Source organism: Oncorhynchus clarkii, unplaced genomic scaffold (genome assembly GCF_045791955.1).
Source record: "Oncorhynchus clarkii lewisi isolate Uvic-CL-2024 unplaced genomic scaffold, UVic_Ocla_1.0 unplaced_contig_5436_pilon_pilon, whole genome shotgun sequence".
Lineage (NCBI taxonomy): Eukaryota > Metazoa > Chordata > Actinopteri > Salmoniformes > Salmonidae > Oncorhynchus > Oncorhynchus clarkii.
The window spans coordinates 248989-319728 of NW_027260957.1; the positions used below are offsets into that span (position 1 = coordinate 248989).

Sequence of the window (70740 nt, forward strand, 5' to 3'; positions counted from 1 at the left end):
AGCGAGACCAGAGAGATAGGAAGAAAGAGAGAGAGACCAGAGAGAGCGAGACCAGAGAGATAGGAAGAAAGAGAGAGAGACCAGAGAGATAGGAAGAAAGAGAGAGAGACAGACCAGAGAGATAGGAAGAAAGAGAGTGAGAGAGAGAGACAGACCAGAGAGATAGGAAGAAAGAGAGAGAGACAGACCAGAGAGATAGGAAGAAAGAGAGAGAGACAGACCAGAGAGATAGGAAGAAAGAGAGAGAGACAGACCAGAGAGATAGGAAGAAAGAGAGAGAGACCAGAGAGAGCGAGACCAGAGAGATAGGAAGAAAGAGAGAGAGACAGACCAGAGAGATAAGAAGAAAGAGAGAGAGACAGACCAGAGAGATAGGAAGAAAGAGAGAGAGACAGACCAGAGAGATAGGAAGAAAGAGAGAGAGACAGACCAGAGAGATAGGAAGAAAGAGAGAGAGAGAGAGACAGACCAGAGAGATAGGAAGAAAGAGAGAGAGACAGACCAGAGAGATAAGAAGGAAGAGAGTGAGAGAGAGAGACAGACCAGAGAGATAGGAAGAAAGAGAGAGACTTGTGGTGTCTGACCCAGCCCAAAGGAAGTCCATCATTAGGGATTGTTATTGTGAGTAACATAATGATAGTGAGAGAGTTTACAGGATGGTTGAACAGGACATTATGGAGTAATGATGTTTACAGGATGGTTGAACTGGACATTATGGAGTAATGATGTTTACAGGATGGTTGAACAGGACATTATGGAGTAATGATGTTTACAGGATGGTTGAACTGGACATTACGGAGTAATGATGTTTACAGGATGGTTGAACGGGACATTACAGAGTAATGATGTTTACAGGATGGTTGAACGGGACATTATGGGAGTCAGAGAGAAGGGAGTTGATATTGTCTTCTGTCACATTCCCCAAATTCAGATGTTTCCTCATCTTGGAGGTTGTTGACAGATTTGGGTGCGATGGAAATGGCTTATTCAGTGATGACTCATTGACTCTCATTTCAAATGTTGATGTTGCATTAGTACGTGTTCTTAACAGCAGCTCCCACATCGTACTGTAGTGTTTGTGTTTAGCAGCTCCCACATTGTACTGTAGTGTTTGTGTTTAGCAGCTCCCACATCGTACTGTAGTGTTTGTGTTTAGCAGCTCCCACATCGTACTGTAGTGTTTGTGTTTAGCAGCTCCCACATCGTACTGTAATGTTTGTGTTTAGCAGCTCCCACATCGTACTGTAGTGTTTGTGTTTAGCAGCTCCCACATCGTACTGTAGTGTTTGTGTTTGTGTTTAGCAGCTCCCACATCGTACTGTAGTGTTTGTGTTTAGCAGCTCCCACATCGTACTGTAGTGTTTGTGTTTAGCAGCTCCCACATCATACTGTAGTGTTTGTGTTTAGCAGCTCCCACATCATACTGTAGTGTTTGTGTTTAGCAGCTCCCACATCGTACTGTAGTGTTTGTGTTTAGCAGCTCCCACATCGTACTGTAGTGTTTGTGTTTAGCAGCTCCCACATCGTACTGTAGTGTTTGTGTTTAGCAGCTCCCACATCGTACTGTAGTGTTTGTGTTTGTGTTTAGCAGCTCCCACATCGTACTGTAATGTTTGTGTTTAGCAGCTCCCACATCGTACTGTAGTGTTTGTGTTTAGCAGCTCCCACATCGTACTGTAGTGTTTGTGTTTAGCAGCTCACACATCGTACTGTAGTGTTTGTGTTTAGCAGCTCCCACATCGTACTGTAGTGTTTGTGTTTAGCAGCTCCCACATCGTACTGTAGTGTTTGTTTGGCAGCTCCCACATCATACTGTAATGTTTGTGTTTGTGTTTAGCAGCTCCCACATCGTACTGTAGTGTTTGTGTTTAGCAGCTCCCACATCGTACTGTAATGTTTGTGTTTAGCAGCTCCCACATCGTACTGTAATGTTTGTGTTTAGCAGCTCCCACATCATACTGTAGTGTTTGTGTTTAGCAGCTCCCACATCATACTGTAGTGTTTGTGTTTAGCAGCTCCCACATCGTACTGTAGTGTTTGTGTTTAGCAGCTCCCACATCGTACTGTAGTGTTTGTGTTTAGCAGCTCCCACATCGTACTGTAGTGTTTGTGTTTGTGTTTAGCAGCTCCCACATCGTACTGTAATGTTTGTGTTTAGCAGCTCCCACATCGTACTGTAGTGTTTTTGTTTGTGTTTAGCAGCTCCCACATCGTACTGTAATGTTTGTGTTTAGCAGCTCCCACATCGTACTGTAATGTTTGTGTTTAGCAGCTCCCACATCATACTGTAGTGTTTGTGTTTAGCAGCTCCCACATCATACTGTAGTGTTTGTGTTTAGCAGCTCCCACATTGTACTGTAGTGTTTGTGTTTAGCAGCTCCCACATCGTACTGTAGTGTTTGTGTTTAGCAGCTCCCACATTGTACTGTAGTGTTTGTGTTTAGCAGCTCCCACATCGTACTGTAGTGTTTGTGTTTAGCAGCTCCCACATCGTACTGTAGTGTTTGTGTTTGTGTTTAGCAGCTCCCACATCGTACTGTAATGTTTGTGTTTAGCAGCTCCCACATCGTACTGTAGTGTTTGTGTTAGTGTTTAGCAGCTCCCACATCGTACTGTAGTGTTTGTGTTTGTGTTTAGCAGCTCCCACATCGTACTGTAGTGTTTGTGTTTAGCAGCTCCCACATCGTACTGTAGTGTTTGTGTTTAGCAGCTCCCACATCGTACTGTAGTGTTTGTGTTTAGCAGCTCCCACATCGTACTGTAATGTTTGTGTTTAGCAGATCCCACATCGTACTGTAATGTTTGTGTTTGTGTTTAGTAGCTCCCACATCGTACTGTAGTGTTTGTGTTTAGCAGCTCCCACATCGTACTGTAGTGTTTGTGTTTAGCAGCTCCTACATCGTACTGTAATGTTTGTGTTTGTGTTTAGCAGCTCCCACATCGTACTGTAGTGTTTGTGTTTAGCAGCTCCCACATCGTACTGTAGTGTTTGTGTTTAGCAGCTCCCACATCGTACTGTAGTGTTTGTGTTTAGCAGCTCCCACATCGTACTGTAGTGTTTGTGTTTAGCAGCTCCCACATCGTACTGTAGTGTTTGTGTTTAGCAGCTCCCACATCGTACTGTAATGTTTGTGTTTAGCAGCTCCCACATCGTACTGTAATGTTTGTGTTTAGCAGCTCCCACATCGTACTGTAGTGTTTGTGTTTAGCAGCTCCCACATCGTACTGTAATGTTTGTGTTTAGCAGCTCCCACATCGTACTGTAATGTTTGTGTTTAGCAGCTCCCACATCGTACTGTAGTGTTTGTGTTTAGCAGCTCCCACATCGTACTGTAATGTTTGTGTTTAGCAGCTCCCACATCGTACTGTAGTGTTTGTGTTTAGCAGCTCCCACATCGTACTGTAGTGTTTGTGTTTAGCAGCTCCCACATCGTACTGTAGTGTTTGTGTTTAGCAGCTCACACATCGTACTGTAGTGTTTGTGTTTAGCAGCTCACACATCGTACTGTAGTGTTTGTGGTAGGTAAAATATTATTATACAGGAGGTTTGGAAAGTATTCAGAACCCTCAGAACAAGTGGGACACAATCATGAAGTGGAACGACATTTATTGGATATTTCAAACTTTTTTAACAAATCAAAAACTGAAAAATTGGGCTTGCAAAATTATTCAGCCCCCTTAAGTTAATACTTTGTAGCGCCACCTTTTGCTGCGATTACAGCTGTAAGTCGCTTGGGGTATGTCTCTATCAGTTTTGCACATCGTGAGACTGACATTTTTTCCCATTCCTCCTTGCAAAACAGCTCGAGCTCAGTGAGGTTGGATGGAGAGCATTTGTGAACAGCAGTTTTCAGTTCTTTCCACAGATTCTCGATTGGATTCAGGTCTGGACTTTGACTTGGCCATTCTAACACCTGGATATGTTTATTTTTGAACCATTCCATTGTAGATTTTGCTTTATGTTTTGGATCATTGTCTTGTTGGAAGACAAATCTCCGTCCCAGTCTCAGGTCTTTTGCAGACTCCATCAGGTTTTCTTCCAGAATGGTCCTGTATTTGGCTCCATCCATCTTCCCATCAATTTTAACCATCTTCCCCGTCCCTGCTGAAGAAAAGCAGGCCCAAACCATGATGCTGCCACCACCATGTTTGACAGTGGGTATGGTGTGTTCAGGGTGATGAGCTGTGTTGCTTTTACGCCAAACATAACGTTTTGCATTGTTGCCAAAAAGTTCAATTTTGGTTTCATCTGACCAGAGCACCTTCTTCCACATGTTTGGTGTGTCTCCCAGGTGGCTTGTGGTAAACTTTAAACAACACTTTTTATGGATATCTTTAAGAAATGGCTTTCTTCTTGCCACTCTTCCATAAAGGCCAGTTTTGTGCAATATACGACTGATTGTTGTCCTATGGACAGAGTCTCCCACCTCAGCTGTAGATCTCTGCAGTTCATCCAGAGTGATCATGGGCCTCTTGGCTGCATCTCTGATCAGTCTTCTCCTTGTATGAGCTGAAAGTTTAGAGGGACGGCCAGGTCTTGGTAGATTTGCAGTGGTCTGATACTCCTTCCATTTCAATATTATCGCTTGCACAGTGCTCCTTGGGATGTTTAAAGCTTGGGAAATCTCGGACCTGCCTGGTGTGTTCCTTGTTCTTCATGATGCTCTCTGCGCTTTTAACGGACCTCTGAGACTATCACAGTGCAGGTGCATTTATACGGAGACTTGATTACACACAGGTGGATTGTATTTATCATCATTAGTCATTTAGGTCAACATTGGATCATTCAGAGATCCTCACTGAACTTCTGGAGAGAGTTTGCTGCACTGAAAGTAAAGGGGCTGAATAATTTTGCACGCCCAATGTTTCAGTTTTTGATTTGTTGAAAAAGTTTGAAATATCCAATAAATGTCGTTCCACTTCATGATTGTGTCCCACTTGTTGTTGATTCTTCACAAAAAAATACAGTTTTATATCTTTATGTTTGAAGCCTGAAATATGGCAAAAGGTCGCAAAGTTCAAGGGGGCCGAATACATTCGCAAGGCACTGTAGAATATAAATATGTGTCTCTGTGTGTAGTCATCATTCTGTCATAATGATGGTAGTCGATTAGATCAGTATCAGCAATGTACTCTCTGCATGACATACTGTAACAGGAAACACTCTTTCCCTTTCCTGCCTGTAGCCTAGTCCCCTGACCAGACTTCCTGAAAAGTTGAGAGGATGTGTGGAGAGTGCGAGGGAATACTCTTCCAAGCAAAAACAAATACCACTTCCTACTCTAGAATGTTTTTACATAGAAATGTAACTTTCATCTCTCTCTCTCTTCCAGAATGGGCCTTTGTGGGCTCGGTAGCCCTGGGTATTATCCTGTTCATCTTGCTGTTTGGTGTGTGTTGGTGCCAGTGCTGTCCTCACTCCTGCTGCTGTTATGTGTCCTGTTGGTGCTGCCCTGAGACCTGCTGCTGCCCACGACACTGTAAGTCCTGCTGCTTCCACTGGAGATCATACCACATTAGATCAACTGTTGTAGTAAACTAATATTGTAGCATACTACAGTTATTGTAGCATATCATACTGTATGTCACTCATTCTACCAATCCACTACCACCTTTTTAGTGGATATAATGTCTACTACTGTAGAATTCCCAGAGCACCTGTGGAGTGTGGAATACCTGAAGTGATGAATGTTCCACCTCCAGTATTACCTGTGGAGTCTGGAATACCTGAAGTATTACCTGTGGAGTCTGGAATACCTGAAGTGATGAATGTTCCACCTCCAGTATTACCTATGTAGTGTGGAATAACTGAAGTATTACCTGTGGAGTCTGGAATACCTGAAGTATTACCTGTGGAGTCTGGAATACCTGAAGTATTACCTGTGGAGTCTGGAATACCTGAAGTATTACCTGTGGAGTCTGGAATACCTGAAGTGATGAATGTTCCTCCTTCAGTCCTTTCTGTGTCTTCTATCTCTCTGTCCTCTCTCCATGTAGTGTACGAGGCAGGAAAGGGGTTGAGGAGCAGGGCTTCGTCCCCCCAGATCGCTGTCTATCCACCCTACTACGTACCTGGGGTCCCGGCCATGGTCCCCATCGCTCCCCCCTCCCTGGTGGACACCACGATGATGTCCGCTCCCCCCTCTGTGTCAGAGAGCAGTGCAGCTGGAGGTGGGTACTGGGTCTGGTGTTGTCTATTGATGTTCTGATGTTTTAAACGTTATCTAACAAACTGCCTTTTCATTTTGAACTTAATTTAAAGCAGCAATATAAGAAACATACTGATATAGTTGAACAGCCATTTCTTCACCTTGTTGAACGTGTGGAAAGCTCATACAGAGTCCCAAAAGTTTGTCGTAGTGAGGCCTGTCTCTCCTCTCCTGCCTGACAAGTGTTTGTTGTCTCATATACGTCTCAGTGCGGCCTGTGTACCGGCTGCAGTCTACTCTGGATCAGTCCTCTCTGGATCAGGACTCTCTGAAGGTGTTGCAGCACGTAGAGAAACAGCTGGCTCTTTTCCACCCGGCCAAGGCCCAGAGCCACGACTGTAAGCCCGACAGACAGACAGACAGACAGACAGACAGACAGACAGACAGACAGACAGTAGACTCTATACACCCTATACTCTACTCTGTCTGAAATCCACTTCTGCATGTGTCATGACTGTAAGCCCTACAGACAGACAGATAGTTACCCTACCCTGTGTAGACTCAGCAGGACTTATAATGTACTACACTCTGACATCCTCTGTGAAATCAAATCCACTCTGAAATCAACCTGACTCATGGTTGTAAGCCCTACAGACAGACAACCCCTGTGTAGGACAGAGTCAACATGCTTTTTATACTCTAGCTATAATCTGCATGAAATCCATTCTGAAATAACCTCTGCCTACACACTACTCTCTGAAATCCTAGCTTTAACAGTGCTCCTCTTCTCCCTTCTCCTGCAACTGCACAAGCATTTCGCTACACCCGCAATAACATCTGCTAAATATGTGTCCAATAAAAATGTGTTTGATTTGAAATCATAAAGACAACACACCTGATTCCTTCTACTTCATAAAGACAACACACCTGATTCCTCCTACTTCATAAAGACAACACACCTGATTCCTCCTACTTCATAAAGACAACACACCTGATTCCTCCTACTTCATAAAGACAACACACCTGATTCCTCCTACTTCATAAAGACAACACACCTGATTCATCCTACTTCATAAAAACAACACACCTGATTCATCCTACTTCATAAAGACAACACACCTGATTCCTCCTACTTCATAAAGACAACACACCTGATTCCTCCTACTTCATAAAGACAACACACCTGATTCCTCCTACTTCATAAAGACAACACACCTGATTCATCCTACTTCATAAAGACAACACCTCCTACTTCATAAAGACAACACACCTGATTCTTCCTACTTCATAAAGACAACACACCTGATTCATGCTACTTCATAAAGACAACACACCTGATTCCTCCTACTTCATAAAGACAACACACCTGATTCATCCTACTTCATAAAGACAACACACCTGATTCCTTCTACTTCATAAAGACAACACACCTGATTCTTCCTACTTCATAAAGACAACACACCTGATTCCTCCAACTTCATAAAGACAACACACCTGATTCATCCTACTTCATAAAGACAACACACCTGATTCTTCCTACTTCATAAAGACAACACACCTGATTATTCCTACTTCATAAAGACAACACACCTGTTCTTCCTCGTTTTCTGAGCCAGTCTCACACTATCCGTACATCACCACCTTGTTGATCCTCATCTAATGATTCATTCCTCGAATTCCTCCAATCCTCATCAACTGCTGGTAGATTGTTTTCCTTCTCCGATTGGATGTGTTGGCCTTGTGTGTCAAAGACAGTCTGTAAAAGAAGACCTATTGTAATGTGTCTGTTTGTTTCAGAGGTTTTTCATCTAGGACTTCCTCTCTCTCTATGTTCTGTGCATGTCCACTGGATTCTTCATTCACCTGGCATCTTATCTTAGGCCAGGTCACTGTGATACTAACACTGTGATTCATAGTATCATAAATACAGAAACGTACTCATGTCTCCACCCCTCCTCTCTCCTCCTCCTCCTCCTCCCCCTTCCCTCTCCTCTTCCTCAGCCTGCAGTATCTCAGAGCTCAGTTCTCTCCATGAGGTGGATACAGGGGGTTTCCGTCAGTCTTACCGCCAGATACAGAAGAAGGCCCTGCCAGCCATCCCTGACCACGACCGTGACCTGGAAGACATCCCTGACCTCCATCATCCCTCGTCCTCCTCTCAGACCCGTCGCCCCACACGCTACCAGCACCGCCGCAACCGCAGCATTGAGGAGGACCATCATCATGATAATAACAGCAGGTCGCCAGAAACACCTTTAGACTGACTGTGTGTGGAGGGGAGTGGGGGTTGTGTGTGTGTGTGTCTTCATAGGGGTTGTGTCTGTGGAGGGGAGTGGGGGTTGTGTGTGTGTGTGTCTTCATAGGGGTTGTGTGTGTGTATGTGTGTGTGTGTGTGTGTGTGTGTGTGTGTGTGTGTGTGTGTGTGTGTGTGTGTGTGTGTGTGTGTGTGTTCTGCATGTTCTAAGTTCCTAATGAGATGTTATGTCCAGGTGGAACCCTCGTTCGGAGCACCTGCAGCGTAAGGCCTTCCTCCTGGGTGGGAAGTCAGGCTCTCTGGATGAGCTGGAGGAGTTTTCCCAGTGCTACAGACAGAGAGGCCCCAGGGAGGAGCTCACCGTCAGGGACATCAGAGACACCGACCAGGAGTACGAGAGACTGGAGCTGCGGGAACGAGAAGGTGACCGGGATAGGGATCGAGATCGGGAATACTGTCCGCCGTCTTACCGGGACAAGACGACGAAACGTGGTTACCGTGACAACAGAGATCGCGATGACCGCGCAGAGACTTGGCGAGAACGAGATCGCCAAGAGGATTGCCATGGAGATCGTCAGGGAAACCGACAACGCAGTCCGCCACCCTCGCCCAAGAAGAGACGGGGCACGTGGGACAACGAGCTGGAGCAGCGCCCCCCTAAACCCCCCGCCCCTCCTCCCCCTCCTCGCCAGAGCCCCCGGGGGCGGGACTACGATGACGAACTCCTGAGCACTCTTTTGGAGCGCAAGACCAGACGGGGTGGGGCCAGTGACAGTGGAGGTGATAGGGGCAGGGGAGGGGGGCGCAGCGAAGAGGACACGCCCTCAGACACACCCTCTAAGGGTTCTAAAGGCTCTAAGAAGAGCAGCGGCAGTGGCGGCGAGCGTCACCATGGCCGTTGTCCTAGCAACAGGGAGGTGGAGTTGGTATTAGACTCACGGGGAGAAGACTCTCTACCCCCGTACTGCCAGACTGCGTTAGAGCGGTTCAGAGCCGCTGAGCGCCCCTCCCCCTCCCCTCGCCCCTCCACCCATTCTTCCCGCCCCTCCAACGGAGGCTCCACCCATAGCCACGCCCATACCCTACAGCAGGAGAGCGGAGAGGAGCGGGATAAGCCCCGGAAAGTGGTGAGCTACATTTAGGGTACACCCAGTATGGGTTCACTTCATCCACAGTAGAAATACACTGAAGAGATACTGTACTATAGTTGAGACTACTGATTTAGGGCAAAGATATCCTCATGCTCATACAGTACTGTAGCTAAGACTGCTTAAAGGAATACTTCAGGATTTTGTCAATTAATCCCTTTATCTACTTCCCCAGAGTAAGATTAACCTGTGGATACTGTTTTTATGTCTCTGCGTACAGTTTGAAGGAAGATGCTAACTAACGTTAGCACAATGACTGGACGTCTATGGTAACTGCTAGCAACGCTAGTTAGCATTGGTTTGCAAAATTACTGAATGCAGAGACATAAAATTGGTATCCATGAGTTAATCTGACTGGGGAAGTAGATAAAGGGCTTCGTTGCCAAAATCCCCAAGTATCCCTTTAAGGTAAGACAAGAGATAAGCTTATGCCCATTTTTCTCAGGTTTGGAGGCTCACCTTAACAGATATACTGTGACTCAGGTGAGAAAGGAATCTGTTTTAGAAGTCATTACACCTGTGCCTCTTTAGCCAGAGAGATAAGCAGAATCAGACCATAATAAGAAAAGCTGGAAAACTATCGTCAAGATCTGAACCTGAACCACTGCTTACCTTTTATAGCGTTCCATTCTGGGGGTTTTCTTATTCCCTGGGTATGTTTTTCTAATCTAATGGTTTACAACTGTGTTCATATGGACTTTTATGGATCTAACTGGATGGATGGATCTAATTTGTCTGTAATCAGTTACAATTAAAAGGCACAGGTGATTAGATATCACATTTGTTCAACTTAACATATTGACTAGCACTACTACTACTACAACTACTACTACTACCACCACTACTACTACTACTACTACTACTACTACCACTACTACTACTTGGCTAATGCCAGCGTTGTGTTCAGCCTTCTAACAGTTTTTTTGTTTTACCTCAGTTGAAATGGCAGAGCCAGGTCAAATCTCTTTGTAACCTTTGTGCCCCCAATGTGACCCCAGAACCTGACGTCACTTATCCTTCTTATTCTGCCTGCTTGCTGCTCCTCTCCCAACTAACTGACAGAGCTGGGCTTGCTGCTCCTCTCCCAACTAACTGACAGAGCTTGGCTTGCTGCTACTCTCCCAACTAACTGACAGAGCTGGGCTTGCTGCTCCTCTCCCAACTAACTGACAGAGCTTGGCTTGCTGCTCCTCTCCCAACTAACTGACAGAGCTGGGCTTGCTGCTACTCTCCCAACTAACTGACAGAGCTGGGCTTGCTGCTCCTCTCCCAACTAACTGACAGAGCTTGGCTTGCTGCTCCTCTCCCAACTAACTGACAGAGCTTGGCTTGCTACTCCTCTCCCAACTAACTGACAGAGCTTGGCTGAGACGAGCGGGGTATTTTCACCATTACACTGAGCCAAATGAGCACAAAGCACAGCTTCCATCACTCTGCACACACGTGACTAACGTGAAGCTCTCTTGCTGTTTTCTTTTAACAGAGCACTCTTCTTAGCAGAGACTCTCTCATAGTTTGATGCCTGGGGAGGACACATACAGACTCTGGGAAAGACACTGGGGATCATCCTCTACCCCCTCCATCACCCCACACAGGGGATCATCCTCTACCCCCCCATCACCCCACACTGGGGAGGAGAGAGGTTCTCAGAGCACACTAGGCAAGCAGAGAACCCCATGGAGAGGTCAGTGACCAGCAGAGGGAATGGCTACCTCTGAGTGACAGGCAGTACAACCACTGGCCATGGCACAGGACGTGGGACGGTCTGATCAGACTTTAGATACACATCAATCACCATGACCTAAGAAGAAGCGTAATGTTCAGAGCTGTGACAAAGACCTCTAGATGCACAGGACAAATAGCACTGTGTGTGTGTGTGTGTGTGTGTGTGTGTGTTGGTGGATGTGTGTATTGGTGTGTGTGTGTGAGACGAAGTATGGTGCTTATTCCTGTCTGCTCTTTTGTGTGTGAGAGTGAATAGTTTCTCCATCTCCCTCTCCATTCTATTCTCCTCTCTCACTAACAACACACACTGAATGACGATGTCATTCCGGAGTTTCTGTCACTGCCACCTCTACACAGTGCAACGCTCTCTCTGTGAAGTCGCTGAATGATGATGTCACTCTGGAGTTTCTGCCACAGCCTGCACCACCACTGCCCAGTCACGGTCGAAGGCCGCCGTTGAGACAACGTTTGGATTCTGTTGTGTGAATGGTGTGGATCCCTCATACCATTGTGTTTGTCAGTGCCATTGTAAAGCACCTGTTGGCCTTGCTTGGCCTTGACTCTGTGGATAGAGGACACAGTGTTTCTGAATCATTGTGTTTAATGCAATGATACAATGTGGGTTATACCCAGTAAGTTTGGACTAGAGGGTACTACTAACAGAGCCGGGGAGAGAAACTGTAACTTTAGGGACGGCAGGTAGCCTAGCGGTTAAGAGCGAAAGGTCGGTGGTTCAAATCCTCGAGCCGCCTAGGGTGAAAATAAATGTGTTGATGTGCCCTTGAGCAAGGCACTTAACCCTAATCGCTCCTGTAAGTCGCTCTGGATAAGAGCGTCTGCTAGATGACGTAAATGTACTGTGTTGTGATTATGTGCCATCTATCCTTCGAAGACTGTATTTGGTTTATAATAGTTTTATACATAGTTTATCAACTCTGCCTGTCTCTGTGTTAAATCATGTTGTGATTACAATGCAGTAAATGATTGTGCAAGTGTAACTGAAAGCACTTGTGGGTATGTCTGTGTGTGTTTAAGATAAGATAACCAAGGTGTGTTTAGTTTTCTTATCATTGTTGTGTAAACCGCTAAACACACAACTTTATCTCCACTCATTAGCACTTAGACACACACACACACACACACACACACACACATTTACTGACCTTCATGCAAACATACTGGCTGTCAACTTACCACAGCTCTTTCTCGCGCCTGCAAAACTTGTAGAAGGATTCATTACAATTGTTCATGTTTAGTGTTGTTTTTTTCCACTTCTTTCAGTGTAGTTATTGTTCATAGCTTTTGTGCTTTTCTATGTTATTTTCTTTCTATGCTTGTTCTATGTCATTGTGTTCCTGTGTTCCATTTATCTGTCTGTCAATGAGACGGTTGTTTCACAGCCCAGCTCCCTGTCTGTCAATGAGACGGTTGTTTCACTGAGTTGAAGTCATAGGCGACAGTCAACAATTGCTTTGTCTATTTATGATCATCACCAACTGACTGTTACTCTAAGAGATCTGGTAATCACACACACACACACACACACACACACACACACACACACACACACACAGTATCTTGGAAAGTGCATGTTGGTGAACACTAAACGGCGGCAGGGTAGCCTAGCGGTTAGAGTGTTGGACTAGTAACCGAAAGGTTGCAAGTTCAAATCCCCGAGCTGACAAGATACAAATCTGTCGTTCTGCCCCCGAACAGGCAGTTAACCCACTGTTCCTAGGCCGTCATTGAAAATAAGAATGTGTTCTTAACTGACTTGCCTAGTTAAATAAAGGTAAAATAAATAAACACTGAAGTTGTATTTCTCCTTTTTCTCCTATTTCTCCTTGTTATAATAACTTGTACCATAACTGGGGCTTTTTGCAATAACACTTACCGTCCGTTACAAACTAATGCCTAATTAACTATTATTTATTATTTACCTCCAGAGACGCAGTTTAACCACAGCCTTTACCTCAAATACTGTTGACCAGGCAGCTTCAATCTCATTCAATAAAGTCTACTTAATCTACACATCTTCTCCACTGTCCTTCATTCAGTTTATAAGGACCTTTTGTCATTCTTCAGGTGTTATGTCTTTATGGTAGTAAAGTATGTCTTATAAATCATTGTAGACTTGTAAACTGTGGTATGTTTTATAAACTATTTGTGAATCAACAATTTAGTTCTTATGAAGACTATATGAATGCTCTAGAAAGTCTTGATATAAGTGGGTCAGTTAATTGTTCTGTTTTCTGATACACATGTCCTCTGTTGTGTCTGAGGCGCTGGCTGTTTTCCGCCCGGCGACTCATGATGTGGCTTGGGAGGTTGGGGAGGGGCTGACCACTCAGCTCAGGGTTGTATGTGAGGAATGTGGTTGAGCAAGTCCTTCCTAGGCCTGAGAGTCTCAGAGCTTACACACACGCTAGCCTGAGGGGAGTGATGACATCACTTCTATGAGAGGATAACAACAAATATGTCAGCTAGATAACAACTATGTCAGCTAGATAACAACTATGTCAGCTAGATAACAACAACTATGTCAGCTAGATAACAACAACTATGTCAGCTAGATAACAACTATGTCAGCTAGATAACAACAACTCTGTCAGATAACAACAACTCTTTCAGCTAGATAACAACTATGTCAGCTAGATAACAACAACTATGTCAGATAACAACAACTATGTCAGCTAGATAACAACAACTATGTCAGCTAGATAACAACTATGTCAGCTAGATAACAACAACTCTGTCAGCTAGATAACAACAACTCTGTCAGCTAGATAACAACAACTCTGTCAGATAACAACAACTCTGTCAGATAGAAAACAACAACTCTGTCAGATAGAAAACAACAACTCTGTCAGCTAGATAACAACAACTCTGTCAGTTAGATAACAACAACTATGTCAGATAACAACAACTATGTCAGATAACAACAACTCTGTCAGCTAGATAACAACAACTCTGTCAGATAGATAACAACAACTCTGTCAGATAGAAAACAACAACTCTGTCAGATAACAACAACTGTCAGATAACAACAACTCTGTCAGATAGATAACAACAACTCTGTCAGATAGATAACAACAACTCTGTCAGATAACAACAACTCTGTCAGATAACAACAACTCTGTCAGATAGAAAACAACTGTCAGATAGAAAACAACAACTCTGTCAGATAGATAACAACAACTCTGTCAGATAACAACAACTGTCAGATAGATAACAACAACTATGGCATCAGATAGATAACAACAACTATGTCAGATAACAACAACTCTGTCAGATAGATAACAACAACTATGTCAGATAACAACAACTCTGTCAGCTAGACAACAACAACTCTGTCAGATAACAACAACTCTGTCAGATAGAAAACAACAACTCTGTCGTCAGATAGAAAACAACAACTCTGTCGTCAGATAGAAAACAACAACTCTGTCAGATAGAAAACAACAACTCTGTCGTCAGATAGAAAACAACAACTCTGTCGTCAGATAGAAAACAACAACTCTGTCGTCAGATAGATGACAACAACTCTGTCAGATAACAACAACTCTGTCAGATAACAACAACTATGTCAGATAGATCATAACAACTATGTCAGAATAGATCATAACAACTATGTCAGATAGATAACAACAACTCTGTCAGTTACACCAGTAGCACACAAGGGGTCTGGTTCCTGGACACAGAAGCAGCATGCTTTTAGTCTAAGACTAAGCCCAAACTGGTTCCGGGAAACTGGTCCAAGAAGTCAAACCGCTTCTGAGGTTTTATTTCCATTACAAATAATAACATCTGGTCCATATTGGAAACCCAGGGACAGGATACAACTGAGTACTGAGTAGGAAAGATAGAGTACCTGCTGTCATCCTCTGTGGATGAGAATACAATAGCAGGAAACCACCAGTGGTAAAGCTGGGCAGGTGCAGAGTAGAGTGGGTGTGCTCATGGGAGAGAAACAATCTGTTAAGGAATTCCTAGATCCACATACCTTACCTACACAGACAGAGACACAGACGTTTGCAAGCATGCACGCACAAAAACACACACACACACACACACACACACACACACACTTCCATTTGTGGACATTGTCTATGAGTACTACCAAGTGGTGTAGTGAGAGTGGTTGGTTGGCCTGGGTGAGAGACAGGGAGTGCGTCTCAAATGGCACCCTACTTCCTATATAGTGCACTACTTTTGACCAGGGAAAATGGCAACCTATTCCCTGTATAGTGCACTACTTTTGACCAGGGCAAATGGCAACCTATTTCATATATAGTGCACTACTTTTTACTGGGGCAAATGGCACCCTATTCCCTACATAGTAAATTATTTTTGACCAGAGCCCAAAAAGTAGTGCACTACATAGGGAATATAGGATGCCATTTTGGGGCAACCTGGCTCTGTCCTAAGTCCTGTCGTCTCCTCAGAGTTGAACAAGCAGCCTGTCGGTCTCTGGCTGGGGGGGACCAGGGGGCCGCTGGCTCTGCCCTAAGTCCTGTTGTCTCCTCAGAGTTGAACAAGCAGCCTGTCGGTCCCCGGCTGGGGGGAACCAGGGAGCCGCTGGCTCTGCTCTGAGACCTGTTGGCCCTAGGCCTGTGGGGCTTTATAGGCTTTACATTCACATGGTAATGTTCTGGGGTTGCATGCTTTGTCCATTGGGAAACTATGTTCACAGGGCACTAAAACATTGCTAAGAGGTCTACACAAGACAGTGCCAAATAACACACAAAACAGGGGGGGGGGGGGGAAGAAGGGGGGGGAGAGAGAAAGAAGGGGAGGGAGAGAGAAAGAAGGGGAGGGAGAGAGAAAGAAGGGGAGGGAGGGAGAGAGAAAGAAGGGGAGGGAGGGAGAGAGAAAGAAGGGGAGGGAGAGAGAAAGAAGGGGAGGGAGGGAGAAAGAAGGGGAGGGAGAGAGAAAGAAGGGGAGGGAGGGAGAGAGAAAGAAGGGGAGGGAGGGAGAGAGAAAGAAGGGGAGGGAGAGAGAAAGAAGGGGAGGGAGAGAGAGAGAAAGAAGGGGAGGGAGGGAGAAAGAAGGGGAGGGAGGGAGAAAGAAGGGGAGGGAGGGAGAAAGAAGGGGAGGGAGAGAGAGAGAAAGAAGGGGAGGGAGGGAGAGAGAAAGAAGGGGAGGGAGGGAGAGAGAAAGAAGGGGAGGGAGGGAGAGAGAAAGAAGGGGAGGGAGGGAGAAAGAAGGGGAGGGAGAGAGAAAGAAGGGGAGGGAGGGAGAAAGAAGGGGAGGGAGAGAGAAAGAAGGGGAGGGAGGGAGAGAGAAAGAAGGGGAGGGAGGGAGAAAGAAGGGGAGGGAGAGAGAAAGAAGGGGAGGGAGAGAGAAAGAAGGGGAGGGAGGGAGAAAGAAGGGGAGGGAGAGAGAAAGAAGGGGAGGGAGGGAGAGAGAAAGAAGGGGAGGGAGGGAGAAAGAAGGGGAGGGAGAGAGAGAGAAAGAAGGGGAGGGAGGGAGAAAGAATGGGAGGGAGGGAGAGAGAAAGAAGGGGAGGGAGGGAGAAAGAAGGGGAGGGAGAGAGAGAGAAAGAAGGGGAGGGAGGGAGAGAGAAAGAAGGGGAGGGAGGGAGGGAGAGAGAAAGAAGGGGAGGGAGGGAGAAAGAAGGGGAGGGAGAGAGAGAGAAAGAAGGGGAGGGAGGGAGAGAGAAAGAAGGGGAGGGAGGGAGAAAGAAGGGGAGGGAGAGAGAAAGAAGGGGAGGGAGGGAGAGAGAAAGAAGGGGAGGGAGGGAGAAAGAAGGGGAGGGAGAGAGAGAGAAAGAAGGGGAGGGAGGGAGAGAGAAAGAAGGGGAGGGAGGGAGAAAGAAGGGGAGGGAGAGAGAAAGAAGGGGAGGGAGAGAGAAAGAAGGGGAGGGAGGGAGAGAGAAAGAAGGGGAGGGAGAGAGAGAAAGAAGGGGAGGGAGGGAGAGAGAAAGAATGGGAGGGAGGGAGAAAGAAGGGGGGAGGGAGAGAGAAAGAAGGGGAGGGAGAGAGAGAGAAGGGGAGGGAGGGAGAGAGAAAGAAGGGGAGGGAGGGAGAAAGAAGGGGAGGGAGGGAGAGAGAAGGGGAGGGAGGGAGAGAGAAAGAAGGGGAGGGAGAGAGATGCTAAGCCAATGTTTGCTTAGTTTACAGGTGTTAGGCTGCTACACTGGTTGCTTAGTTTACAGGTGTTAGGCTGCTACACTGGTTGCTTAGTTTACAGGTGTTAGGCTGCTACACTGGTTGCTTAGTTTACAGGTGTTAGGCTGCTACACTGGTTGCTTAGTTTACAGGTGTTAGGCTGCTACACTGTTTGCTTAGTTTACAGGTGTTAGGCTGCTACACTGGTTGCTTAGTTTACAGGTGTTAGGCTGCTACACTGTTTGCTTAGTTTACAGGTGTTAGGCTGCTACACTGGTTGCTTAGTTTACAGGTGTTAGGCTGCTACAATGTTTGCTTAGTTTACAGGTGTTAGGCTGCTACACTGTCTATCATCAAACAGCTAGAATGGGATTATTTCCATCAAATGAATGAACAAGTATTATGATGTGGACTGAATGGATTCCCACCCTCGTCTACAACCATCACAAAGTCAGCAACGTTTGCATCAGCACAGGGTCTCGGCTACTGGTAACATCCAGGGGTTTCATACTAGGCCTCCAGTCCCCTGGATCACTTCACCTGTTGTAGGCTACAGGGTCTAGGCTACTGGGAACATCCAGGGGTTTCATACTAGGCCTCCTGTCCCCTGGATCACTTCACCTGTTGTAGGCTACAGGGTCTAGGCTACTGGGAACATCCAGGGGTTTAATACTAGGCCTCCTGTCCCCTGGATCACTTCACCCGTTGTAGGCTACAGTGTCTCGGCTACTGGGAACATCCAGGGGTTTCATACTAGGCCTCCTGTCCCCTGGATCACTTCACCCGTTGTAGGCTACAGGGTCTAGGCTACTGGGAACATCCAGGGGTTTCATACTAGGCCTCCAGTCCCCTGGATCACTTCACCCGTTGTAGGCTACAGGGTCTAGGCTACTGGGAACATCCAGGGGTTTCATACTAGGCCTCCAGTCTCCTGGATCACTTCCCCTGTTGTAGGCTACAGGGTCTAGGCTACTGGGAACATCCAGGGGTTTCATACTAGGCCTCCAGTCTCCTGGATCACTTCCCCTGTTGTAGGCTACAGTGTCTAGGCTACTGGGAACATCCAGGGGTTTCATACTAGGCCTCCAGTCCCCTGGATCACTTCACCTGTTGTAGGCTACAGGGTCTAGGCTACTGGGAACATCCAGGGGTTTCATACTAGGCCTCCAGTCCCCTGGATCACTTCACCTGTTGTAGGCTACAGGGTCTTTGCCTTTTAAATTATATTCATTCTAACATTAAAAATGAACCTTTTGAATGAATGTATTCCAAACGAAGTAAAAACATCTCACTGTAGGCTAATTATTGCCTAACAATGTCATGTGTAAAAAAAAAAGACCCTAAATCACATTTAAAAAAGGCTGAATATTAATGTATGTATTAAAGTAATTATTTAAATATCGAATGAATTAACATATTACAGATTTACCGTCGCTTTCATTCTGTATTCTCATAGCGGCTTCCTGCCATTCTGCGGTAGGAAGCACCTGTCTACGTCACATACAGCACCTGTTTCGGGGTGGGGTCTGTCTGTCTCCGCAGCCAGCAAAGCAAATTCCCGAAAGGTGTCGGACAAGGAAGACAAAACACAAGACAGACAGAACAATGGGGAGTCTGTTTAGGAGGATAATTTAGGTCTTTCCTTTTTTTTAATAGATAATAAATTGGGCGAGATAATATTTATTAGTTTAATGGATCAATCATCAACGATGAGGAGGTTGATACTGGCCGCGTTCGTCCTCTCTTCCCTACCGACAGGTGAGTTTTTGTTGATGAAAATGAGCAATTTATATTTGAATCGTTAAATGTTGTCAATTCGTCCTGTTCTTGCATTAGAGCTTCGTTTCATTAAGTCGCGTCAAAAGTTTATGCTATTCTAATGTATCCATCCACAACCCAAAAAGTTCCAATGACTAGCCAGTTAGGCAGGAGCCGGGGTATCGGTCACATGATGGACAGATACCGATGAGTTCTCACGATGACTCGCACTGTCGTCCTGTCAAGTTACAGATACTGATCCTTATCTAGATTTAGACCTACTCATAATGAAATACTGTAGATTGAAAATGGAATTCACCTTTTTTTTAGAGCAAAACTCCTGTTGGTTTGGCTCCAGCTGGGGGGAGAATGGGTGTTAGTTATCCTGACATTGCACCTCAATAATAGTAATTATGTAGGGTATTTAAGGACATAGACCCCGACAGTTACAGAGTAACCTGACTAGCCTAAATGGCAACCTGGTCTCAGAGCATTTCGTATTATTCTGTACGTAAATCCGGGACACTCCATTTAGTGTGATATGTTATGTTTGGTATGGTTACAGAAGACAAACTGTTACTTAAGGCAAAAACGAAAGTAGGGTGGATGGGTGGGTGTATAATGCAAACGTCTAGCTCTAGCAACCCAAAGGTTACGAGTTCATCACAGACAACTTCAGCATTTTAGCTAATTAGGAACTTTTCAACTACTTGCTACTTTGCATCTACTTAGCATGTTAGCTAACCCTTCCCCTAACACTAGCCTTAATCCTTTAACCTAACTCCTAAACTCAACCTTAACCCCTAGCCTAGCTAACGTTAGCAAGCTGTCTAACGTTAACCACCTAGCTAGAATGTAACATATCATACTGTTTGCAAATTCGTAACATATTGTACTTTTTGCAAATTCGTAACACGTAATATGAATTGTAAGTTTTAACATATCATAGGTAATGTGTGATGGACATCCACAAATTAATGCATACCATATGAAACGTATTATATGATAATAAATGGAGTGTCTCGGATTTACATACAGAATAATACGGAATGCTCTAGAACCAGGTTGTAAAGGGTGGTCTATTGCCGATATCCCTCAACGCCAGTTCCACTGCGTTTTGTCAGGGCTCTCCAAAACTGTCCCTGGGGAGAAACCGTCCCGTCGGTTTTCACTCTAACCTTAATCTAGCACACCTGATTCTAATAATTAGCTGGTTGATAAACTGAACCAGGTTAGTTATACTTGGACTTAGAGTGAAAACCTACAGGAGGGTAGCTCTCCAGGAACAGGGTTGGAGAACGCTGTCGTACGGTAAGAGTTGAATACACCTGGCCTATACTGTAGAGGTATTTTTGCAATGGAAGTTGAGTCTATTTGAATAGCATCAAACTGTTTCCTGTGGCAGGCTGTCTCTTGCTTTGTCACTAGTTTTTCTGGTTGAACCACCTTCAGTAGGGCTCTGTCACACACACGTACACATACTCTACCCCATTCTTTTATTCTCTCTATCTCATTCAATATGCTTTAACCCAATGATTCCCACCGGAACGCCAGCGCATTTTGGTACCAACGATTCCTCTGTGATTTAACGGGGGCTGAGCTAGAGCGGTGTTTGTGAGACCAGGGCAGTCCGAATGGATTGAGCTACAAACTATTTAAAGCGATCTCTGAAAAGCTGAGACTCTCAGGAACACGCACGTGTGACATGTTTAGGTCTATGACCTCACAAGCTACAGAAGAGTCGCTAGAAGATACGGTTCTTCTACATAGATCATAGGAAATCCCAGGACAGTCTCTAATACTGTAAGGGGTTCTTCTACATAGATCATAGGAAATCCCAGGTCATAGTGTCTATAATACTGTAAGGGGTTCTTCTACATAGATCATAGGAAATCCCAGGACATAGTGTCTATAATACTGTAAGGGGTTCTTCTACATAGATCATAGGAAATCCCAGGACATCGTGTCTATAATATTGTAATAAGCTGACATAGTTGCTGTCACAAACTCCACCCAGTTGTCACTGACTAGTTGGATATTTCCCAGTGAGCAAACCATTTCTGTACTTGTTTTTGCTTTGGTGGACCTTATGTTTTGTATTGGCATTTGTCAATAAAACTCATGAATACAACTGTTTATGTGAAATAGTTGTTGTGTTCTACTTGTAGCCCTGGTTGTCCTGAAAATACAATGTTAAAACGCTTCATGGTGAGAATAAATATAAGGGCTGGCCGTGCAGAAAGTCAGATCAATGAGAAGCTGATTTTTGCTGTGGCCTCGGGACTGATGGGGTTAACGCACATCTGAGCAAGAGAACAAGGACATTAGAATGTCTAGTTGTAGAAACCGACGCCTCACAAAGCAGATTCATTAAATAGTACCCACAAAACACCAGTCTCAACTTCAACACTGAAGAGGCGACTCCGGGACGCTGGCCTTCTAGGCAGAGTTCCTCTGTCCAGTCTCAACGTCAACAGTGAAGAGGCGACTCCGGGACGCTGGTCTTCTAGGCAGAGTTCCTCTGTCCAGTCTCAACGTCAACAGTGAAGAGGCGACTCCGGGACGCTGGTCTTCTAGGCAGAGTTCCTCTGTCCAGTCTCAACTTCAACAGTGAAGAGGCGACTCCGGGATGCTGGTCTTCTAGGCAGAGTTCCTCTGTCCAGTCTCAACGTCAACAGTGAAGAGGCGACTCCGGGATGCTGGTCTTCTAGGCAGAGTTCCTCTGTCCAGTCTCAACGTCAACAGTGAAGAGGCGACTCCGGGATGCTGGTCTTCTAGGCAGAGTTCCTCTGTCCAGTCTCAACGTCAACACTGAAGAGGCGACTCCGGGATGCTGGCCTTCTAGGCAAAGTTCCTCTGTCCAGTGTCTGTGTTCTTTTGCCCATCTTAATCTTTTATTTTTATTAGCCAGTTTGAGATATGGCTTTTTCTTTGCAACTCTGTCTAGAAGGTCAGCATCTCAGAGTCGCCTCTTCACTGTTGACGTTGAGACTGGTGTTTTGCGGGTACTATTTAATGAAGCTGCCAGTTGAAGACTTGTGAGGCGTCTGTTACTTAAACTAGACACTCTAATGTACTTGCCCTCTTGCTCAGTTGTTCACTGGGGCCTCTCACTCTGGTTAGGGCCAGTTTGCGCTGTTCTGTGAAGGGAGTAGTACACAGCGTTGTACGAGATCTTCAGTTGCTTGGCAATTTCTTGCATGGAATAGCTTTCATTTCTCAGAACAAGAATAGACTGAAGAGTTTTAGAAGAAAGTACTTGGTTTCTGGACATTTTGAGCCTGTAATCGAACCCACGAATGCTGATGCTCCAGATATTCAACTAGTCTAAAGAAGGCCAGTTTTATTGCTTCTTTAATCATAACAGTTTCCAGCTGTGCTAACATAATGGCAAAAGGGTTTTCTAATGATCAATTAGCCTTTTAAAATGCTAAACTTGGATTAGCTAACACAACGTGCTGTTGGAACACAGGAGGGATGGTTGTTGATAATGGGCCTCTGTATGTCTATGTACAGTTGAAGTCGGAAGTTTACATACACCTTAGCCAAATACATTTAAACACAGTTTTTCACCATTCCTGACCATTTAATCCTAGTAAAAATTCCCTGTCTCAGGTCAGTTAGGATCACCACTTTATTTTAAGAATGTGAAATGTCAGAATAATAGTAGAGAGAATGATTTATTTCAGCTTTTATTTCTTTCATCACATTCCCAGTGGGTCAGAAGTTTACATACACTCAATTAGTATTTGGTAGCATTGCCTTTTCGCACCAAAGTGCGTTCATCTCTAGGAGACAGAATGCGTCTCCTTCCTGAGCGGTATGACGGCTGCGTGGTCCCATGGTGTTTATACTTGCAAACTATTGTTTGTACAGATGAACGTGGTACCTTCAGGCGTTTGGAAATTGCTCCCAAGGATGAGCCAGACTTGTGGAGGTCTACATTTTTTTTATGAGGTCTTGGCTGATTTTCCCATGATGTCAAGCATAGAGGCACTGAGTTTGAAGTTAGGCCTTGAAATACATCCACAGGTACACCTCCAATTGACTCAAATTATGTCAATTAGCCTATCAGAAGCTTTTAAAGCCATGACATTTTCTGGAATTTTCCAAGCTATTTAAATGCACAGTCAACTCGGTGTATGTAAACTTCAGACCACATTCACTTATAATTCACTGTAATAATCTGTCTGTAACAATTGTTGGAAAAATTACTTGTGTAATGCACAAAGTAGATGTCCTGACCGACTTGCCAAAACTATAGTTTGTGAACAAGAAATTTGTGGAATGGTTGAAAAACAAGTTTTAATGACTCCAACCTAAGTGTATGTAAACTTCAACTGTAGATATTCCATGAAAAATCTGCCGTTTCCAGCTACAATAGTCATTTACAACATCAACAATGTCTACACTGATTTAATTTAATGTTATTTTAATGGACAAAAATCGACTTTTCTTTCAAAAACTGTACATTCCCCCTTTCTCACACACACACACACACACACGCATACACGCATACACACATACATACATACATACACACTGACATGATGTATTCTCTCCTATCAGAGGTGCAGGGCGTCCAGGTGAATGTTCCTCAGACAGAGAGGAGTACAGCTCTGTTTGCCTCCGTCATTCTGAAGTGTGATTACTCCACCTCCGCTAACCAGCAGGATGTCCAGGTCACCTGGCGATACAAGTCCTTCTGCAAGGACCCCATCCTGGAGTATTACTCCCAAGGTTAGTTATGGACCCTTTCCTAGTCTCCAGGTTAGTTATGGACCCTGTCCTAGTCCCCGGGTTAGTTATGGACCCTGTCCTAGTCCCCAGGTTAGTTATGGACCCTGTCCTAGTCCCCAGGTTAGTTATGGACCCTGTACTAGTCCCAAGGTTAGTTATGGACCCTGTACTAATCCCCGGGTTAGTTATGGACCCTGTACTAGTCCCCGGGTTAGTTATGGACCCTGTACTGTCTCCAGGTTAGTTATGGACCCTGTCCTAGTCTCCAGGTTAGTTATGGACCCTGTCCTAGTCCCCAGGTTAGTTATGGACCCTTTCCTAGTCTCCAGGTTAGTTATGGACCCTGTACTAGTCCCCAGGTTAGTTATGGTGGAAGTGAAGGGAACTGGCCTGGAGCTGGGTTTGGGAGTTGGGCTACATGTTAACTAGTTGGGCTACAGTTTGTCGGTGTATATAGGCAAATTCTAAGGTTGTTAGTGGTTGGGTAGATGAGTTTGCTTTAGTGTTTTCTTCAGGTTTGTAGTGAGGCCCAAACTTCCTGTCTCACTCTAGAACCTGAAATATGAATTCAATTACTGGTAATGTACAGTAACTCACTTCTGAACGAAACATATCTCCCTCTATAGCGTACCAGAATGCTCTGCAGCTGGGTCAGGACCCGGCCAATGACTGCCCAGACCGCCAGCGCACGGTGAGGATCATCGTCCAGAAGAGAGGCTCCAACGAGGCCATACTGGGCACAGAGTACCGGGAACGCAAGATCTCCGTCCAGAACAGTGAGTCTAGACAGCCTTGTGTTGCAACATTCCAGTAACTTCCCCTAAATCCCCCAGTTTGATAGAAATCCTGGTGGGAGAATTCCAAATTCCCTGCTTAAATCCCTCCTGATACCGGAAGTCATCCAACCTGGGCATTTCTGGAAAACCTGGGATTTTTAGGAACGTTACTGGAATTCTGTAACTTTAATCCAGTCACAATGTCACACCTGCGTTAACTAATCCAAATAGTGGTGGAATACAACAACAATGTGAAATGACTGGAGGTTCCCAGAAGAATGGATTGAGAAACAACGTGTGAATGTGTGCTGTTTGTTGCTAAGCTGACATGTTTTGACGTTGTTGGGCCTGTCTTCCCCCACAGAGGCTGACCTGGTGATCAATGAGATCATGTGGTGGGACAACGGAGTTTACTACTGTTCTGTGGAAGCCACGGGAGACACCAGCGGCGGCTTGGATGGCGTGATCCAACTCATGGTCTACAGTAGGTTGACCACGACCACAGCTATGACCACAACCTGGGCCGTGTTCATAAAGCGTCTCTGAGTCAGAGTGCTGATCTAGGATCAGGTCCTTCCTGTCCATGTCATCTGATTCGTTAAGATGTCTTTCCTGTCCATGTCATCTGATTCGTTAAGATGTCTTTCCTGTCCATGTCATCTGATTCGTTAAGAGGTCCTTCCTGTCCATGTCTTCTGATTCGTTAAGAGGTCCTTCCTGTCCATGTCATCTGATTCGTTAAGAGGTCCTTCCTGTCCATGTCATCTGATTCGTTAAGATGTCTTTCCTGTCCATGTCATCTGATTCGTTAAGATGTCTTTCCTGTCCATGTCATCTGATTCGTTAACTTCTTACGGCTGAAATCCCGTTAACGGGATCGATTTGACAACAGCCAGTGAAAGTGCAGGGCGCCAAATTCAAACAACAGAAATCTCATAATACTTGAATGTTTGAGGAATTTTAAATATCTTCTTATGGCTGTTGGCAGTATTGAGTAGCTTGGATGAATAAGGTGCCCAGAGGTGCCCAGAGTAAACTGCCTGCTACTCAGGCCCAGTTGCTAATATATGCATATTATTAGTATATTTGGATATAATATAAAACACTCTGAGGTTTCTAAAACTGTTTGAATGATGTCTGTGAGTATAACAGAACTCATATGGCAGGCAAAAACCTGCGAAAAAATCCAACCAGGAAGTGGGAAATCTGAGGTTTGTAGATTTTCAAGTATATGCCTATCCAAGATAGTGTAAATTTGGTCCGATTGCACTTCCTAAGTCTTGGGGATGAGGTAGTTGGGTGTGCTATTTACAGATGGGCTGTGTACAGGTACAGTGATCGATCGGTAAGCTGCTCTGACAGCTGATGCTTAAAGTTAGAGAGTGAGATATAAGTCTCCAGCTTCAGTGATTTTTGAAATTCATTCCAGTCATTGGCAGCAGAAAACTGGAAGGAAAGGAGGCCAAAGTAGATGTTGGCTTTGGGGATGACCAGTGAAATATACCTGCTGGAGCGTGTGCTACGGGTGGGCGTTGCTATGGTGACCAGTGAGCTGAGATAAGGCGGGGCTTTACCTAGCAAAGACTTATAGATGACCTGGAGCCAGTGGGTTAGGCAACGAATATGTAGCGAGGGCCAGCCAACGAGGGCATTCAGGTTTCAGTGGTGGGTAGTATATGAGGCTTTGTTGACAAAACGGATGGCGCTGTGATAGACTGCACCTAGTTTGCTGAGTAGAGTTGGAGGCTAATTTGTAAATGGCATCGCCGAAGTCAAGGATCGGTAGGATAGTCAGTTTTACGAGGGTATGTTTGGCAGCATGAGTGAAGGATGCTTTGTTGCGAAATAGGAAGCCGATTCTAGATTTAATTTTGGATTGGAGATGCTTAATGTGAGTCTGGAAGGAGAGTTTACAGTCTAACCAGACACCTAGGTATTTGTAGTTGTCCACATATTCTAAGTCAGAACCATCCAGAGTAGTGATGCTAGACGGGGGTGCAGGCAGCAATCAGTTGAAGAGCATGCATTTAGTTTTACTAGCATTTAAAAGCAGTTGGAGGCCACGGAAGGAGTGTTGTATGGCATTGAAGCTTGTTTGGAGGTTTGTTAACACAGTGTCCAAAGAAAGGGTAGATGTATACCGAATGGTGTCATCTGCGTAGAGGTGGATCAGAGAATCACCAGCAGCAAGAGCGACATCATTGATGTTTACAGAGAAAAGACTATGCCCGAGAATTTAACCCTGAGGCACCCCAGAGGTCCGGACAGCAGGTCCTCCGATTTGACACACTGAACTCTATCCGAGAAGTAGTTGGTGAACCAGGCGAGGCAATCATTTGAGAAACCAAGGCTTATTGAGTCTGCCGATAAGAATGCGATGATTGACAGTTGAAAGCCTTGGCCAGGTCGATGGATACGGCTGTACAGTATTGTCTTTTGTCGATTGTGGTTATGATATCGTTTAGCACCTCAAGCGTGGCTGAGGTGCACCCGTGACCAGCTCGGAAACCAGATGGCATAGTGGAGAAGGTACGGTGGGATTCAAAATAGTCGGTGATCTGTTTGTTAACTTGGCTTTCGGAGATTTGAGAAAGGCAGGGCAGGATGAAGCTAGGTCTATAACAGTTTGGGTCTAGAGTGTCTCCCCCTTTGAAGAGGGGGATGACCGTGGCAGCTTTCCAATCTTTGGGGATCTCAGACGATACAAAAGAGAGGTTGAACAGGCTAGTAATAAGGGTTGCAACAATTTTGGCGGATCATTTTAGAAAGAGAGGGTCCAGATTGTCTAGTCCTGCTGATTTGTAGGGGTCCAGATTTTTCAGCTCTTTCAGAACATCAGCTGTCTGGATTTGGGTGAAGGAGAAGTGGGGAGGGGGGCTTGGGAAAGTTTCTGCGGGGGGTACAGAGCTGTTGGCTGGGGTAGGGTTTGCCAGGTGGAAAGCATGGCCAGCTGTAGAAAAATGCTTATTGAAATGATCGATTATCACAGATTTATGTTTTCATGTCATCTTATTCATTAGGAGAAGCCATAGCTTATATCAGCACTAGTCCTACTGTGAAGCACTTTGTAAATACGGACCCTGGTGGGAATGGACTCTAAATGAAGTGACATGGGTATAAGTGCATGTCTGTTTCCTGACCTAGTAAGTATCATCTGATGTAATGATTTCCTGTGTTGTTGTCTCCAGACTGGCTGACGGTGCTGTTCATAGTGATTGGAGCTCTGCTCCTCATCCTGCTCTTCTGTATCTGCTGCTGCCAGTGTTGTCCTCAGAGGTGCTGCTGCTACGTCCGCTGCCCCTGCTGCCCACAGACCTGCTGCTGTCCTGAGAAAGGTAGGGAAGGGCCTCTGTCTGTCCCTGCTGTCCCTGCTGCCCACAGACCTGCTGCTGTCCTGAGAAAGGTAGGGAAGGGCCTCTCTGTCTGTCCCTGCTGCCCACAGACCTGCTGTCCTGAGAAAGGTAGGGAAGGGCCTCTCTCTGTCCCTGCTGCCCACAGACCTGCTGCTGTCCTGAGAAAGATAGGGAAGGGCCTCTGTCTGTCCCTGCTGCCCACAGACCTGCTGTCCTGAGAAAGATAGGGAAGGGCCTCTCTTCTCTCTTTCTCACACACTTAGGCTCCATCTCACCTCTTCCTCTGTGTCTCTCTCTCTCTCCAGCGGTGATGCAGCACAGGATGATGAAGGATGCCCAGAGGGCCATGGGTCCATGGATGGGAGGTCAGCCCATCTACAGCCCCATGAGCCACGGATCCTCACAGATGAACCCTCTGCTGTATGCAGGTTAGTACCACACACACACACACACACACACACAGCAGAGCTATGCTTCTGATCTTCTAAATGTGTTTTAAACAAATCCATATTTGTCACTTATCATGGTTTTCTCTGTCCCATCAGGCTCCCAATCAGGGAAGAGCATCGCCATGGCCCCCATGCCCCTACCCCCTCCCCCATCTGGCTACAACATGCCCCCCAGTGTCCACGCTGCCAGCATCTACGGCAACCAACATCCCGGCAACAAGCAGATGCTGGACTACCTGGAGAGCCAGGTGAGGGGCATGGATGGGACCAGCCCCATGATGCAGCCCCAACCCCACCACCAGCAGCTCCAGATGATACCCCCTCCCCTTCAGCACATGATGCCCCAGCACGTCCCCTTCTCAGCGGGTCCTCCCAGCATGCTCTCTGGCCTGGACGACGGGGCCGTGGAGTACCGGGGGATCATCCAGATGCCTCCCATCGTAGAGCAGCCTGGACGAGGAGGTCGGAGAGGGGGCCAGCCGCCGCTTGCTCCTAAAACACGTCCACCCAGCTCCAGAGGAAGCAGCCGCAGCGAGAGTCGCTTCACCAGTCACCGTGACGACCGCAGCGAAGCCAGCGGGAGCCGTTACCCGTCGCCGTCAAGGAGCCGTGGCATGCCAAGGAGCTACAGTGAAGACTTTCTAGACGGGGAGAGCCGGGGGGCGCGGGGTCGACTGGGTTCACGTGACGACCTCAGCGACAGGGTCCCTCGATCCCGCTCCAGAGACGACCTGTTCGAGGAGCAGCGTCGCGCCCCGCCTCCCAGCAACTACTCCCGCTCCCGCAGAGGGTCGTTCAGTTCAGATGAGGATGAAAACAGCAGGAGAGGAGAAGGCAGAGGTCACCGGAGAGGAGGAGGAGGAGAGATGTATTCAGACATTCCGCCCAGCTATTCTGAATACGAGCCGGGACAGAAACCACCAAGGAGGAATGAGCGTTACTCTGTTAAAACTCTGCTTTAGTTAGTACACTGAATACACACTCCTAAACACAAACCACACACACACACAAACCACACACACACACACACTCACACAACCCCTTCAAAAACATTTACCATCTGACAATGGCATGTGATCCATGCCTTCAATTACACATAATCATATAATCACGCAGATATGAAAGAATCACTCACAAAGACACACTGGTGCACACTACTTGGTTTTGTCACTTCTTCCATTCAGGGAGCCTTTAATTAATCTGTCCCGCTACAGGGCAAGAGTTCTGGCAGGGGCACTGTGGTCATCTGATCTGGGCTCTCACTGGCTACCTCTCCTCTCCTTCTGCTGAATGGCATTACAACAGCCCCCTCTGCTGGTTGAACGCTCTCAGTGCAGATAAGTGCCCAATCTTGACAATCTGTTGTGCAAACAAAAGCTGTGTGTGCAGTACAGTAGTCAGCCAGTGAGTCAGCCCTCAACAGTAGATGAGCAGTTTGAAAGGCTCAGCATTGGGAAATCAGAGACTGTAGAAAGAGCTGAGGTTGGGCAATTTTGCAGAGCTAAACAACTGTCTCAGGTCACACTGTCATGTCCTCCTCCACCCTCTCTATCTCCTCATATTGTGCGATTCTAATTAGAGGTCGACCGATTATGGTTTTTCAACACCGATACCGATTATTGGAGGGCCAAAAAAAGACGGTACTGATTAATCGGCCGATATAATAATAATAATTTATTTATTTTAAATGTTATTTATTTGTAATAATGACAATTACAACAATACTGAATGAACACTTACTTTAACTTAATATAATACATCAATAAAAATCAATTTAGCCTCAAATAAATAATGAAACATGTTAAATTTGGTTTAAATAATGCAAAAACAAAGTGTTGGAGAAGTAAAAGTGCAATATGTGCCATGTAAGAAAGCTAACGTTTCAGTTCCTTGCTCAGAACATGAGAACATATGAACGTTGGTGGTTCCTTTTAACATGAGACTTCAATATTCTCAGGTAAGAGGTTTTAGGTTGTAGTTAATATAGTATTTATAGGACTATTTCTCTATACCATTTGTATTTCATATACCTTTGACTATTGGATGTTCTTATAGGCACTATATATTGCCAGTGTAATAGTATAGCTTCCGTCCCTACCTGGGCTCGAACCAGGAACACATCGACAACAGCCACACTCGAAACAGCGTTACCCATCGCTCCACAAAAGCCGCGGCCCTTGCTAGGCAAGGGGAATAACTACTCCAAGTCTCAGAGCAGGTGACATTTAAAACGCTATTAGCGCGCACCCCGCTAACTAGCTAGCCATTTCACATCGGTTACACCAGCCATTAGGCTTATAGTCTTGAAGTCATAAACAGCGCTGTGCTTGCGAAGAGCTGCTGGCAAAACGCACGAAAGTGCTGTTTGAATGAATGCTTACGAGCCTGCTGCTGCCTACCACCGCTCAGACTGCTCTATCAAATCATAGACTTCATTACAACATAACACACAGAAATACGAGCCTTTGGTCATTAATATGGTTGAATCCAGAAACTATCATTTCGAAAACAAAACGTTTATTATTTCAGTGAAATACGGAACCGTTCTGTATTTTATCTAACGGGTGGCATCCATAAGTCTAAATATTGCTGTTACATTGTACAACCTTCAATGTTATGTCATAATTAAGTAAAATTCTGGCGAATTAGTTCGCAATGAGCCAGGCGGCCCAAACTGTTGCATATACCCTGACTCTGCGTGTAATGAACGCAAGAGAAATGACACAATTTCACCTGGTTAATATTGCCTGATAACCTGGATTTCTTTTAGCTAAATATGCAGGTTTAAAAATATATACTTCTGTGTATTGATTTTAAGAAAGGCATTGGTGTTTATGGTTAGGTACAGTCGTCCAACGATTGTGCTTTTTTCGCAAATGCGCTTTTGTTAAATCATTCCCCAGCGTTGCATCGATTATATGCAACACAGGACACGCTAGATAATATCTAGTAATATCATCAACCATGTGTAGTTAACTAGTGATTATGGTTGATTGTTTTTTATAAGATAAGTTTAATGCTAGCTAGCAACTTACCTTGGCTTCTACTGCATTCGCGTAAGAGGCAGCCTCCTCGTGGAGTGCACTGAGAGGCAGGTGGTTAGAGCGTTGGACTATTTAACGGTAAGGTTGCAAGATTGGATCCCCCGAGCTGACAAGGTGAAAATCTGTCGTTCTGCCCCTGAACAAGGCAATTAACCCATCGTTCCTAGGCCATCATGACTTGCCTAGTTAAATAAAGGTATAAAAAATACATTTAAATCGGCAAAATCGTCGCCCAAAAATACCGATTTCCGGTTGTTATGAAAACTTGAAATCGTCCATTCTGATTAATCGGTCAACCTCTAATTCTAATGGGGAAAGAGAGGGATGAATGACAACATATGAAAGAGATGAAGTTTGGCAATTATGTAGAACTAAGCAATTGTCTTTGGTCATCGGCCATGTTGTCCTCCTCCTTCACTTTCGCCCTCTTGTTTTCCTCCATCCGCCCTACATCTCTCCATCTTGTATTATCCTAACGGGGAAAGAAAGGACTAAACGAGAGAAATTAATGACAACATATGAAAGACGTAGAAAGCACGAATGATAGCTGGCGGCATGCAATTCGACATGTCGATCTGATTTTCCAGATTCTAGAACTCTAGAACTAGGACTCTAGAACGTTTACAATTTCTTTAACGTTTTTGAAGGTACTACACACACCATTTTATTTGTATCATTGACATAACATTAACAGATGAGAATAATACATAATATGCCTTATTTAATTGTTTGTCAAAAGTAAACCAGAAAACAAAATGTGTTTCCTGTTTGTTTTTAGCCATAGCCTATGTAGGCTTGTACTCCATGATCACTCAGGTCCCTTTTCTACATGTTGTACATGTAAATAGTTTTGAACTGTGTGCTCTGTCTGGACATCTTGACTTGTGAATATTCAGTTATGTATGTATCGATATGGCTCAGGATATTTCAAATGTGAGAAAAATGAGCAAAAACGATGTGCTGTTACGTGAAGTCAGTTTGCTTGGGGACTTATTCTATTAGAGAAAGCAAAACCACCACCATCTCCTCAGGGTGAATTAGGCTTTGATGTGAAGATCACAGCTGTATGATTTGATGTCTCTGGATAGAAAATGGTGTTGGTGTAAGTTACTCCCTCTTAGGGACAATGAAGGAAATGTTTTCAATAAAGTTATTTTATAGATACCTTTGTGTACAGGTGTCTTCTTCACCCAACTGGTTTCCATTTCAAACATGCTGGAGGAAAATGACACTCACATCCAACAGGCTGGCCTATAGGACACACAGACACTAGGAAGCTCCTCCATTGTCCAGTAAGTTACACAGACAGTGAATGCCTGCTTCAGACCTATATATGATCACCTTTGTGTTGTGATCAGATCAGTTCAAGGCAAGGTAAAGACAAATTGGCAGAATTGATTTGTCAAATTACATTCATGGTCAAAGGCCATCCATATAAGATGTGTGCCATGGGATGTCATACTCGCTTGTGATTAATTTATTCAATATAACAAAGTTAGCAGGAATTACATGCATCTTTTTTTATTTAACATTTACCCTGTGTTGAAAATGTTAACTTGAAAAGCCACTGCTTTGCAAGAGGATTGTACAATTTGTGTAAATATTCGTCACCAAATTCGTGTGCGGCTGCGTGGCTGAAGAACACGTCGCATGAATGATGACGTTTTGGCAAAACAGGCATCGCTTTGCCACGTCGGTCTCTGTGTGCTACTAGTGACTGTAGCTAGCTACTGTTGCACTGCAAACAGACTCGTTTTTAACCGTATGTTTGTTGTTGGAGGTAAACCGATATAACGTCCTGTGTGTTTATAAGTAGCACACAACCCCCGTCCCCGCTCAAACCTATGAATATATTCCCTTTTAAGACGAGAGAAATGTTCGCTCCTGTCTCGGCTTGTCAACCCACAATTGACTGATGCATCCGTGTCCATACCATCCGCTTTTTGTCAATGTTGTGTGAGTATTCTGTTTAATTCCTGCACGAGTAGCTAATTAGCTAGCTGTTTTTGTATACGATGCATACTATTAAACATAATATACCTAGGCTAGCTAACTTCCCCCATTTGAAATGATGAATCCTGTGCATTGTCTCGTTTCTCTATAATAACAAATAACAGGTCGATCATGTCCAATAACACACAAAAACTAGCTAGCACCGTTCGTTAGGTAGCTTGACAATGTTACTGAAAATATCTAGCTAGCTACAAATTGCTTATACATATCTAGTTAAATGTGTAGTAAGTACAATATGTGTTTAGCTAGCTAACTTTAGCTACGTGTCTTGAAAATACAACTTTTCAACTTCTATGAGAATGTTTCATCTTCTTGAATGTTATAAAGTAGTTAGAAATTCGATGTTCTGCCATTTGGGAATATTGCACTCTCAATACAAGTGTCAGACTTGTGTAACAGTTGCCTATAATATTGTAACAGCTTCTATCAGCCACAGTTTACCACGAACTGTCATAAAGCCGTTACTTTATTGCGCATGCCTTGTGATCTGATTTCCGCATTTTGCAAAGTTGAAAAACTGCAGTTTCGATACAACACTACATACAGTACAGTCATGCTTAAGAAAGTGTTGCCTGAGAACAGTAGCTAGCTATGTTTGCAGATAGGCTACTCTGATCTGATGCGAGCATGGCTAAAGGGGATGTTTCTAAAGCCGTTATCACTCATCATCACCAGCAACATTAGTACATGGAAGGACAGCCTAGCTAGTCTAAGTTGACTGGCACCTTTGCATCCCTTCCCTGCTCCTCCAGTAGTCAAGGTTGTAGTGTACTGGACTAGCCAGCTACCTTTGTTTTGTGGTTGTGGGCATTGTCTCTCTCCCTAACTCCTTTCTGTTCAGTCTCCCTTAGTGGAATGGCTGTGTGTGTGGATTGTTCCAGCAAACTATACATTAGCCTATGTACAGGCACTAGGAAGCTCCTCAATTATACACACACACACACACACACACACAGACACAAAGGTAATTGTGATAACCTGGTTTGCTTATCTCTTGTTCTATAACCGTGGCATCTACCGTAGCTACGGTTGTTGTCTCTCACCTGGCTGCCATTGTAAAGTGTGTTTGGTGACTGTGTGCTTGTACATGCATTCGATGCCTCTCTGACTGTGTGCTTGTACATGCATTCGATGCCTGTCTGTGTGTGTTGCCTGTCTGTGTGCGTTGCCTGTCTGTCTCTGTGTGTGTAATGTCTTTCTGTGTGTGATGCCTGTCTGTCTCTGTCTGTCTGTGTGTGATGTTTGCCTGTCTGTCTGTGATGTTTGTCTCTGTGTCTGTGTGTGATTTTTGTTTGTCTGTCTGTCTGTCTGTGTGTGATGCCTCTCTGTCTGTCTGTCTGTGTGTGATGCCTCTCTGTGTGTGTGTGATGTTTGCCTGCCTGTCTGTCTCTGTGTGTCTAATGTCTGTCTGTCTGTCTGTCTGTCTGTCTGTCTGTCTGACTGTGTGTGATGCCTTGTCTGTCTGTCTGTCTCTGTGTCTGTGTCTAATGCCTGTCTGTCTGTCTGTGATGTCTGTCTGTCTGTGTGTGATGCCTGTCTGTGTGTGTGTGATGTTTGCCTGTCTGTCTGTCTGTCTGTCTGTCTGTGTGATGCCTGTCTGTCTGTGATACCTGTCTGTCTGTGTGATGCCTGTCTGTCTGTCTCTGTGTGTCTGTGTCTAATGTCTGTCTGTCTGTGATGTCTGTCTGTCTGTGTGTGATGCCTTGTCTGTCTGTGTGTCTCTGTGTTGCCTGTCTGTGATCAGTCTGAGGATGTCGTCTTATGTAAAGTTGCATGACCCTGGGTGCTTGACTGTGGTGATGTTGTCCTACCAGTAACCCAGGACCTATTCACCCACCTCTGTTCTATTGACTCTGACCTAGTCTGGCCTTGTCTTGTCACCATCTTCCCCAGGGCTGCGTTCAGTAGGACACCATGTTCTGGAAAGTTTAGACAGAAATACATTGTTTATCCTACGTCATATCATCCTACGTGCCTCTCCGATGAGAAGAGTAGCGACTCATTCATGGCATGTTTTTTTCAGGAGACGTCTATCTGCAACGTGTGTGTGTACACATTCTGTCCTCTATTGGGACTGTTCTTTATTGCACCTGGGTTGTGTTCATTAGAGCACACACTATAACAAAATGGGTTGCAATGTGCACAAGTTCAGATGGTATTCTACCTCCCTGTTTGACTCTGTTTTCTAACGTGTTGTGCCTAATGAACATGACCCTGACGTTGTTTTCTCTCTCTGTCCGTCTCTACAGTGGCCTGGCTGTGTTGGGCCGGGCTGTGAGGTGGTGCTGGTCTCTGGGTCTAGGTGGAGAGGCAGTAGCAGGGGGTGTTGAGGTGGTGCCTGGCCATGCCCGGGGGCCGCAGGGGGCCAAGTAGACAACAGCTGAGCCGCTCTGCTCTGCCCTCCCTGCAGACTCTGGTGGGGGGCAGCCTCGGCAACGGACTCAGAAACAGGTTAGGATACGAACACAGATATTGTCGACACCCCTAACACACACACACACACACACACACACACACACAGATGGGATGAAGTAGTGTACTACAACAAGCAGACCTAACCCTCCTACCCCACCAAACACAAACAGGCCTACATGATTTATTGAGCCAAGCCTTATGGGAAGTTAAATGTGTAGTTCTAGGCTATTTGATCACACCTTCTGTTTTTAAAATGTTACTGTCTCCATCTACCATGAAACGGCTTCTTCCTTCCCGTCCTGACTGATTTAATATTCAAACATAATTAGTGTTAGTCCAATAGATGATTGGTGTGAGTGAGGGGGGTGGAGTCAGATTATTAATACCACACCTCCTCTGAGGAGGAAGAAGGTATGCCAGCTCAGATCAACACCGATGAGGAAGAGGCATCGAGATCATTTCACTTCTATTGTTCTGTTCTTTTCTCGCCACAACATGTTCTCCTTTCCCTCACTGTTAATCACATTCCTGCGTTCTCCAGTAGTAGTCTGGGGGACTCGTTCTCCAGTAGTAGTCTGGGGGACTCGTTCTCCAGTAGTAGTCTGGGGGACTCGTTCTCCAGTAGTAGTCTGGGGGACTCGTTCTCCAGTAGTAGTCTGGGGGACTCGTTCTCCAGTAGTAGTCTGGGGGACTCGTTCTCCAGTAGTAGTCTGGGGGACTCGTTCTCCAGTAGTAGTCTGGGGGACTCGTTCTCCAGTAGTAGTCTGGGGGACTCGTTCTCCAGTAGTAGTCTGGGGGACTCGTTCTCCAGTAGTAGTCTGGGGGACTCGTTCTCCAGTAGTAGTCGTCTGGGGGACTCGTTCTCCAGTAGTAGTAGTCTGGGGGACTCGTTCTCCAGTAGTAGTAGTCTGGGGGACTCGTTCTCCAGTAGTAGTAGTCTGGGGGACTCGTTCTCCAGTAGTAGTAGTCCGGGGGACTCGTTCTCCAGTAGTAGTAGTCCGGGGGACTCGTTCTCCAGTAGTAGTAGTCCGGGGGACTCGTTCTCCAGTAGTAGTAGTCCGGGGGACTCGTTCTCCAGTAGTAGTAGTCCGGGGGACTCGTTCTCCAGTAGTAGTAGTCTGGGGGGCTCGTTCTCCAGTAGTAGTAGTCTGGGGGACTCGTTCTCCAGTAGTAGTAGTCTGGGGGACTCGTTCTCCAGTAGTAGTAGTCTGGGGGACTCGTTCTCCAGTAGTAGTAGTCTGGGGGACTCGTTCTCCAGTAGTAGTAGTCTGGGGGACTCGTTCTCCAGTAGTAGTAGTCGGGGGGACTCGTTCTCCAGTAGTAGTAGTCAGGGGGACTCGTTCTCCAGGGAGTAGTAGTCTGGGGGACTCGTTCTCCAGTAGTAGTAGTCCGGGGGACTCGTTCTCCAGTAGTAGTAGTCCGGGGGACTCGTTCTCCAGTAGTAGTAGTCCGGGGGACTCGTTCTCCAGTAGTAGTAGTCAGGGGGACTCGTTCTCCAGGGAGCGGTTGTCCGGGGGACTCGTTCTCCAGGGAGCGGTTGTCCGGGGGACTCGTTCTCCAGGGAGCGGTTGTCCGGGGGACTCGTTCTCCAGGGAGCGGTTGTCCGGGGGACTCGTTCTCCAGGGAGCGGTTGTCCGGGGGACTCGTTCTCCAGGGAGCGGTTGTCCGGGGGACTCGTTCTCCAGGGAGCGGTTGTCCGGGGGACTCGTTCTCCAGGGAGCGGTTGTCCGGGGGACTCGTTCTCCAGGGAGCGGTTGTCCGGGGGACTCGTTCTCCAGGGAGCGGTTGTCCGGGGGACTCGTTCTCCAGGGAGCGGTTGTCCGGGGGACTCGTTCTCCAGGGAGTGGTTGTCCGGAGGACTCGTTCTCCAGTAGTAGTCCGGGGGACTCGTTCTCCAGGGAGCGGTTGTCCGGGGGACTCGTTCTCCAGGGAGCGGTTGTCCGGGGGACTCGTTCTCCAGGGAGCGGTTGTCCGGGGGACTCGTTCTCCAGGGAGCGGTTGTCCGGGGGACTCGTTCTCCAGGGAGCGGTTGTCCGGGGGACTCGTTCTCCAGGGAGCGGTTGTCCGGGGGACTCGTTCTCCAGTAGTAGTCCGGGGGACTCGTTCTCCAGTAGTAGTAGTCCGGGGGACTCGTTCTCCAGGGAGCGGTTGTCCGGCGGACTCGTTCTCCAGTAGTAGTCCGGGGGACTCGTTCTCCAGTAGTAGTCCGGGGGACTCGTTCTCCAGGGAGCGGTTGTCCGGCGGACTCGTTCTCCAGTAGTAGTCCGGGGGACTCGTTCTCCAGGGAGCGGTTGTCCGGGGGACTCGTTCTCCAGGGAGCGGTTGTCCGGGGGACTCGTTCTCCAGGGAGCGGTTGTCCGGCGGACTCGTTCTCCAGTAGTAGTCCGGGGGACTCGTTCTCCAGTAGTAGTCCGGGGGACTCGTTCTCCAGTAGTAGTCCGGGGGACTCGTTCTCCATGGAGCGGTTGTCCGGCGGACTCGTTCTCCAGTAGTAGTCCGGGGGACTCGTTCTCCAGGGAGCGGTTGTCCGGGGGACTCGTTCTCCAGGGAGCGGTTGTCCGGCGGACTCGTTCTCCAGTAGTAGTCCGGGGGACTCGTTCTCCAGGGAGCGGTTGTCCGGCGGACTCGTTCTCCAGTAGTAGTCCGGGGGACTCGTTCTCCAGTAGTAGTCCGGGGGACTCGTTCTCCAGTAGTAGTCCGGGGGACTCGTTCTCCAGGGAGCGGTTGTCCGGCGGACTCGTTCTCCAGTAGTAGTAGTCCGGGGGACTTGTTCTCCAGGGAGCGGTTGTCCGGGGGACTCGTTCTCCAGGGAGTGGTTGTCCGGAGGACTCGTTCTCCAGTAGTAGTCCGGGGGACTCGTTCTCCAGGGAGCGGTTGTCCGGGGGACTCGTTCTCCAGGGAGCGGTTGTCCGGGGGACTCGTTCTCCAGGGAGCGGTTGTCCGGGGGACTCGTTCTCCAGGGAGCGGTTGTCCGGGGGACTCGTTCTCCAGGGAGCGGTTGTCCGGGGGACTCGTTCTCCAGTAGTAGTCCGGGGGACTCGTTCTCCAGGGAGCGGTTGTCCGGCGGACTCGTTCTCCAGTAGTAGTCCGGGGGACTCGTTCTCCAGGGAGCGGTTGTCCGGGGGACTCGTTCTCCAGTAGTAGTCCGGGGAACTCGTTCTCCAGTAGTAGTCCGGGGGACTCGTTCTCCAGTAGTAGTCCGGGGGACTCGTTCTCCAGGGAGCGGTTGTCCGGCGGACTCGTTCTCCAGTAGTAGTAGTCCGGGGGACTTGTTCTCCAGGGAGCGGTTGTCCGGGGGACTCGTTCTCCAGGGAGTGGTTGTCCGGAGGACTCGTTCTCCAGTAGTAGTCCTGGGGACTCGTTCTCCAGGGAGCGGTTGTCCGGGGGACTCGTTCTCCAGGGAGCGGTTGTCCGGGGGACTCGTTCTCCAGGGAGCGGTTGTCCGGGGGACTCGTTCTCCAGGGAGCGGTTGTCCGGGGGACTCGTTCTCCAGGGAGCGGTTGTCCGGGGGACTCGTTCTCCAGGGAGCGGTTGTCCGGGGGACTCGTTCTCCAGGGAGCGGTTGTCCGGGGGACTCGTTCTCCAGGGAGCGGTTGTCCGGGGGACTCGTTCTCCAGGGAGCGGTTGTCCGGCGGACTCGTTCTCCAGTAGTAGTCCGGGGGACTCGTTCTCCAGGGAGCGGTTGTCCGGGGGACTCGTTCTCCAGTAGTAGTCCGGGGGACTCGTTCTCCAGGGAGCGGTTGTCCGGCGGACTCGTTCTCCAGTAGTAGTCTGGGGGACTCGTTCTCCAGGGAGCGGTTGTCCGGGGGACTCGTTCTCCAGGGAGCGGTTGTCCGGCGGACTCGTTCTCCAGTAGTAGTCCGGGGGACTCGTTCTCCAGGGAGCGGCTCTCCGGGGGACTCGTTCTCCAGGGGGCGGCTGTCTGGGGGACTCGTTCTCCAGGGAGCGGCTGTCCGGGGGACTCGTTCTCCAGGGAGCGGTTGTCTGGGGGACTCGTTCTCCAGGGAGCGGCTGTCCGGGGGACTCGTTCTCCAGTTGTAGTCCGGGGGACTCGTTCTCCAGGGAGCGGTTGTCCTGGGGACTCGTTCTCCAGGGAGCGGTTGTCCTGGGGACTCGTTCTCCAGGGAGCGGTTGTCCGGCGGACTCGTTCTCCAGGGAGCGGCTGTCCGGGGGACTCGTTCTCCAGGGAACGGCTGTCCGGGGGACTCAGATGCTCAGCACACTAACACTCAAGCTCAAGGCTACTCCAGAACCACAACGCACCAGTAACCCCAGCTTCTCTCTATGCCCCCCTCCCTCCAGGAGCAGTAACTGTGTGGGTCTCTCTGCCCCGCCCCTCTCGGCCCTCATCACGCCAGAACCCGTCCGTCACTACCGGATCCCTGACCTCCCATTGGACAGCAGCCTGCTGTTTGAGTTCCTGCTCTTCCTCTACCTGCTGGTGGCGCTGTTTGTTCAGTATATTAATATCTACAGGACTGTGTGGTGGTACCCTTATAGTCACCCTGCTGCCTCCACCTCTCTGGTGAGTAGTGGTGAACACACACACACAGAGATTAGTAGTGAACACACACACAGAGATAACCTACAACTCTGGTGAGTAGTAGTGAACACACACACACACAGAGATGACCTACAACTCTGGTGAGTAGTAGTGAACACACACACACACAGAGATAACCTACAACTCTGGTGAGTAGTAGTGAACACACACACACACAGAGATAACCTACAACTCTGGTGAGTAGTAGTGAACACACACACACACAGAGATAACCTACAACTCTGGTGAGTAGTAGTGAACACACACACACACAGAGATAACCTACAACTCTGGTGAGTAGTAGTGAGTAGTAGTTCAGTCTGTTTGTTGTCTCCTCTCTGCAGAACTTCCATCTGATGGACTACCACCTGGCTATCTTCATCACAGTGATGCTGGCCAGGAGACTGGTGTGGACTATAGTGTCAGAGGTATCTCTCTCTACCTCTCTCTCTCTTTATCTCTCTATCTATCTCTTTCTACCTCTCATCCTCTCTCTTTCTACCTCTCTCTTTCTACCTCGCTCTCTCGCTCTCTCTCTTTCTATCTCTCTCTCTTTCTATCTCTCTCTCTTTCTATCTCTCTTTCTACCTCTCTCTCTTTCTCTCTCTCTCTCTTTCTCTCTCTCTCTTTCTACCTATCTCTCTCTTTCTACTCTCTCTCTCTCTCTCTCTCTCTCTCTCTCTCTTTCTACCTCTCTCTCTCTCTCTCTCTCTCTCTCTTTCTACCTCTCTTTCTCTCTTTTCTCTCTCTCTCTCTCTTTCTACCTCTCTCTCTCTCTCTCTTTCTACCTCTCTCTCTCTCTCTCTTTCTACCTCTCTTTCTCTCTCTCTCTCTCTCTCTTTCTACCTCTCTCTCTCTCTCTCTTTCTACCTCTCTCTCTCTACCTCTCTCTCTTTCTACCTCTCTCTCCCTTCCTCGACTTTATCTGCCTATTCATCAGCTGTTTCTAAACTGGTTGCATCATGTTTGTGGTGTAGTAGTGGGGATGGGAGTGAACTTGTTTCTAGTATTTAGGCCTACGCTGATCCTCCTAGTTGCATCGTTCGTGTGTGACTGGCTTAGTATTGTTGTGTCTGGACTCTGGCCAGGGTTGTGTGTGTTTGACTGACTTGTGCTTTATATTGAGGATTGTGGTCTTGTTATGTCCAAGTTAAGAGCTTAGTGTGTAGCAATGCATTGTGGTTGATTGTGCTGTCTGTCGGTGGATCGTGTTTGTATAACCTCTAACCTGTGCGTGTGTTTCTCTGTCTGTCTCTGTGCCCCCCCCCAGGCGTCTCAGACCAGTCCATGTTCCTTGGTACGGTACGTGGTTCTGATCGCAGCACGGCTCAGCCTCCTCACTCTGTGTGGCTGGGTTCTCTGTTGGACCCTGGTCAACCTGTTCAAGAACCACTCGGTGCTCAACCTGCTCTTCCTTGGATACCCGTGAGTGTCTGTGTTCAGAGAGCGGAGCTACCAGAGGTTTCAGACTAGTTACTGTAGGACAGCAGCTCTACAGTTGATGTGTCAGTAGTCTGGTGGTTTGATTCAGAGAGCGGAGCTACCAGAGGTTTCAGACTAGTTACTGTAGGACAGCAGCTCTACAGTTGATGTGTCAGTAGTCTGGTGGTTTGATTCAGAGAGCGGAGCTACCAGAGGTTTCAGACTAGTTACTGTAGGACAGCAGCTCTACAGTTGATGTGTCAGTAGTCTGGTGGTTTGATTCAGAGAGCGGAGCTACCAGAGGTTTCAGACTAGTTACTGTAGGACAGCAGCTCTACAGTTGATGTGTCAGTAGTCTGGTGGTTTGATTCAGAGAGCGGAGCTACCAGAGGTTTCAGACTAGTTACTGTAGGACAGCAGCTCTACAGTTGATGTGTCAGTAGTCTGGTGGTTTGATTCAGAGAGCGGAGCTACCAGAGGTTTCAGACTAGTTACTGTAGGACAGCAGCTCTACAGTTGATGTGTCAGTAGTCTGGTGGTTTGATTCAGAGATGGTGTGTTTACTGGGAAGTAGTGTGTTTTATTGTTCTCCATTATCTAGTTGATCAGTGTCATATTCTCCATTGTCTAGTTGATCACAGTGTCATATTCTCCATTATCTAGTTGATCAGTGTCATATTCTCCATTATCTAGTTGATCACAGTGTCATATTCTCCATTGACTAGTTGATCAGTGTCATATTCTCCATTATCTAGTTGATCAGTGTCATATTCTCCATTATCTAGTTGATCAGTGTCATATTCTCCATTGTCTAGTTGATCAGTGTCATATTCTCCATTATCTAGTTGATCAGTGTCATATTCTCCATTATCTAGTTGATCACAGTGTCATATTCTCCATTATCTAGTTGATCAGTGTCATATTCTCCATTATCTAGTTGATCACAGTGTCATATTCTCCATTATCTAGTTGATCACAGTGTCATATTCTCCATTATCTAGTTGATCAGTGTCATATTCTCCATTATCTAGTTGATCAGTGTCATATTCACCATAATCTAGTTGATCAGTGTCATATTCTCCATTGTCTAGTTGATCAGTGTCATATTCACCATAATCTAGTTGATCACAGTGTCATATTCTCCATTGTCTAGTTGATCACAGTGTCATAACCTCCATTATCTAGTTGATCAGTGTCATATTCTCCATTATCTAGTTGATCACAGTGTCATATTCTCCATTATCTAGTTGATCAGTGTCATATTCTCCATTATCTAGTTGATCACAGTGTCATAACCTCCATTATCTAGTTGATCAGTGTCATATTCTCCATTATCTAGTTGATCACAGTGTCATATTCTCCATTATCTAGTTGATCAGTGTCATATTCTCCATTGTCTAGTTGATCAGTGTCATAGCTCCATTATCTAGTTGATCAGTGTCATAGCTCCATTGTCTAGTTGATCAGTGTCATATTCTCCATTATCTAGTTGATCAGTGTCATATTCTCCATTATCTAGTTGATCAGTGTCATATTCTCCATTATCTAGTTGATCAGTGTCATATTATCCATTATCTAGTTGATCAGTGTCATATTCTTATTTCCCGTTGTCCTCTCTCTCTTTCTCTCTCCTCTCTCTTTCATTTTTCTCTTTCGCTCTCTCCTTTTCTCTCTCTCTCTTTCATCCCTGTCTCTCTGTACAACAGGTTTGGGGTGTATGTTCCCCTGTGTTGCTTCCATCAGGAGAGTAGGGCCCAGCCAGTGCCTTCAGACTGTGGTTACTCAGACCAGGACCTGTCCCATGGGCCCTTCTTCAGGTAAACATAAACACACTCACTCCCCTTATTCAGGTAAACACTCATAAACACACACACTCCCCTTATTCAGGTAAACACTCATAAACACACTCACTCCCCTTATTCAGGTAAACATAAACACACACACTCCCTTATTCAGGTAAACACTCATAAACACACTCACTCCCCTTATTCAGGTAAACATAAACACACACACTCTCCTTCTTCAGGTAAACATAAACACACACACTCCCCTTATTCAGGTAAACACTCATAAACACACACACTCCCCTTATTCAGGTAAACACTCATAAACACACACACTCCCCTTATTCAGGTAAACAAATAAACACACACACTCCCCTTATTCAGGTAAACAAATAAACACACACACTCCCCTTATTCAGGTAAACAAATAAACACACACACTCCCCTTAGTCAGGTAAACAAATAAACACACACTCTCCCCTTATTCAGGTAAACAAATAAACACACACACTCCCCTTATTCAGGTAAACAAATAAACACACACACACACCCCTTAGTCAGGTAAACAAATAAACACACACTCTCCCCTTATTCAGGTAAACACTCATAAACACACTCACTCCCCTTATTCAGGTAAACATAAACACACTCACTCCCCTTATTCAGGTAAACATAAACACACACTCACTCCCCTTATTCAGGTAAACATAAACACACACACTCCCCTTATTCAGGTAAACATAAACACACACACTCCCCTTATTCAGGTAAACACTCATAAACACACTCACTCCCCTTATTCAGGTAAACATAAACACACACACTCCCCTTATTCAGGTAAACATAAACACACTCACTCCCCTTATTCAGGTAAACATAAACACACACACTCCCCTTATTCAGGTAAACATAAACACACACACTCCCCTTATTCAGGTAAACATAAACACACACTCCCCTTATTCAGGTAAACATAAACACACACACTCCCCTTATTCAGGTAAACATAAACACACACACTCCCCTTATTCAGGTAAACAAATAAACACACACACTCCCCTTATTCAGGTAAACATAAACACACACACACTCCCCTTATTCAGGTAAACAAATAAACACACACACTCCCCTTATTCAGGTAAACATAAACACACACACTCCCCTTATTCAGGTAAACATAAACACACACACTCCCCTTATTCAGGTAAACATAAACACACACACTACCCATATTCAGGTAAACAAATAAACACACACTCTCCCCTTATTCAGGTAAACAAATAAACACACACACTCCCCTTATTCAGGTAAACATAAACACACACACACTCCCCTTATTCAGCTAAACAAATGAAACCCCAGACTTCACTGTTGTCTCCCCCAGCCAAACACCCCCTTCTGGTCAGACTGGGGGACAGAACATTGATTTAAACAAAACGTCAGTTAAAGTTCCCTGTGAAGTGGGTGGAATCAGAGGCAGTCAGGAACTCCTGATTTCTTCTCTCTCACAGCTTGGGACAGATTCCTCTTTGTTTGATTGTGTGAGTTTAGTCCGTGGTCTTTTCAGCTGACACCCCACCTAAAGGGTGGGCATTTTAAAGTACCATAGAGAGTACACTGCAAAGAGACAACAATGTGATATTCCTGTCATGTGACGTTTTCATAAATGCAATAATAGTGTCATTTGGCTTTTGTCTGATCTGTTTTATTTCTGTGTCTGTATTAATAATGACAGTAGGAGCGCTGGGCCCCGTATCCACAAAGAGGCTCAGAGTAGAAAATTGCTCTTAACCTGTTGGATCTCTGGGGGCGCTATTTCATTTTTGGATAAAAAACGTTCCCGTTTTAAGCGCGATATTTTGTCACGAAAAGATGCTCGACTATGCATATTCTTGACCGTTTTGGAAAGAAAACACTCTGAAGTTTCAGAATCTGCAAAGATTTTGTCTGTAAGTGCCCCAGAACTCATTCTACAGGCGAAACCAAGATGATGCATCACCCAGGAATTAGCAGAATTTCTGAAGCTCTGTTTTCCATTGTCTCCTTATATGGCTGTGATTGCGCAAGGAATGAGCCTACACTTTCTGTCGTTCGCCCAAGGTCTTAGCAGCATTGTGACGTATTTGTAGGCATATCATTGGAAGATTGACCATAAGAGACTACATTTTCCAAGTGTCCGCCTGGTGTCCTGCGTCGAATTCGGTGCGCAATTGCCAGCTGCTTCCACTTTACCATTTGATTCAGGGGAGAAAGCATGTGTCCAAGAACGATGTATCAATGAAGAGATATGTGAAAAACACCTTGATGATTGATTCTAAACAGCGTTTGCCATGTTTTCAGTCGATATTATGGAGTTAATTTGGAAAAAAGTTCGCGTTTTGAGGACTGAATTTTCGGTTTTTTTTTGGTAGCCAAATGTGATGTATAAAACGGAGCTATTTCTAATACACAAAGAATCTTTTTGGAAAAACTGAGCATCTGCTATCCAACTGAGAGTATCCTCATTGAAAACATCAGAAGTTCTTCAAAGGTAAATGATTTTATTTGAAGGCTTTTATGTTTTTGTTGAAATGTTGCGTGCTGGATGCTAACGCTAATGCTAACGCTAAATCCTTTGTTTGCTAGCTACTGTTACACAAATTATTGTTTTCCTATGGTTGAGAAGCATATTTTGAAAATCTGAGATGACAGTTTTGTTTACAAAAGGCTAAGCTTGCGAGATGGCATATTTATTTCATTTCATTTGCGATTTTCATGAATAGTTAACGTTGCGTTATGGTAATGAGCTTGAGTCTGTATTCCTGATACCGGATCCGGTATGGGGAGTTCCAAGAGAGAATAGAGAATAGAGAATCTCCTGCTCTTATGGTTCAGAATACGAGCTATTGATGAAACCGCTAGTCGTAAGAGTCCTACCTAGTTGACAGATCTTTAGGACACCAGCTGTCCTAATCAATTACCTATTATCTTCTTTATTAGAACCATTGTTTTAAAACAAACTCCTTGATAATAGAGAAGGGCAGTGAGTCAGTGGTACCTGCGCCTTAGTCAGGCAATTGCTTTGGAGATGTTGAAAGAATGTTTTGATATTTCTGTATGATAAATCTAGACTTAAATGCAACATTATTTTCAATTGTCATTTTTATTACAAAAAATGTACACCTTTTTCTCCCCAATTTTGTGGGATCCAATTGGTAGTTACAGTCTTGTCTCGTCGCTGCAACTACCGTACTGACTCGGGAGAGGCAAAGGTCAAGAGCTGTGAGTCCTCCGAAACACAACCCAACCAAGCCGCACTGCTTCTTGACACAATGCCCGCTTAACCCGGAAGCCAGCCGCACCAATGTGTCGGAGGAAACGCCATACACCTGGCCACAGTGTCAGCGTGCACTGCGCCCGGCCCGTCACAGGAGTCGCTAGTGCGCGATGGGACAAGAATATCCCTGCTGGCCAAACCCTCCCCTAACCCAGACGACACTGGGCCTATTGTGCGCCGCCCCTTGAGTCTCCCGGTTGCGACACAGCCTGGACTCGAACCCAGAATCTCTAGTGGCACAGCGATGCTGAGCCTTAGACCGCTGCTCCACTCATGAGGCGACGCAGCAGTATCTTTGACAGTGATTTCACACGAGGCCTATTTCACATAATATAATAAATCATCACACATTTGTAGTTTTATTATTTCATTAACTTACATCATGTGACTTCTAGTTATCCCTTTGGAGCACAATATCACATTGTTAAAAAGGTGCCCAAATTGGACATGCCTATAAGTTGGGCAGTTGAAGGCATCTAGGGCCTATGTTAACTTTTGATTGTGTTCAGGAAAAGAATTATCGACCTTTCAAATGTCGTATGCAACATTATCATACATGATCAGAATGAGTTTTTTTTTTTTAAATGGTTATGCTTGCCAACATATTCATCCACAGTTAAGAGAAGGAAGTGATCGTGTCATGTGACAAGGATATCAAACGTTTTATCAATGTTTTAATGTACAGTCACATCCACTGTGGTTGTCTGACACATGCTATTGGGTCCAGAGCGAGGGATTATTCTCCATCCACTGTGGTTGTCTGACACATGCTATTGGGTCCACAGCGAGGGATTATTCTCCATCCACTGTGGTTGTCTGACACATGCTATTGGGTCCAGAGCGAGGGATTATTCTCCATCCACTGTGGTTGTCTGACACATGCTATTGGGTCCACAGCGAGGGATTATTCTCCATCCACTGTGGTTGTCTGACACATGCTATTGGGTTCACAGCGAGGGATTATTCTCCATCCACTGTGGTTGTCAGAAACATGCTATTGGGTCCAGAGCGAGGGATTATTCTCCATCCACTGTGGTTGTCTGACACATGCTATTGGGTCCAGAGCGAGGGATTATTCTCCATCCACTGTGGTTGTCTGACACATGCTATTGGGTCCAGAGCGAGGGATTATTCTCCATCCACTGTGGTTGTCTGACACATGCTATTGGGTCCAGAGCGAGGGATTATTCTCCATCCACTGTGGTTGTCAGACACATGCTATTGGGTTCACAGCGAGGGATTATTCTCCATCCACTGTGGTTGTCTGACACATGCTATTGGGTCCAGAGCGAGGGATTATTCTCCATCCACTGTGGTTGTCTGACACATGCTATTGGGTTCACAGCGAGGGATTATTCTCCATCCACTGTGGTTGTCTGACACATGCTATTGGGTCCAGAGCGAGGGATTATTCTCCATCCACTGTGGTTGTCTGACACATGCTATTGGGTCCAGAGCGAGGGATTATTCTCCATCCACTGTGGTTGTCTGACACATGCTATTGGGTCCAGAGCGAGGGATTATTCTCCATCCACTGTGGTTGTCTGACACATGCTATTGGGTCCACAGCGAGGGATTATTCTCCATCCACTGTGGTTGTCAGACACATGCTATTGGGTTCACAGCGAGGGATTATTCTCCATCCACTGTGGTTGTCTGACACATGCTATTGGGTCCAGAGCGAGGGATTATTCTCCATCCACTGTGGTTGTCTGACACATGCTATTGGGTTCACAGCGAGGGATTATTCTCCATCCACTGTGGTTGTCTGACACATGCTATTGGGTTCACAGCGATTTGATTATTCTCCATCATTGGATGTTGCCAATTATTTTAATAATTACTTAATGGAAAACTTAGGCAGGAAATGCCAACAACGAACAGTGAGTGATCCATCGTATTCATACATAAAAAAAACGAATAATGAAACAATGTTTTTCTAAGTTATAATTTTGTGAAGTTTGTCCGGGAGAGGTGGAATAATTTGTTATCGTTCAATAATGACAAACCTCCTGGCATTGACACCTTAGATGGAACGCTACATAGGAGTGGCTCTAGAGTCGGCTACCATCCCATCTGTCATATCTTTAATCTGAGCCCCGAGGAAAGTCTTTGTCCTCAGGCCTGGAGGGAAGCCAAAGTCATTCCTCTACCCAAGAGTGGTAAAGCGGCCTTTTAGTGGTTCTAACAGCAGACCAATCAGCTGGCTGCCAGCTCTTAGCAAACTGTTGGGGGAATTGTTTTTGGCCAAATACAATGCAAATACAATACAAATTAACAACAGACTTTCAGCATGCTTATAGAGAAGGGCACTCAACATGTACTGCACTGACACAAATGACTGACTGGTTGAAAGAAATTGATATTAAGAAGATTGTGGGAGCTGTACTGTTAGATTTCAGTGCAGCCTTTGATATTAAGAAGATTGTGGGAGCTGTACTGTTAGATTTCAGTGCAGCCTTTGATATTAAGAAGATTGTGGGAGCTGTACTGTTAGATTTCAGTGCAGCCTTTGATATTAAGAAGATTGTGGGAGCTGTACTGTTATATTTCAGTGCAGCCTTTGATATTAAGAAGATTGTGGGAGCTGTACTGTTATATTTCAGTGCAGCCTTTGATATTATTGACCATAACCTGTTTTTGAGAACTTGTGTGTTGTGGCTTTTCAACCTCTGCCATATCGTGGATTCAGAGCTATCTATCTAATAGAGCTCAGAGGGTTTTCTTTAATGGAAGCTTCTCTAATGTCAAACATGTAAAGTGTGGTGTACCGCAGGGCAGCTCTCTAGGCCCTCTACTCTTTTCTATTTCTACCAATGACCTGGCACTGGCATTAAACAAAGCATGTGTGTCTATGTATGCTGATGATTCAACCATGTACACATCAGAAACCACAGCTAGTGAAGTCACTGAAACCCTTTACAAATAGTTGCAGTCTGTTTTGGAATGGGTGGCCAGTAATAAACTGGTCCTGAACATCTCTAAAACTAAGAGCTTTGTATTTGGTACAAATCATTCCCTATGTTCTAGACCTAGTTAACCTGCAGCTGGCCCAGAACAAAGCAGAACGTCTTGCTCTTCATTGTAATCAGAGGGATAATATTAAAACTATGCATGCCCTATGCATGCCAGTCTCTCTTGGCTAAGAGCTGAGGGAAGACTGACTGCTAGGGCTGGGCGGTATACCGTATTTGACTATATACCAGTATTGATGCACGGACCGGTTTGGGTTTTTACTTTACCTTCTATAACGGTATTGAATGTTTGGTTTGTTAAAAGGGATACGCCGTGTGACACGCTCTTACCCCACCAGACATGCCACCAGGGGTCTTTTCACAGTTCCCAGGTCCAGAACATATTCAACGTATTCAGTACAGTATTATACAGAGCCATGAGTGCATGGAACTCCCATCTCATTTAAAACATTTTTTATTTTTTTGTTTTTTTATTTCACCTTTATTTAACCAGGTAGGCTAGTTGAGAACACCTTTATTTAACCAGGTAGGCTAGTTGAGAACACCTTTATTTAACCAGGTAGGCCAGTTGAGAACACCTTTATTTAACCAGGTAGGCTAGTTGAGAACACCTTTATTTAACCAGGTAGGCTAGTTGAGAACACCTTTATTTAACCAGGTAGGCTAGTTGAGAACACCTTTATTTAACCAGGTAGGCTAGTTGAGAACACCTTTATTTAACCAGGTAGGCTAGTTGAGAACACCTTTATTTAACCAGGTAGGCTAGTTGAGAACACCTTTATTTAACCAGGTAGGCTAGTTGAGAACACCTTTATTTAACCAGGTAGGCTAGTTGAGAACACCTTTATTTAACCAGGTAGGCCAGTTGAGAACACCTTTATTTAACCAGGTAGGCTAGTTGAGAACACCTTTATTTAACCAGGTAGGCTAGTTGAGAACACCTTTATTTAACCAGGTAGGCTAGTTGAGAACACCTTTATTTAACCAGGTAGGCTAGTTGAGAACACCTTTATTTAACCAGGTAGGCTAGTTGAGAACACCTTTATTTAACCAGGTAGGCTAGTTGAGAACACCTTTATTTAACCAGGTAGGCTAGTTGAGAACACCTTTATTTAACCAGGTAGGCTAGTTGAGAACACCTTTATTTAACCAGGTAGGCTAGTTGAGAACACCTTTATTTAACCAGGTAGGCTAGTTGAGAACACCTTTATTTAACCAGGTAGGCTAGTTGAGAACACCTTTATTTAACCAGGTAGGCTAGTTGAGAACACCTTTATTTAACCAGGTAGGCTAGTTGAGAACACCTTTATTTAACCAGGTAGGCTAGTTGAGAACACCTTTATTTAACCAGGTAGGCTAGTTGAGAACACCTTTATTTAACCAGGTAGGCTAGTTGAGAACACCTTTATTTAACCAGGTAGGCTAGTTGAGAACACCTTTATTTAACCAGGTAGGCAAGTTGAGAACACCTTTATTTAACCAGGTAGGCTAGTTGAGAACACCTTTATTTAACCAGGTAGGCTAGTTGAGAACACCTTTATTTAACCAGGTAGGCTAGTTGAGAACACCTTTATTTAACCAGGTAGGCTAGTTGAGAACACCTTTATTTAACCAGGTAGGCCAGTTGAGAACACCTTTATTTAACCAGGTAGGCTAGTTGAGAACAAGTTCTCATTTACAACTGCGACATGGCCAAGATAAAGCAAAGCAGTGCGACACAAACAACAGAGTTACACATGGAATAAATAAACATGCAGTCAATAACACAATAGAAAAGTCTATATACAATGTGTGCAAATAAGATAAGGGAGGTAAGGCAATAAATAGGCCATGGTGGCGAAGTAAATTAGCAATTAAACACGAGTGATACCTGGAGACTGAAGAAAAAACTGGTCCTAGATCATTATTACTTCTCTCTTCTCCCTCCAGGCCTAAGGACTTCCTAGCATTACTAAGGGAGAACCTGAGAGAGCAGTTTACCACTCCAGGCCACATCCCCCACCACACCTGTCCCCAGCCCCCGTCTCCAGAACTCATCCGCAGCGAGGTGGAGGAACTCCGGAGCGACTTTAACCGTCGCATCAAGGAAGTCCTCTTCAACTCCCTCTTCAGCGCTTACTACGTAGCCTTCCTCCCCCTCTGCTTCGTCAAGGTACAAACCCTAACCCTTACTAGGTAGCCTTCCTCCCCCTCTGCTTCGTCAAGGTACAAACCCTAACTCTTACTACATAGCCTTCCTCCCCCTCTGCTTCATCAAGGTACGTCACACTTCCTCTCTCTCTCCCTCTCCTTCCTCCACTCTTTCCCTCCCTCTAGCAGGTTGCTGCTTTCCTTCTCCTCCCCTCCCCGTTATCCAAGGAACTGTCAACCCTGCTGGTACTCATCTCCCCTCCCCGTTATCCAAGGAACTGTCAACCCTCCTGGTACTCATCTCCCCTCCCCGTTATCCAAGGAACTGTCAACCGTCCTGGTACTCATCTCCCCTCCCCGTTATCCAAGGAACTGTCAACCCTCCTGGTACTCATCTCCCCTCCCCGTTATCCAAGGAACTGTCAACCCTGCTGGTACTCATCTCCCCTCCCCGTTATCCAAGGAACTGTCAACCCTGCTGGTACTCATCTCCCCTCCCCGTTATCCAAGGAACTGTCAACCCTCCTGGTACTCATCTCCCCTCCCCGTTATCCAAGGAACTGTCAACCCTCCTGGTACTCATCTCCCCTCCCCGTTATCCAAGGAACTGTCAACCCTCCTGGTACTCATCTCCCCTCCCCGTTATCCAAGGAACTGTCAACCCTGCTGGTACTCATCTCCCCTCCCCGTTATCCAAGGAACTGTCAACCCTCCTGGTACTCATCTCCCCTCCCCGTTATCCAAGGAACTGTCAACCCTCCTGGTACTCATCTCCCCTCCCCTGAGTCTTTGTGTGTTCACAGTTTCCTCCTTCAGTCTCCAGGTATCCTAGGTGCTGTCTCCTGCGTTTGTGTTAAGGCCCCTGAACCCTAAAACGTGGTCTTCTCTCCCCCTCCAGAGTACCCAGTACTATGACATGCGCTGGTCCTGTGAGCACCTGATCATGGTGTGGATCAATGCGTTTGTGATGCTGATGAGCCAGCTGTTACCTCCCAGCTACTGTGACCTGCTGCACCGCTCTGCAGCCCACCTGGGGCGCTGGCAGAAGCTGGAGCACGGCTTCTACAGCAACGCGCCACAGCACGTGTAGGTGGTCCCCACACACACACACACACACACACACACACACACACACACACATACTTCTACAGCAATGGCCCACAGCACGTGTAGGTGGTCCCCACACACACACACATACTTCTACAGCAACGCGCCACAGCACGTGTAGGTGGTCCCCACACACACACACACACACACACACATACTTCTACAACAACGCCCCGCAACACTTGTGTGTCAGTACGTAACCCAACCTTTTCTCCTGGAGAGCTAGACATATGCAGGATTTTGTTCCAACACATCTGACTCTAATCAACTGTTCTTCAGGACTCTACCAGGAGCGTTAGAGCAGGGATGGAGCAAAGCCCTGCATAAGGAGGCTGTCTCCAGGAAGAGGGTTAGCCACCCTGCTGTCCACCAGACTGTCCAGTCTTCTAGGCAGGGTTCTATTGGATCTGTCGGCTGTAGGATCAATCTCCACCTCTTCGTTGTGTGTTGCAGGTGGTCTGAGAGTACAGTCTGGCCCCAGGGGGTGTTGGTACGTCACAGTCGTAGCCTGTACAAGGCTGTAGGACCCTACAACGTGGCCCTGCCCTCAGACGTCTCCCACGCTAGGTTTTACGTGAGTCGCTGTCTTTCACTAGACCCTGTAGTCTGTGTGTGTTTATGTACTGTCTTTCACTAGACCCTGTAGTCTGTGTGTGTTTATGTACTGCCTTTCACTAGACCCTGTAGTCTGTGTGTGTTTATGTACTGCCTTTCACTAGACCCTGTAGTCTGTGTTTATGTACTGCCTTTCACTAGACCCTGTAGTCTGTGTGTGTTTATGTACTGTCCATGTACTGCCTTTCACTAGACCCTGTAGTCTGTGTGTGTTTATGTACTGCCTTTCACTAGACCCTTTAGTCTGTGTGTCCATGTACTGCCTCTCACCAGACCCTGTAGTCTGTGTGTGTTTATATACTGCCTTTCACTAGACCCTTTAGTCTGTGTGTTTATGTACTGCCTTTCACTAGACCCTGTAGTCTGTGTGTGTTTATGTACTGCCTTTCACTAGACCCTGTTAGTCTGTGTGTGTTTATGTACTGCCTTTCACTAGACCCTGTAGTCTGTGTGTGTTTATGTACTGCCTTTCACTAGACCCTGTAGTCTGTGTGTTTATGTACTGCCTTTCACTAGACCCTTTAGTCTGTGTGTTTATGTACTGCCTTTCACTAGACCCTGTAGTCTGTGTGTTTATGTACTGCCTTTCACTAGACCCTTTAGTCTGTGTGTTTATGTACTGCCTTTCACTAGACCCTGTAGTCTGTGTGTGTTTATGTACTGCCTTTCACTAGACCCTGTTAGTCTGTGTGTGTTTATGTACTGCCTTTCACTAGACCCTGTAGTCTGTGTGTGTTTATGTACTGCCTTTCACTAGACCCTGTAGTCTGTGTGTTTATGTACTGCCTTTCACTAGACCCTTTAGTCTGTGTGTTTATGTACTGCCTTTCACTAGACCCTGTAGTCTGTGTGTTTATATACTGCCTTTCACTAGACCCTTTAGTCTGTGTGTTTATGTACTGCCTTTCACTAGACCCTTTAGTCTGTGTGTTTATGTACTGCCTTTCACTAGACCCTGTTAGTCTGTGTGTGTTTATGTACTGCCTTTCACTAGACCCTGTAGTCTGTGTGTTTATGTACTGTCCATGTCCTGCCTTTCACTAGACCCTTTAGTCTGTGTGTTTATGTACTGCCTTTCACTAGACCCTGTAGTCTGTGTGTGTTTATGTACTGCCTTTCACTAGACCCTGTATTCTGTGTGTGTTTATGTACTGCCTTTCACTAGACCCTGTATTCTGTGTGTGTTTATGTACTGTCTTTCACTAGACCCTGTATTCTGTGTGTGTTTATGTACTGCCTTTCACTAGACCCTTTAGTCTGTGTGTGTTTATGTACTGCCTTTCACTAGACCCTGTAGTCTGTGTGTGTTTATGTACTGCCTTTCACTAGACCCTGTAGTCTGTGTGTGTTTATGTACTGCCTTTCACTAGACCCTGTATTCTGTGTGTGTTTATGTACTGCCTTTCACTAGACCCTGTATTCTGTGTGTGTTTATGTACTGTCTTTCACTAGACCCTGTAGTCTGTGTGTGTTTATGTACTGTCTTTCACTAGACCCTGTATTCTGTGTGTGTTTATGTACTGCCTTTCACTAGACCCTTTAGTCTGTGTGTGTTTATGTACTGCCTTTCACTAGACCCTGTAGTCTGTGTGTGTTTATGTACTGCCTTTCACTAGACCCTGTAGTCTGTGTGTGTTTATGTACTGCCTTTCACTAGACCCTGTATTCTGTGTGTGTTTATGTACTGCCTTTCACTAGACCCTGTATTCTGTGTGTGTTTATGTACTGTCTTTCACTAGACCCTGTAGTCTGTGTGTGTTTATCTCCTGTCCATCTCCTGCCTTGAGATGTCCCTTTTATGTACAAGTCTAACTATAGATACATGTTAGTAAATAAATACCAGTTGTGATGTTATTTATTGTGTTGCAGTTCCTTTTCCACAAGCCGTTGCGGATCCTGAACCTGTTAATCTGGATCGAGTCCAGCGTAGTCCTGTACCAGTTGTACTCCCTGCTCCGCTCTGACAGCTGGAACCACACCCTGTCCCTGGGCCTCATCCTGTTCTGTAACTACTACGTCCTCTTCAAGCTGCTCCGGGACCGCATCGTGCTGGGCAAGGCCTACTCCTACCCTGTTACCTCCAGTACCGGGTCCAGCACCACCACCAGCACCGCCACCAACGGCCTGGGGCTCAAGTCCCAGTGACACCCCAGGAGAGGGTTCTGGAGCTGGGGGACGTGGGTTCGGATGCTCCCTAGCCTCCCTGCCACTATGGCTGTACGGAGGGATGGGTGGAAGGGGTGGAGGTGAGAGAGGGGTGCGGCGTGCAGCAGGAGGGACTGACTGTGAACTCATATTGTTTTGATACGGTTCTATTTTTCATGCAATGTTTATACCTATTTAAATAATATTTTATTTTGTATACTGTTTTCAAAAGTAACAGGGCATTACAGTAGTATTGTCATGTGATGTTTGTTGTTGCTTCATGGTGCAAAGCGATTGGATGGGAGAGAGTGAGTTGTGTTCTTAATGCCATGAGGCCCCGCCCACGTGCTGTGCTAAGCTCTTCCTCCTATGCTCACCGCGTTCCGACTTCCACCAAAGATGCTTAAAGAAGGCTTCAGAGCCAATCAGATGGCGCCGGCGGCCAATCAAGGAAGAGACTTTGGCTCGGTTGGCCAATCAAGGAAGCGACTGAGGAGACCCCGCCTCTCCCTGCACACTGCCTCTTTAGAGAACATATTCATCCCTTTACGGTGTTTTATTAGGATTCGTTTCGTAGCAAGACCGTCTGCAGTTTGGCCATGAGCGCTGACTCTGGTGCCTGTAGAACATACCCACGTCCCAAATGGCACCCTATTCCCTACATAGTGCACAGCTTTTGACCAGAGCCTTATTAGCCCAGGTTAAAAGTAGTGCACTATGTAGGGAATAGGGTATAATTCGGGACAGGCCCAATGTCTTCTTTGCAGCGTCATGTTCATTCAGGTCATTAATTTACCACAAATAGCCGCTCTTCATTTCACTGTGCCCGAGAAGCGAAAAACATAGATATAGTCTGAATAGAATGGACACCACCACCGCAACAGATTGAATGGCCGTTTTTCTAGATGGGAGACGAACCGCATTGAATGTGCAGACATGTGTATGTGCTTTACTTTCCAGTGTGTGTTTGAAATTAAATTACAAATGACACTGGGTATCTTCAATGCTACAAGTTGTGCTCCGCTGCCAGCAGTGTTATTTTAAACAGCTTGCCTTGTTGCCAGTCCCAGATGACCATGTGGGATGGCTTCTAGTGCCATAACTGTCCGCTCATCCATTCTATCTTGTTCCTTTTCTATGAGCAGCTGATCTAGAATGATTCATGTTTTATTAACGTGCCAAAATCCCAGGTTGCCTGTATGATCCCGTTTGTTCACGGGCGCGTTCCAACCTTGTCTTTTAATGCAGTCCTGTTGTAGGCGCCTCTCAGCAGATTGCTATATGAAATGAATGATGAATGTGGTACCTGCGATGTTGTGAGATCTGATATGTGCAGGATGACTGCAATAAAGATGACCTGGAACGTTAGCTGTGTGTTTATATTTTCAGTGGGTGAGGTGGAAGGAAGATGGAGGGGGGGAGACATGGACTATCGTATGGCTCACAGTGTTTGGTTTTCGATGAGCATTTTTTATGCTGTTGAAATATGAAATAAACTAAAATAATGCTGTTAAACTGACTTGTGAAATGTTTCTGTTTGTCCATGACACCGTGTAGATAAGAGATGAAACCACAAAGACCCATTTGTGAAATGTTTCTGTTTGTTCATGACACCGTGTAGATAAGAGATGAAACCACAAAGACCACAAAACCACATTATGCATTTTATTCCAAAGCATTATAAAGTTGATATATATATATATATATATATATATATATAGTGCTGCACAGTTGTTTTTGAAACAGAAAAATAGCTCACCCATAAGGTTTGACAAAGTGCATATCATGAGTAGTTGAGGGTCAGTGTTCCAGAGTCAACACTCTGCTGTCATCAAAGTGGCCTGTAGTGTTGTATTTGGCCCAGCAGAGGGAGCTATGGATATTTTACTTGGGTCCATTTGAAACACCAACCGTTTGTACTGTGACAGTCTATACCTTGAGTTGACATTTTTTTAAGAGCAGGGTAGCACCTTTGGTTGATGACAGGGTTACATTCATTGGCAATAACAGAAAAAAAAGGTTGTCCCAACAGAGCTCTGACAATCTATAGAATTAGCAGTGAAACTGCATCTGTCTCTCCACCAATCTCTTAAACATCTTCTTGTTCCTCCTATTTCATCCTTTCTTTCAGTGCATTAAATGTTCTCTTCACCATCATAACATGCTGGTCCAGGGAGTCCCTGGTCAAAGCCATCTTCTGAAGTACAGGGAGTCCCTGGTCAAAGCCATCTTCTGAAGTACAGGGAGTCCCTGGTCTAAGCCATCTTCTGAAGTACAGGGAGTCCCTGGTCTAAGCCATCTTCTGAAGTACAGGGAGTCCCTGGTCTAAGCCATCTTCTGAAGTACAGGGAGTCCCTGGTCTAAGCCATCTTCTAAAGCTCAGTCATAACATGCTGGTCCAGGGAGTCCCTGGTCAAAGCCATCTTCTGAAGTACAGGGAGTCCCTGGTCTAAGCCGTCTTCTAAAGCTCAGTCATAACATGCTGGTCCAGGGAGTCCCTGGTCAAAGCCATCTTCTGAAGCTCAGTCATAACATGGCTGGTCCAGGGAGTCCCTGGTCAAAGCCCTCTTCTGAAGTACAGGGAGTCCCTGGTCTAAGCCGTCTTCTGAAGCTCAGTCATAACATGCTGGTCCAGGGAGTCCCTGGTCAAAGCCATCTTCTGAAGTACAGGGAGTCCCTGGTCAAAGCCATCTTCTGAAGTACAGTGAGTCCCTGGTCTAAGCCATCTTCTGAAGTACAGGGAGTCCCTGGTCTAAGCCATCTTCTGAAGTACAGGGAGTCCCTGGTCAAAGCCATCTTCTGAAGTACAGGGAGTCCCTGGTCAAAGCCATCTTCTGAAGTACAGGGAGTCCCTGGTCAAAGCCATCTTCTGAAGTACAGGGAGTCCCTGGTCTAAGCCATCTTCTGAAGTACAGGGAGTCCCTGGTCAAAGCCATCTTCTGAAGCTCAGTCATAACATGCTGGTCCAGGGAGTCCCTGGTCAAAGCCATCTTCTGAAGCTCAGTCATAACACGCTGGTCCAGGGAGTCCCTGGTCTAAGCCATCTTCTGAAGTACAGGGAGTCCCTGGTCAAAGCCATCTTCTAAAGCTCAGTCATAACACCTTTCAGTTGTGTTTCAAAGCACAGTGTTGATCATGCAGTAAGAAGGGCACGAATACATGTTTTACATTTGATTTAATGTACGACGGAAAGGGTTAGTGAGGATGTATGTATGTACAGTAGGACTTCCTGGATGTAATTGTGAGTCGTTCTAGTTGTGTGTTGGGAGGGATGTCTCTGCATGCAGAACGATGGTATGTATTAGTAATGAAACAGTATTAATGCATGATGAAGTGTGTTCTGCATGTGTATGAATGACATGTCCACTTGTAAACTTCCTCAGCAAGGGAAGTGAAGACCCCCTTTGTCCTCCATCAATCCTCCGTGTGTGTGTGTGTGTGTACAGTATGTGCATGACATGTCCACCTCTTCCTCATCCTTCTCGGCAGTCTACATAGTTTCCTTTGATCCAGTAGCAGATCTGGGCGTATTTCAGAGGCGTCACCCTCACCGCCACGTTAAACTCTTGCGACGCCCCGTCTCGATCCACCCACTGGTGCCCTGAGAACACCCCGATCACCTTCCTCTCCCAGCGCCGCCTCCTCCGGTCCCACATACGAGCGTAGATCCCCGAGCCGCTGGCCCCGGGCTGGGCGTCACAGTGCTGGTAGAGCAGGTCGGGCGTCTCCTCTCCAGCCCGGCAGAACCGGTAGACCAGCTGGCCCGGTCGGTCGTTGTCATAGCCGGAGAATTGGACCCTGCGCCCGGGCAGCTGCTTCGCCGGCGGGGAGACGCCCAGCTTCATGTGGCGTCGTTTGTGGGCCTTCTTGAGCTCTAACAAGGCGTAGTCGTAGTCCATTCCGATGTCGTTGCCGTTGCCCTTGATCCAGCCTTTGGGCACGTGGGTGCGCTTGGCACGAATCCACTGGAACTTCATCTTATCTGGGGGTGATGGATGGGTGTTGGATGCATTGGTGGCAGAGGCCGGATTGGGAGAGTCACGCTGCTTTGGCTTCAGGAAACCCACCCGGAGCTTTTGCGCCCCTTTCACGTAGTTCTTCCCGTCGTGGACGCAGTGGGCGGCGGTCAGAACGTGCCGGTCGCCCACCAGTGTTCCGGAACACCCGGTGGACAGCTTGACCGCTGCAGAGAATGGGTAGTTCAACAGGAAGTCTTGCCCTACAATGCTGAAACGCCCGTCATGGCCAAAGATCTGACGTTTGCGTCGGGAAGGCAGTGCCGGCGTGGTCTGGGTGCGGGCAGTGTACCCGTAGATCCCCACGGCGGTTTCCGTGAGGCGACCGTTGCTATGGAGTGTCTCGTATGACAGGATGCTACGCAGGTCCCAGTAGCTGGGGGGAAGAGCCTTCTTGTGACATTCTGGGTCACATGGGGAGGTGACGTCCAATCGGGCGTCAGCCTGGAAGTGCGGGGCGGGTCGGTCCTCTGTCACCTGGGGTAAGACCACAGGGACGCGTTGCAGGGGCCATTGGGGCTGGATAGGAGCCACTGGAGGGATGGAGAGGAGGAGGAAGAGGGAGAGGAGGGGAAGGGGGGATGGGATGGAAGGAAAAGAGGCCATGGAGGAGGGAGACCTAGAAGAGGAGAGAAGGAGAGGACAGGTGAGATGTGATGTCACTAAATACCTAGACAGGTGAGATAAAATCTAACTTTATTTGTCACATGCGCCGAATACAACATGTGTAGGTAGACCTTACCGTGAAATGCTACTTACAAGCTCTTAACCAACCATGCAGTTCAAGAAGAGTTAAGAAAATATTTACCAAATAAAAATAATCAAAAGTAACACAATAACATAACAACAACGAGGCTATATACAGGGGGTACCGGTACAGAGTCAATGTGGAGGCTATATACAGGGGGTACTGGTACAGAGTCAGTGTGGAGGCTATATACAGGGGGTACCGGTACAGAGTCAATGTGGAGGCTATATACAGGGGGTACCGGTACAGAGTCAATGTGGAGGCTATATACAGGGGGTACCGGTACAGAGTCAATGTGGAGGCTATATACAGGGGGTACCGGTACAGAGTCAATGTGGAGGCTATATACAGGGGGTACTGGTACCGAGTCAATGTGGAGGCTATATACAGGGGGTACTGGTACCGAGTCAATGTGGAGGCTATATACAGGGGGTACTGGTACAGAGTCAATGTGGAGGCTATATACAGGGGGTACTGGTACCGAGTCAATGTGGAGGCTATATACAGGGGGTACTGGTACCGAGTCAATGTGGAGGCTATATACAGGGGGTACTGGTACCGAGTCAATGTGGAGGCTATATACAGGGGGTACCGGTACAGAGTCAATGTGGAGGCTATATACAGGGGGTACTGGTACCGAGTCAATGTGGAGGCTATATACTGGGGGTACTGGTACCGAGTCAATGTGGAGGCTATATACAGGGGGTACTGGTACCGAGTCAATGTGGAGGCTATATACAGGGGGTACCGGTACCGAGTCAATGTGGAGGCTATATACAGGGGGTACTGGTACCGAGTCAATGTGGAGGCTATATACAGGGGGTACTGGTACCGAGTCAATGTGGAGGCTATATACAGGGGGTACTGGTGCAGAGTCAGTGTGGAGGCTATATACAGGGGGTACTGGTACAGAGTCAATGTGGAGGCTATATACAGGGGGTACCGGTACAGAGTCAATGTGGAGGCTATATACAGGGGGTACCGGTACAGAGTCAATGTGGAGGCTATATACAGGGGGTACCGGTACAGAGTCAATGTGGAGGCTATATACAGGGGGTACCGGTACAGAGTCAATGTGGAGACTATTTACAGAGGGTACCGGTACCGAGTCAATGTGGAGGCTACATACAGAGGGTACCGGTACAGAGTCAATGTGGAGGCTATATACAGGGGGTACCGGTACAGAGTCAATGTGGAGACTATTTACAGAGGGTACCGGTACAGAGTCAATGTGGAGGCTATATACAGGGGGTACCGGTACAGAGTCAATGTGGAGGCTATATACAGGGGGTACCGGTACAGAGTCAATGTGGAGGCTATATACAGGGGGTACCGGTACAGAGTCAATGTGGAGACTATTTACAGAGGGTACCGGTACAGAGTCAATGTGGAGGCTATATACAGGGGGTACCGGTACAGAGTCAATGTGGAGGCTATATACAGGGGGTACCGGTACAGAGTCAATGTGGAGGCTATATACAGGGGGTACTGGTACAGAGTCAATGTGGAGGCTATATACAGGGGGTACCGGTACAGAGTCAATGTGGAGGCTATATACAGGGGGTACCGGTCCAGAGTCAATGTGGAGGCTATATACAGGGGGTACCGGTACAGAGTCAATGTGGAGGCTATATACAGGGGGTACCGGTACAGAGTCAATGTGGAGGCTATATACAGGGGGTACCGGTACCGAGTCAATGTGGAGGCTATATACAGGGGGTACCTATACAGAGTCAGTGTGGAGGTTATATACAGAGGGTACCTGTACAGAGTCAATGTGGAGGCTATATACAGGGGGTACCGGTACAGAGTCAATGTGGAGGCTATATACAGGGGGTACCGGTACAGAGTCAATGTGGAGGCTATATACAGGGGGTACCGGTACCGAGTCAGTGTGCGGGATACAGGTTAGTTGAGGTAATTTGTACATATAGGTAGGGGTGAAGTGTGATGTCACTAAATACCTAGACAGGTGAGATGTGAGTCAGTAATACCTAGACAGGTGAGATGTGGTGAGTCAGTAATACCTAGACAGGTGAGATGTGGTGAGTCAGTAATACCTAGACAGGTGAGATGTGGTGAGTCAGTAATACCTAGACAGGTGAGATGTGGTGAGTCAGTAATACCTAGACAGGTGAGATGTGGTGAGTCAGTAATACCTAGACAGGTGAGATGTGGTGAGTCAGTAATACCTAGACAGGTGAGATGTGGTGAGTCAGTAACACCTAGACAGGTGAGATGTGGTGAGTCAGTAATACCTAGACAGGTGAGATGTGGTGAGTCAGTAATACCTAGACAGGTGAGATGTGGTGAGTCAGTAATACCTAGACAGGTGAGATGTGGTGAGTCAGTAATACCTAGACAGGTGAGATGTGGTGAGTCAGTAACACCTAGACAGGTGAGATGTGGTGAGGTAGTAATACCTAGACAGGTGAGATGTGGTGAGTCAGTAATACCTAGACAGGTGAGATGTGGTGAGGTAGTAATACCTAGACAGGTGAGATGTGGTGAGTCAGTAATACCTAGACAGGTGAGATGTGGTGAGTCAGTAATACCTAGACAGGTGAGATGTGGTGAGTCAGTAACACCTAGACAGGTGAGATGTGGTGAGGTAGTAATACCTAGACAGGTGAGATGTGGTGAGTCAGTAATACATCAAGGGTCTTTCAGCTGATAAAACAGACCCTTCTCTCACTGTTACAGATGATTTAGTGTTTGTTTATATGATGATGCTATTTCTTATACTAGTCATGCAGTCTATAGACAATGTAGTTCTACTGCAGTGACCAGAGATCTGTAGTTCTGCTGCAGTGACCAGAGAGACCTGTAGTTCTGCTGCAGTGACCAGAGAGACCTGTAGTTCTACTGCAGTGACCAGAGAGACCTGTAGTTCTGCTGCAGTGACCAGAGAGACCTGTAGTTCTGTTGCAGTGACCAGAGAGACCTGTAGTTCTGTTGCAGTGACCAGAGAGACCTGTAGTTCTGCTGCAGTGACCAGAGAGACCTGTAGTTCTACTGCAGTGACCAGAGAGACCTGTAGTTCTGCTGCAGTGACAAGAGAGACCTGTAGTTCTGCTGCAGTGACCAGAGAGACCTGTAGTTCTGTTGCAGTGACCAGAGATCTGTAGTTCTGCTGCAGTGACCAGAGAGATCAGAGAGACCTGTAGTTCTACGGCAGTGACCAGAGAGACTTGTAGTTCTGCTGCAGTGACCAGAGAGATCTGTAGTTCTGCTGCAGTGACCAGAGAGACCTGTAGTTCTGCTGCAGTGACCAGAGAGACTTGTAGTTCTGCTGCAGTGACCAGAGATATCAGAGAGATCTGTAGTTCTGCTGCAGTGACCAGAGAGACCTGTAGATCTGCTGCAGTGACCAGAGAGATCAGAGAGATCTGAAGTTCTGCTGCAGTGACCAAAGGGACCAGAGAGACCTGTAGTTCTGCTGCAGTGACCAGAGACCTATAGTTCTACTGCAGTGACCAGAGAGATCTGTAGTTCTACTGCAGTGACCAGAGAGATCAGAGTGATCTGTAGTTCTGCTGCAGTGACCAGAGACCTGTAGTTCTACTGCAGTGACCAGAGAGATCTGTAGTTCTACTGCAGTGACCAGAGAGATCAGAGTGATCTGTAGTTCTGCTGCAGTGACCAGAGACCTGTAGTTCTACTGCGGTGACCAGAGAGATCTGTAGTTCTACTGCAGTGACCAGAGACCTGTAGTTCTACTGCAGTGACCAAAGAGTTCAGAGAGATCTGTAGTTCTGCTGTAGTGACAAGAGAGACCTGTAGTTCTACTGCAGTGACCAGATAGGTCAGAGAGATCTGTAGTTCTGCTGCAGTGACCAGAGACCTGTAGTTCTACTGCAGTGACCAAAGAGTTCAGAGAGACCTGTAGTTCTACTGCGGTGACCAGAGAGACCTGTAGTTCTACTGCAGTGAGCAGAGAGACCAGTCGTTCTGCTGCAGTGACCAAAGGGACCAAAGAGATCTGTAGTTCTACTGCAGTGACCAGAGAGATCTGTAGTTCTGCTGCAGTGACCAGAGAGATCTGTAGTTCTGCTGCAATGATCAGAGAGATCTGTAGTTCTGCTGCAGTGACCAGACAGACCTGTAGTTCTGCTGCAGTGACCAGAGAGACCTGTAGTTCTACTGCAGTGACCAAAGAGATCAGAGAGATCTGTAGTTCTGCTGCAGTGACAAGAGAAACCTGTAGTTCTACTGCAGTGACCAGAGAGACCTGTAGTTCTGTTGCAGTGACCAGAGAGATCAGAGAGATCTGTAGTTCTGCTGCAGCGATCAGAGAGATCAGAGAGATTTGTAGTTCTACTGCAGCGACTAGGGAGATCTGTAGTTCTGCTGCAGTGACAAGAGAAACCTGTAGTTATACTGCAGTGACCAGAGAGATCAGAGAGATCTGTAGTTCTGCTGCAGCGATCAGAGAGATCAGAGAGATTTGTAGTTCTACTGCAGCGACTAGGGAGATCTGTAGTTCTGCTGCAGTGACCAGAGAGATCAGAGAGATCTGTAGTTCTACTGCAGCGACCAGAAAGACCTGTAGTTCTGCTGCAGTTACCAGAGAGACTTGTAGTTTTGCTGCAGCGATCAGAGAGACCTGTAGTTCTACTGCAGTGACCAGAGAGACCTGTAGTTCTGCTGCAGTGACAAGAGAGACCTGTAGTTCTGCTGCAGTGACCAGAGAGACCTGTAGTTCTGCTGCAGTGACCAGAGAGATCAGAGACATCTGTAGTTCTGCTGCAGTGACCAGAGAGACCTGTAGTTCTGCTGCAGTGACCAGAGAGATCAGAGAGATCTGTAGTTCTGCTGCAGTGACCAGAGACCTGTAGTTCTACTGCAGTGACCAGAGAGATCTGTAGTTCTGCTGCAGTGACCAGAGACATCTGTAGTTCGGCTGCAGTGACCAGAGGCCTGTAGTTCTGCTGCAGTGACCAGAGAGACCTGTAGTTCTGCTGCAGTGACCAGAGACATCTGTAGTTCTGCTGCAGTGACCAGAGAGATCTATAGTTCTTCTGCAGTGACCAGAGAGACTTGTAGTTCTGCTGCAGTGACCAGAGATATCAGAGAGATCTGTAGTTCTGCTGCAGTGACCAGAGATATCTGTAGCTCTTCTGCAGTGACCAGAGACCTGTAGTTCTACTGCAGTGACCAGAGAGATCTGTAGTTCTGCTGCAGTGACCAGAGAGATCTGTAGCTCTTCTGCAGTGACCAGAGAGACCTGTAGTTCTGCTGCAGTGACCAGAGAGATCAGAGAGATCTGAAGTTCTGCTGCAGTGACCAAAGGGACCAGAGAGACCTGTAGTTCTGCTGCAGTGACCAGAGACCTGTAGTTCTACTGCAGTGACCAGATAGATCAGAGAGATCTGTAGTTCTGCTGCAGTGACCAGAGAGATCAGAGAGATCTGTAGTTCTGCTGCAGTGACCAGAGACCTGTAGTTCTACTGCAGTGACCAGAGAGATCTGTAGTTCTACTGCAGTGACCAGAGAGATCAGAGTGATCTGTAGTTCTGCTGCAGTGACCAGAGACCTGTAGTTCTACTGCGGTGACCAGAGAGATCTGTAGTTCTACTGCAGTGACCAGAGACCTGTAGTTCTACTGGAGTGACCAAAGAGTTCAGAGAGATCTGTAGTTATGCTGTAGTGACAAGAGAGACCTGTAGTTCTACTGCAGTGAGCAGAGAGACCAGTCGTTCTGCTGCAGTGACCAAAGGGACCAAAGAGATCTGTAGTTCTACTGCAGTGACCAGAGAGATCTGTAGTTATGCTGCAGTGACCAGAGAGATCTGTAGTTCTGCTGCAGTGACCAGACAGACCTGTAGTTCTGCTGCAGTGACCAAAGAGATCAGAGAGATCTGTAGTTCTGCTGCAGTGACAAGAGAAACCTGTAGTTCTACTGCAGTGACCAGAGAGACCTGTAGTTCTGTTGCAGTGACCAGAGAGATCAGAGAGATCTGTAGTTCTGCTGCAGTGATCAGAGAGATCAGAGAGATTTGTAGTTCTACTGCAGCGACTAGGGAGATCTGTAGTTCTGCTGCAGTTACCAGAGAGATCAGAGAGACCTGTAGTTCTACTGCAGCGACTAGGGAGATCTGTAGTTCTACTGCAGCGACCAGAGAGACCTGTAGTTCTGCTGCAGTTACCAGAGAGACTTGTAGTTTTGCTGCAGCGATCAGAGAGACCTGTAGTTCTGCTGCAGTGATCAGAGAGCCCCCGTAGATCAGCTGGAATGACCAGAGAGACCTGTAGTTCTGCTGCAGTGACCAGAGAGTCCTGTAGTTCTGCTGCAGTGACCAGAGAGTCCTGTAGTTCTGCTGCAGTGATCAGAGAGCCCCGTAGATCAGCTGGAATGACCAGAGAGACCTGTAGTTCTACTGCAGCGACCAGAGAGACCTGTAGTTATGCTGCAGCGACTAGGGAGATCTGTAGTTCTGCTGCAGTGACCAGAGAGACCTGTAGATCAGCTGGAATGACCAGAGAGACCTGTAGTTCTGCTGCAGTGACCAGAGAGATCAGAGCCCTTCTGAATGTGACCGGATGTCTGGACCGTCAGTCACAGCGGCTGGGAAACATTCTCCAACCCAGACCCAGCGAGCCCTGCATCGTATTTTTAGCCACCAGACTGGAGCTGGGGGAGGGAGGGGGGGTTGTGTGCACAAGGGACCAAGATTTCTGCCTTAGGAATTTAGAGCTGCGGTGGAATTCAGCCAAGCAGTTACACAACTTCCACTGTTTTAATATGGCTTAAAAATGTCCTTCCCCTGGGGTTAAAGGTTAGAGGTCAGGTGCTCTCTTCAGCGCTGAGCAGTGCTGGAGGAAGGTTCCAGAGGCTGGGAGGGTGAGGATGCTGTGTAGTAGGAGGAAACTCTGGATACGTCCCAAATGGCACCCTATTCCCTATATAGTGCACTATTTTTTGACCAGTTCTCTATGGGGTTCTGGTCAAAAGTAGTGCACTTCATAGGGAATAGGGTACTATTTGGGATGCGACCTCCATCTCTCATTTGCCCCCAGTACAGACCGGAAACAGGAACTGTATAGTAGTCTTTCAGTACAGACCGGAAGCAGGAACTGTACAGACTGGAAGCAGGAACTGTACAGACTGGAAGCAGGAACTGTATAGTAGTATATCATACAGGTTCTATCAACTAGATTTCTCCATAGGAATAGGGCAGGCTGTAGGGCAGTCTGGGGGGGGGTGGCTTGTCTGTGGTAAAAAATACTTAGATTTGTAATGCACAGTGGTAGGATCAGACGTAGGATCACCCCTAAAGTGATGGTTCATTAATAAACATGTAATACCTTCCTATGAACTAAGTTCATTCTGAATAAGGAAATGTGTATAAACTAGAGCCAACAGTAGCCTACTCTGTAGGCCGTCATGTCCTAGACAGTAGAAACGTCCTGAACCTGTTTTATGAACAAACAAACGGGAAGTACTGGTTAAAACAGTATCTCTTCTCTTCTGATTATCTCTTATCTCCATGACGTCAGCCAATACTTTGGGGATCTGATGTATCGATGTATTGCACTTTGTTATTAACAGATATCAACACAGTGTCCAAAACACTTCGTTCATAGGAAGGTATTACATGTTTATTAATGTTTATTAATATTAATGTTTATTAACGTTATTGAATTATAAATGTTGATGAAATTATGTTTCACCATCACTCATAGATATACATTTAAATCTGCTTGGGCATGAACTACTCCAGAACTTCTCAATAAATCTCGCTCAGATGCTCCCCGTGGTCATTAGCCTACATTGGACGCCTGAATAGGTAATTATATAGGAATTATGTTGATGAATAATAACCTAGATTACGCAGACATGAAATAATAGGCTATAAAATGTGAAAATCCTTACCCACGGAGCGCTTCTCCCCACTTACGCTTGGTTTGCATTGGCAAGTGGCACGCGATGGGGGTCTGGGGAAGCTGCGGTTGTTGCTGCTACCGGGCGGACATCAGAGGGGTATCGGTGCGATAACGCGGGTGCTGCGAAGGGGTGGAAGTTAAACTAGTCCTTTCAAAAAGTAGATCCTTACATCAGGAGAGAGGAGGTCCAATGAAAAAGATGTATTCTCTCAAAAGATTTCCGAAGGCAACCGGTCCGCTGTAGACGCTCCTCCATTGGGACAGGCGCTCGCTCGGTGGATACTAACCAGAGTTCAATTTAATGACCACCAGCGAAAGCTACTGCCTCTGCTATAACCGGTCCGGTCACGTGACTGATGATATTTTGCTTGTCATTTGCATGGCAACGATTTAAACGCTGACAAACAATATCAGAGATGAGGAAACTATTTGTTGTTGATTTATTTATGAACCTTCACCAACTGAATTCTGATATTATTTCCAGAATTGTTGTATCCAGACTAAAGGCATGCCTCAGTGAACAATCAGTATCATCAATCATCATCATAATTCTTTGTACCTGCTAGTGTTTTCAGATTATGATTTTGTGATACTGAATGTGAAGCTGGAGGTAGTGGTGCCCTGCAGTGTTAAAACAATTAGGGTGTGGACTGGAGGAATGGAGAAAGACAATGAGAGAAGAATAGAGAGAGCAAAGGTGAGGAAGAGTGAAGAATAAAAGGAGGAGAAGGGAGGGAGGAGTACATAGCAGGAGAAGGGAGGGAGGAGCACATAGCAGGAGAAGGGAGGGAGGAATACTTAGCAGGAGAAGGGAGGGAGGAATACTTAGCAGGAGAAGGGAGGGAGGAGTACTTAGCAGGAGAAGGGAGGGAGGAATACTTAGCAGGAGAAGGGAGGGAGGAGTACACAGCAGGAGAAGGGAGGTAGGAGTACTTAGCAGGAGAAGGGAGGGAGGAATACTTAGCAGGAGAAGGGAGGGAGGAGTACTTAGCAGGAGAAGGGAGGGAGGAATACTTAGCAGGAGAAGGGAGGGAGGAGTATATAGCAGGAGAAGGGAGGGAGGAGTACACAGCAGGAGAAGGGAGGGAGGAGTACACAGCAGGAGAAGGGAGGGAGGAATACTTAGCAGGAGAAGGGAGGGAGGAGTACTTAGCAGTAGAAGGGAGGGAGGAATACTTAGCAGGAGAAGGGAGGGAGGAATACTTAGCAGTAGAAGGGAGGGAGGAATACTTAGCAGGAGAAGGGAGGGAGGAGTACACAGCAGAGACATTAGATGAAAGACTTCTCTGTGTTCTAGAACTGTCTCTGTCTCCATGGTAGCACTGAAGACTGCATACTGCAATCCCAAGCTTCTATTGTCACCCACCTACTCCTAGTTACGGCTCTGTCACAACACGCACATACACTCTGGCAGGACACCCACACACGGAACAAAGCACGCACACACACACACACACACACACACACACACACTCACACACACTCACACACACTCACACACACACACACACACACACACACACACACACACACACACACACACACACACACGGACCGAAGCGCACGCACACACACACACACACACACACATACACACACACTCCTAACTCACAGATTTGGCAGGACACGCACATTCCTCTCTGCACACATACACACAATGCAGAATCTGCAGTCCTTCAGATGCATATTATACATACACAACACACAAACACACAAATGTTGTTTTACGACCAGCAACAGAGCGCGTATGTGTGCCCAAGGTCGGCAGGCACAGTTTATTGGTTTCAGGTGTTAGCCTCCGTGACAGTCAACACACAGCAGGGTTTCTCCAACTGTACAACACACATGTTGCCCTTCTGGCCTGAATCCAGAACTAAAACTACATTTACGATGACAACAAGGTCATAAAACTGATCACAGTTTACAGAGGTGTAAAGTGTTGTTTATACAGTATCATACTGTCGTTACCCATATCTAGTGTTTATACAGTATCATACTGTCATTACCCATATCTAGTGTTGTTTATACTGTATCATACTGTCGTTACCCATATCTAGTGTTTATACAGTATCATACTGTCGTTACCCATATCTAGTGTTGTTTATACTGTATCATACT

The 70740-nt window shown here is 46.5% G+C and overlaps 4 protein-coding genes across 5 annotated transcripts in view; 3 read left to right on the forward strand and 1 right to left on the reverse strand.

The window, feature by feature from the left end:
- Positions 1-12412, forward strand: part of LOC139402674 (immunoglobulin-like domain-containing receptor 2) — a 35348-nt gene extending 22936 nt beyond the window's left edge. Inside the window, exons 5-10 of one of the 2 annotated variants that reach the window (XM_071146570.1) lie at positions 5334-5480; positions 5998-6171; positions 6419-6547; positions 8151-8388; positions 8639-9530; positions 11035-11077. In XM_071146570.1, coding sequence (XP_071002671.1) covers positions 5334-5480; positions 5998-6171; positions 6419-6547; positions 8151-8388; positions 8639-9530; positions 11035-11070 — 1616 coding nt within the window. In that variant the 3' untranslated portion in view covers positions 11071-11077. Of the gene's footprint in view, positions 1-5333; positions 5481-5997; positions 6172-6418; positions 6548-8150; positions 8389-8638; positions 9531-11034 lie in introns of both variants that reach the window. The other variant, XM_071146571.1, reaches the window with a different exon arrangement.
- Positions 12413-18964: 6552 nt separating this feature from the next.
- On the forward strand, positions 18965-29798 carry LOC139402663 (immunoglobulin-like domain-containing receptor 1). Its single transcript, XM_071146552.1, has 7 exons — positions 18965-19144; positions 23714-23884; positions 24511-24660; positions 25025-25144; positions 27849-27995; positions 28319-28441; positions 28559-29798. Exons 1-7 carry the CDS (start codon positions 19078-19080, stop codon positions 29422-29424), a joined length of 1644 nt encoding a protein of 547 aa, XP_071002653.1. The 5' UTR covers positions 18965-19077; the 3' UTR covers positions 29425-29798.
- A 3414-nt stretch (positions 29799-33212) lies between these two features.
- Positions 33213-57486, forward strand: LOC139402665 (transmembrane protein 39A-like). The gene is made up of 11 exons (XM_071146555.1): positions 33213-33286; positions 33372-33462; positions 35769-35970; positions 40237-40459; positions 40822-40905; positions 41748-41902; positions 43606-43716; positions 51904-52126; positions 53003-53190; positions 53665-53785; positions 55696-57486. Exons 3-11 carry the CDS (start codon positions 35864-35866, stop codon positions 55969-55971), a joined length of 1488 nt encoding a protein of 495 aa, XP_071002656.1. The 5' UTR covers positions 33213-33286; positions 33372-33462; positions 35769-35863; the 3' UTR covers positions 55972-57486.
- Positions 57487-58734: 1248 nt separating this feature from the next.
- LOC139402672 (serine protease 23-like) lies at positions 58735-68925 on the reverse strand. The gene is made up of 2 exons (XM_071146568.1): positions 68612-68925; positions 58735-60606 (listed from the first exon to the last, which is right to left on the reverse strand). The coding sequence occupies exons 1-2, from the start codon at positions 68647-68649 to the stop codon at positions 59445-59447; spliced, it is 1200 nt and encodes a 399-aa protein (XP_071002669.1). The 5' UTR covers positions 68650-68925; the 3' UTR covers positions 58735-59444.
- Positions 68926-70740: the final 1815 nt, after the last annotated feature.

What these genes read in the sequence shown, in the direction of transcription:
- LOC139402663 (XM_071146552.1), top strand. Translation starts at nt 19,078, where the DNA reads ATGGATCAATCATCAACGATGAGGAGGTTGATACTGGCCGCGTTCGTC. An exon ending in CAAGATCTCCGTCCAGAACA is followed by an intron (nt 24,661 to 25,024) that starts GTGAGTCTAGAC and finishes CTTCCCCCACAG; the next exon opens with AGGCTGACCTGGTGATCAAT. An exon ending in GAACCCTCTGCTGTATGCAG is followed by an intron (nt 28,442 to 28,558) that starts GTTAGTACCACA and finishes CTGTCCCATCAG; the next exon opens with GCTCCCAATCAGGGAAGAGC.
- LOC139402665 (XM_071146555.1), top strand. Translation starts at nt 35,864, where the DNA reads ATGCCCGGGGGCCGCAGGGGGCCAAGTAGACAACAGCTGAGCCGCTCT. An exon ending in CTGCTGCCTCCACCTCTCTG is followed by an intron (nt 40,460 to 40,821) that starts GTGAGTAGTGGT and finishes TCCTCTCTGCAG; the next exon opens with AACTTCCATCTGATGGACTA. An exon ending in TCTCCCACGCTAGGTTTTAC is followed by an intron (nt 53,786 to 55,695) that starts GTGAGTCGCTGT and finishes ATTGTGTTGCAG; the next exon opens with TTCCTTTTCCACAAGCCGTT.
- LOC139402672 (XM_071146568.1), bottom strand. Translation starts at nt 68,649, where the DNA reads ATGCAAACCAAGCGTAAGTGGGGAGAAGCGCTCCGTGG. An exon ending in TGGGGAGAAGCGCTCCGTGG is followed by an intron (nt 60,607 to 68,611) that starts GTAAGGATTTTC and finishes CTCCTCTTCTAG; the next exon opens with GTCTCCCTCCTCCATGGCCT.